Genomic DNA, 71,263 nt, shown 5'->3' on the forward strand with positions numbered 1-71,263 from the left:
AGGGGTTTCTGAAATTGGATGAAATTGAATTTCAGCAATTTCAGGCCTCCAATCGATCAGTGGATCAATTGGAGTGCCTCAATCGATCAGCCGATCGATTGAGAAGGCATTTCTCGCGAGTAGAAGCTCGCTGGATCGATCAGTGGATCGATCCAAGAAGATTGAATCGATCAGTGGATCGATTCAGCAAGGTTCAATCGATTGGAACCCAACTCCAATCGATCCAAGTTGCTGATTTTGGCTGGGAAGGCCTGATTTCAGCATCTTTGAACCTCTTTGAGTCTAGGTAACCATTCCAAACCCCTAAAATACATTTGTATACATACAAAGGGTGTTTTCATGTGAAAACAAGGATGAATTGGTTAAGGAAGGCTTCATTGAAGTTTAGGTTGAGGTTTGTTTCAAATTTTGTGTATTTGAACCTCAAAACTTCTAAATTTGGGTTTCCTAAAGGTTTAGGGATTCCAAGTCATTGTTGGTGAAATGACAGAAGTTACCACCATGTCTTTAGGGGGAGGGACTCTTTAAAGACATGAAAAATTTATTTTTCATGAACCTTGGAAGGTGGTTAACCTTCTTTAAAGAAAATGCTCATGTATGAGCTTTTGAACTTGAAATGGGGAGTGGATATCCTCATTATATCATGTGGGAACTCACGTGGTTAGAAAATGCTCAAGGTTGAGTATTTGTCTACATTGAGGGAGAAGTTAAGGATAAATGAAGGGTATGGGACCTTCATTATCGTGTTTGGTCACAACAAGTGATGTTGTGAACAACGATGAGCAACTCTTCAGGGGGAGAGTCTTCAACAAATGGAGTTGTTGAAGTGTGCCCAAAATTGGAGCATAGGTTGATGTGTGTCCAAAGATGGGTTGATGTGTTTTATTAGAAGGGGGTTGATGTGTGCCAATAGGGGGAGAATGAAAGGACGTAAGTTAGGTTTTCATTACCTAGAGGGAGGTTGCCCTCTTAGGGGAAGAATGAAAAGCTTAACTTATGTGTTCATTACCCAGTGGCATGAAGAATGAGGCTATGGGATTAGCCTAACTTACATGTGGGATTGTAAGTGGTATTATCAAACATCAAAAAGGGGGAGATTGTTGGTGCAATATTCCTCAGGTCAAGGTTGACCTGGTTAACCAAGCTGAGTCTTGGTTTGAGTTTAGATGTTTGACAATAAGATACTGATTGAAGGAGAGTCAAGTAGGTCAAGGTTGACCGGATACTTGACTGGGAAGTCCTGACTGGGATGTTAGGCAGAAGGAAATCCTGGTGAGTGAAGCCAGGTGAAAGTCCTGACTGGGATGTTAGGCAGAAGGAAATCCTGGTGAGTGAAGCCAGGTGAAAGTCCTGACTGGGATGTTAGGCAGAAGGAAATCCTGGTGAGTGAAGCCAGGTGAAAGTCCTGACTGGGATGTTAGGCAGATGGAAATCCTAGTGAGTGAAGCTAGGTGAAAATCCTAGTGAGTGAAGCTAGGTGAAAGTCCTGGTGAGTGAAGCCAGGCAAGGGAAATCCAGATGGATCAAGGAAGATCGGACATCTGGTGTTGGGAAGTCCAAGTAGGTCAAGAGAGTGACCGGATACTTGGCATGAAAGAAAAGTCCAAGTGGGTCAAAGGGATTGACCGGACACTTGTTGGGGAGTCCTGGCAGGTCAAGGGAGTGACCAGATGCTAGGCATGATGTACCAACAGGTCAAGGTTGACCGGATGTTGGTTTGGGAGGTTCGGGACTTGGTTTTGGGCAAAAAACCAAGTGCTGGATCGATCAGTGGATCGATCCAGGCTCTGGATCGATCAGTGGATCGATCCAGATCTTTCCCAGCGAACAGAGAGCCTCTGGATCGATCGGTGGATCGATCCAGAGGTCCCAATCGATCAGCCGATCGATTGGGACGCTGCTGCTTCGCGCGATAAGCGCTGGATCGATCCGTGGATCGATCCAGGAGCTTTCCCAAAGCACAGAGACGCTTTGGATCGATCCGTGGATCGATCCAAAGTCTCCCCGATCGATTGAGAACATTCGAATCGATCGGGATCCGACCGTTGGCGTCGATAAAAGCCGCAGGCGCACGATTCCTTCGGCATTACTTCTCCGATTCACTCCAGCTCTTCGCCAGCTCCTCTACAGCACTCTCCAAGCTCGTGATCGCCAGTTCTTGAAGGTTCTTGGAAGCTTTCCAAGTCAAGAGGCGGATCAAAGCCAAGAGGAAGAAGTTAGGGTTAGGGTTTTTACTGCACATCTTGTAAGCTTTTGCTTATCTTGTATTTCCCTTTCTTCTTCTTGTACTGAGAGTATTGTAGGGCTTCTCCGCCCTTGGTAGTTACCATAAAGGAGTGTTATTCATAGTGGAGGGTGTGTGCGTTGGTGTGGATCCTTGGATTAGTCACCTCTTGTGAGGTGGATACCAAGTAAACCAACTTTGTTAGCGTTTGTTTTTGTTTCTTTGTATTCCGCTGCGCATCCAAGAAGAAACAAGCAAAGAAGCACACCGAGCGAACGCGACGAGCTATTCACCCCCCCTCTAGCTAATTTTGGTCCTAACAGAGTCTACAACAGGCCTTGGGCACTCAGCTCCGTTTCAGTACAACTTTCCATCCCAGACAGATGAATAGTCGAAGCGAACCATTCAGACTCTAGAGGATTTGCTGAGGTCTTGTGTATTGGATTTTGGAGGCAGTTGGGAGGACCATTTGCCATTGGTAGAGTTCGCCTACAATAACAACTTTCATTCGGCTATCCAGATGGCACCGTTTGAAGCGTTGTATGGTAGGCCTTGTCGGACACCCACCCTCTGGGATGAGGTTAGGGAGGCTCGGCTGTTGGGACCCCATAGAGCTCAGCAGGAGGCAGAGTTGGTCCGTACTATCAGACGGAGGATGTCAGAGGCGCAGGACCGCCAGAAGAGTTATGTTGATCGGAGATGCAGACCCCTGGAGTTTTCTACAGACGACCATGTATTTCTGCGAGTTTCACCCACGAAAGGGGGTGAAGAGATTTGGCCTCAGAGATAAGTTAGCTCCGCGATACATTGGACCTTTCCAGATCTTGGAGAGGATCAGAGCAGTAGCTTACCCGTTGACACTACCATCGTCCCTGGCAGGCGTTCACGACATATTCCACGTATCTATGCTGAGGAGATACGTACCCGACCCGACACATGTGCTGACAGATATCTCAGTTCCTGTTCAGTCTGACGTCACTTATGAGGAGATTCCGGTATGGATTCTAGACCGGAAAGAGCGTCAGTTGCGAAACAAGACTGTCTAGTTGGTTAAAGTTGGATGGCAGCATCATTCGGACGAGGAGGCTACCTGGGAGTTCGAGGATACTATCCGAGCTCGATACCCCCATCTTTTCACTTGAGGTATGTGATTTAATTTACCGTTCAGCATTTATACTCTTTACCTGTTGTTAGTATTTGCTGATGGTAGATAACGAAATTTGGGGATGAAATTTTTATTAGTGGGGGAGAATGTAAAATACCGGAAAAAGTGTAGATAATAATAAGGGAATTTTTTGGAGACAGTATGGATGAGTTTACTGAGATAAATTTGGGCTCTGGAAAGGCCTGTTTATGGTACTCCATTTAAAAGAGGAAAAGTTTGGTTTTTTATTTTTTTTTCTTTCGATTTCCTTTTCCTTTTCTCCCCGCCGAACAGTGTCGCGTGCCCTAACCTCCTCTGCGTCGAAACCGCAGTCTCCTCTTCTCCTTTTCTTCCGCGATCCCCTCTCTTCTGATTCCTCTTCCCTTCCTCTCTATCCTAATCCTCTCCTCCGTGCGGCGTCGAGCCTTCATCTTCTCGACGTCGCCGGCACCTGAGCAAGAGCCGACCAACTCTCTCCCCCCTGCGCTCGCACACAGCTGATCCGTGCCCTAGCGCCGCTATTGTCGCCACAGCCGATGCGACCGAGACTCCCCTCATCCCTAGCGTCGGCCTCTCCTCCTTCTCTTTCTCGAGCCGCACTAGGTGCTGCCACGACCTGAGGCCGAACGGAGCGGCGCCGATCCACAGTCGGCGCACCTTTTGCCCTAGCACCCTCTGCCTCTCACGACAACGACGCCCTTTTGCCCTAGCACCCTATGCCTCTCACGGCGACAACGCCCTTTTTCCCTAGCACCGAGCAACCGTCGCCGCCCGAGGTCCCTTCTTCTTCCTTGTCTCCGCTGTTGAGATCAGGAACGCGCCGACGCCGACCGTCGTGCCCTAGTTTTGAGTTCACAGCCGCCGCTGCACCTCTGCATCCTCATTGTCGTCGGCCATCAGGTTCTACCGAGGCCTAGATCACCGGCGTCGATTTAGGGCTCAGAGCACAGTGGTAAGGTTGATGCCGTAATTGGTAAATTGGGTAGTTGATTGCTGAGTAGTATTGATGGGTGTTGATAAGCGAATCTTCTCTTCTTGATTTCGAGCAGTGAAGTATCCAGCAAATGTTGTGTGTTGTGGATCAACACTCAAGACTGTAATTGTGATTGTGAGGTGAAGTAGGACTTGCTGTGGGGTTGTTCTTGGCTCTGACCAGCCACTCCATTCAGTAGCTACTAATTCCAGCAGCAAGAATGACTATGGAACTAGAGGTAAGAAGTATGATATCTGATTGGTAGTGGTGTGAGTTTTATTTATAGTTGGAGGTTGTGATTTTTTGTCTACCAGTCTTTGTAGCTTGGCCAACACTGTTCACTGGCGATCCACAACACCGGTCATTTTGTTTTAGGCAGGGAACCCCTTCGACCGTGAGCCATCAGCGATCATCTTGGATTTGGGTGAGTTCTTATGAATTGGTTAAGATATGATTGAGGAGTTAGATGATCCAATTAGGGTTTATTATTGGATCTGGATTTATGTTAGCTTCTTGAGGATTTAATTTAGCAAATTTATTTATATGAAATTAGCTAAATCTGTATATCATGTATTATAGGACTTTGATTCGAGACGAGCATCTCGACGTTAGACTTGACTGGATTGGACCTGCTATTTAAGGTGGATACCTTGACTTATCTTTGATAATGTCATGTTGATATGTTTAGTAGGTTATAACCTTTAGTAATGATTATGTTCGTCTTTGCTTCGGTTGGTCACTACCCGATACCTGTTACATGCTTGTTTTGTTTACCTATTATGCACTTCATGTTAGTACATACCTGATTATACATGCTTAGAGGGGTAGTGACACAACCATGTGTTTATTATGTTCAGGATCTAGGTTTTTGATACCTTATCTGACCTATACACCTTAGATCTTCAGATTGATCCATTGATGTTAGGGTACACATTTTATATCTATGGATAGGTTCAGGATATTTCCATGATTAGTGACATACACCATCTTGAATGATTGCATGTTGTGCGATAGTCGACTCCATTATTGTTGAGCACATCGCTAGTTACATAGATCCGCACACACCACCACTCATGGGTTAGTGGCATATCAGGCAGGTGTGTGGCAGTTCTGCTGTTAGGCTCCGCTGGTCCGGTGACTCAGCGTGGTAGCCGCCAGACAGTTCTGCTCTGTTAGGCTCCGCTGGTTTAGTGTAGCAACGTGGTAGTCGGCAGACGGTTGGACTTTGTTAGGCTCCGCTGGTCCGCTCATGGGTAGTGGACGCAGCGTGGTAGCCGGCAGAGATTCCTCCTCGTCATTGTGTACCGGGAGATGAAAGCATTGTGCTCCCTCATTTATGATTTAGGGTAGGAGGATAAGTGTACTCCGACAGCTTCCCGTCAATTACTCATCATGAGCAATGACGGCAGAGTGCACGGTTGTCACAACCCTACCCACTCGGTCTCACCATCGTGTGAGAGATGGCTGACTGACGTCAGGGGTGACCATGTCATTAGCATCATATGCATTGATGCATTTACTGATTGCGTTTGCTGCATTTATATGTTTCATTTGGATGGATGCATATGTTTGACATGCATACAGGATTTATGATACTCTCGATTTGACGACCTGACTATTTTGATAGGAGACCCTGGTGAGTACAGTTCTCTTCAGCATTTTCTATTGTGCATCTTCCAGCTTTTGTCCAGGAGACTGTACTTCATAGTTATTACCATTTGTTATAGTTTACTATACATGTCAACTAGGTATTTGCTGAGTTGTTGAACTCACCCCCGTGGACACTATCTTTTTCAGGTACCAGGTTGTTTATGGAGTCGCATGGAGTATCCTGCCTGCCGGTCCCCACGTCACATCGGAAGACCTGTCTCCGCTTTTGTTTATTTCTATTTTGGTATATGAGATATGTGTATTTAGCTTTGTGCTCTGATTTTGTTTCTGGAGTGTTGTTTTGTTGTGTGGTGTAAGCCTAGTCGGCTAGCAGTCTTCGTTTTTAGTTTGTATATGTGTCCATTGTATTTCCGCTATGTTTGGTTCTGGTATAGCCAAGTGGGCTGTTAGTTTTACATATAACTGCGTGGTTGTGTTTTTATTGTATCAGCGGAGTAGGCTGCATATAAACTACGTGGTTGTGTGTATATTCCAGCCGCCTATGGCTGAGGTATATTGTGCATGTAGAAATGATTCAGCTTGTCACTCGTATAGGAGAGATGCTGCCGGAATTTCCTCTGGCAAGAACTCATCTGGGGTTTGATAATTTATCGCTCACTTGGTTACCAGGATTCATAAACTGTAGTACTTAACCTGGAGGTCTAGAGTTTGAATCTTGGGGAAGGCAAAAATCCACTGGGCAAGGGTGGGAAGACCTAGTGAGTAACGGCACGGTCGAGGGTCGTCGGTCGACGACATAAGGGGTCGTCAAATGGGCCGCCAGTTGGGCCGCCCAAGGGACCACCAAGGGGCCGCCAAATGAGCCGCCAGTTGGGCCGCCCAAGGGGTCTAGGGGTCGTGACGTTACAATAAAAAGGTGCCTTTTTATTGTAACGACCCGACCCCTCTGCCCCTTGGGCGGCCCAACTGGAGGCCCATTTGGCGGCCCCTTGGCGGTCCCTTGGGCGACCCAACTGACGACCCCTTACTTTTGCCTTCCCCAGGATTCGAACTCTAGACCTCCAGGCTAAGTACTAGAGTTTATGAATCCTGGTAGCCAAGTGAGTGTCACTGACTTGGCTACCAGGATTCATAAACTCTAGTACTTAGCCTGGAGGTCTAGAGTTCGAATCTTGGGGAAGGTAAAAATCCACTTGCCAGGGGTGGAAAGTCCTAGTGAGTAACGGTACGGCCGAGGGTCGTCGGTTGATGACATAAGAGGTCGCCAGTTGAGCCGCCCAAGGGACCGCCAAGAGGCCCCCAAATGGGCCGCCAGTTGGGCCGCCCAAGGGACCGCCAAGGGGCCGCCAAATGGGCCGTCAGTTGGGCCGCCCAAGGTGCAGAGGGGTCGGGTCGTTACAAAATTGTCTACTTTAATTGACTAAGATCACCTCTTAATCGATTAAGACTCACAAAATGATAAGAAAAATGGCTCATTCTTTACAGTTTAAGAAGATCCGAAGTCGCTTGTTTGAAGGCAATTATTCCATTGTGATCAAGTGTTCTCCATTGCTATCCAGTGCTCAAGCTTAAGCTCAAGTTCAATCTCAAGTGCTCAAGCTCTCACTAGTGCTATAATCTTAAGCCACTCAAAGAAGAAGTAGGTGTACTCAAAACTCTAATCTCTTAACTTCTTACTTGTGAGGTATTCTGTTGAGAGAGAGAGAGAGAGAGAGAGTTGTAAATCATTGTGTAAGGTTTCTCCACCTTCGGTATTGATATGAGAAGAAGTTTCATAGTGTAAAGTGTGACTGTGGTATGGAATCTTGGATTAGTCACCTCAAGGATGTAGATACCAAGTAAATATAAGGAGTTAGCATTCCTTTCAAATTTCCGCTGTACAAAATTAAGTTAATCAAGAAATCGAAGAGCTCAACCGGACCTAGCAGTTACTAGAAGATGCACTATCTAATCAGTGACAGAACTAATAGTCTGTCGCTAACATCGCGATTTAGGGCACAGGAGTGCATCTTCTCGGCCTCTCCACATGTCCAATTAGCGACGTGATATTAGTTCCGTCTCTAATTAACGACGGGAAAATATTTTTGTCTCTATTATTAAAATGCATTATCGCGATTTCAGTGACAGAATATTTTTTTCATCTCCAAAATCTCTAGTTAGAGATGGAATTAAAATGTCCGTCTCTATTTAGAGACGGATAATTTATTTCTGTCACTAACGTTTACTGATTAAATTATTTTGTTATTATAAACGGTCAAAATAGAGACGAAAATATAACTCTATCTCTAATTAGAGATGAATTATAATTTCATCGCTATATTAAAGATGGAATTATATTTCGGTTTTAAATTCCGTCACTAAATGATAATTTTTTTTAATGAACAAATGTAGGAGGATGTTGAACCATATGAGAAAGGATTGAAAACACTAATAGAACAAAAAAAAAACCTAAGTAATATTGTAATATATCTAGTATCCTATTAACTCATTTAAGTAAAATTTAAAATTATTTTCCCTCGTATTTAATGTTATTCTAGTTCATTTACTTCCTTATTTAGAATATATAATTGATGGTCTCAACCATTTTTGCATTATTTTATACCATAAAATATAATTTTATACCTCCTAATTACGGAAACACAATATTTGATTTCCATACAAGTACTGCAATTTGATTAAAAAAATAATCAACAATTATACACATCAAGTGGCATCTTTCTCATGCTCAATTTTCTGAAAATATGGCATGATTTTCATCACATTAATTTGAATACTTAAAAAGCCTCCAATTCCAATTAATATCTGACCAAAAATCTAGAAATTTCTCTGTTTTTCAGTTTCTTTCGTCTATATATTTTTGCAGCAATTTAATTACTTATTGTTAATTTTCGGTGCAATGAATAGAATAGCAGCGGCGTTGGCCGTCGGGCTCATGGTGGCGGCTTGCGTCGTGGCGGCGGAGGACTGTTCGAACGTGCTGACTGATCTGCTGGATTGCCTGTCCTACGTGAGCAACGGCAGCAAGACGAGCAGCCCCAGCGCGGGCTGCTGCATCGGGGTCGCCGACGTCGTCATCGGCTCGCCCTCCTGCATCTGCGACGCTCTGAAGCAGGCCCGCGAGCTCGGCGTCGAGCTTAACACCAGCCGCGTGCTTGCCCTCCCGGCTGCCTGCGACGTGAAGGCGCCGGAAATGCGTTGCGGCGGTGGTTCCTCTCTCCCTTGCTCTGCTCTCCTTTAATTTTTCTCTCTCTCTCGATTCAATTAATTTCTGTTTCCTTTTCGCGTTTTCAGGTGAAATTCCTCCTGCTTCTGCTCCATGTGAGTCATTTCTCATTTGTGTAATTTTTCTTCTATTTTATTTTGTTTATTATTTATTTTGGTCAATCTCCACGCACAGTGCCGACAAGAGCACCATCTCCGGCGCCACAGTCATCAGAGGCACCTTCTTTGCCACCGCCGTCGCCAATCTCCGCTCCGACTCTGACACCGACTGGCTCTCCGCCTCCGCCACCACCCCCAGCCCCGTTGACTGACGGACCATCACCGTCGCCAGCCGATGCACCGGCAAGCAACGAGCCATTGCAGTCTGATGCGCCACAGCTTGCTGCTTCCCTCCTGCCCCTGCTTTCGCTGTCACTTCTGCTCTTGATGAATTATGTATGAAGATTTGAGCTCGTTCGGTTCCTGAAATGTTTTAGATCTGATTGAAATTGTATTGCATTATTTTCCTTACCATTTAATGCAATCGAATTCAAGAAAATAATCTCGTTATTTTCAGAGTCCTCCGTTCAAATTTTTACAGAAATATGTCAACTGATGTTCCAAGTCAAAGTCAATAAATTAATTTGAGATCAAGCTATTTTAGTTGATTAATAAGTCAACTGATTAGACAAATTGATGCTATAAGTCAAATATCGGCTTGTAAATCTTATTCTAACTTGAGTTGTGGCAAAACAATTAACCTACCAAAATTCATCCATCACTTTCAGTAGGTAGTATCACTTTCAGTAGGTAGTATCACGTTAACCTACCTGCAAAACAACTGATCTCAACTATCTTGAACTATCTTCATGGAAGTCAACGGGCTCAAGGAAGCTCCATATTTCAATTTTCAACTATATACATTCTATAGCATTATGATTGAAAAGGACTCTAAAACAAGTACACAACTTGATTAGAATAATCAAACCATCAACGCAGCATTCAATTTGTGCAATATCAATAAGGTGATTTTGTGTGAAGCGAGCTTTATTTCAAATTGTTCCTTGTCACTCTCCCTAATCTTTAAGTTAAACAGTTCATAACTCAAATCCAAGCATTGATAGTAGCAAAATTTGACATGGCAAGGTGTTAGGAACTCAACTATGCACAAGAGTTTGCTTCAGTTTTCAAGGCAGTCTAAGTTGAACCCCCTCAGGTGGTGGCCTTAAGGTGCAGACCATCTCCCTTGTCTTCCCAAAATATACCTGTCCAAGGAAAAAAAAACAAAGTAGAATTTTGTAAATGGATCAAATGAAAGTTCTTGACAGGTATTCAAGGCTAAGTAAACCAGGTTGATACGAGCATGTGAAGGGGACAATTACCTGATCCAGTGAGTTTCTAAGCTTACCTTCCATCTCCTCAATCATCTTTCCCATGTTGCATAGGTGACCCTCAGCAATGGGAAGATCAAGAGTCATCTGCATTGAAATTAATGTCAGGTAACTTGACTTTGTTTGGCAATTAAAATGTTTAAAAAAAATATTTGTGCTTGAATCCAATAAATTATTTAATTATACTAATCTGGTGGTTGTTGGAAACAATTAAAACTAGGTATGCAGTGTCTTCAAAAGAAGACTTGAAGGTTGATATGCAAATTCTAAATCCTTTTTAAAATAAAATCATTTATCTTCATAATTATCTAACTCCTTGTCTCTGTATATGAATATAATGAATTTGGAGTCTCTTCCTCAGTCGAAATAGCTCTGTAACACTAAAACCTTTTGTAAATGAATCTTACATCAAGCTTTATCCAAACATCCTTTCTTTCCCAAGCCATCAAATGATGACTTCTTTACACCCATTTCAATGAGCTCTTCCCTTCTCATCTCCATCGACACTACAATTCAACCCAATCACACATGCATTAGGCAGATCACTTTAGGACGTTTATTCCTATATGGTACAATGGTTGAATCAAGAAACTAGGTTGGTTCAGAGAATTATTAGGTATTAAGTGGTTTTAGCCCCATGTTGATATTTTTGGTTTAGGTGTTTTACACCGAGTCCTATATTCAGATGTAATTATCCCTTGACAATCAACAAATCTTTTTATCCAAAATTCAACATGATATCAAAGCATTTTTTTTTCAAAAGATGTATTCCCCTTGTAGGCAAGCAGCAGCAGCCAAAGCCCTCCCACATCCAAGAGTTCTCTCTCTCTCTCTCTCTCTCATTTGTTCTGGAGAAAATCTAGTCTCAGTTTCTCCAATGCTTCATAGATCTGTCTACCGCACACAAAAAGTGGCTGGACAAAGTTTGAGACACACAACTATATAAACCATGATGCAACCGAAAACTGGAGACTTCTCTTTCACAATCTTCATCCTGGGGCAAATCCATTCTAGGCATTCTCCAGTGCTTCAAAGATTTGTCAAATGGACTCAAGAGGCAGGCATTCATGACATGAGTTGTGAAACTCCAGAACTTCTGATGTAACCCAAAGCTGAAGACCTGTGCAATCTTTAGGCAACAGTGCCTCCCCCAGCAGTAAAAACTTTTCACACTATTGCATGACCACAGGTCGATGTTGTCATCCCTCACAATTTCATGACACCAATTACAGTGTCAATCCACTTCCTCATGTGATGCAACTTCCAATGAAGCTACCGCTTGCTGACTAAGAATTTTTGGTCGTCCTACCACCTGCAACACAGGTGTACAATGCTTATGCTCCTTGTCAGCATGCACTCCAACACTATATTTATCGTTGCGAGCAGCCGCCACCCAAATCATGGGTGACTTAGGTCATCTACATTTGTCAAACTCCAAATCTGACTATCTTGTGCTGAGAATTTTTCACCTTAGCCACCATCAAATCTACTAGTCATTGCATCTTGCCTCGCCAGACAGTGCTGCCAAGAGTGCGAACTCTCTCGCCTGCAACAAAGCTTCTCTCAGCTTCTGTTGCAGGGAGCCACTAATGTTGCTATGCCTACTCAGGCATTTATTTTTATTCTCTTTCCTTCTCTATACCTCTCACTATATTGAATTTCTCATCTTGTCCAATGACTATCTTGTTTGCACATAGTCATCTTCTTTACTTTTTCTTGGCAGATTTGATGAGGTCTTAATCCAGCTTATGATGATATTGCCTTGTAATAAGGCTACCCTAACTTTTATTGGTTCTTCTTTGTGAACGAGCTTGGCTATAGCTTTTGTAGCTCTGCTACAATGATCTTCCTGAGTTTTAACCATCGCTACCTCCTTCCCTTAACTAGACTTCTAGCTGGGCTTCCCCACACAAGGGCTTCTTCTTTGTATCCCTACAGATCAACTTCTACTTGGGCATTCATCTCCTCATCCGTACCCTAGCCTCTTCACCTCTCCCAGCACTTCTATATACTATTTTTTTTCTTCTTTTTTTCTTTCTTAATTCAGAATATCTTATTTTGCAGGGTTGCATGTTGTATACGTGCTGCCTAAAAGGTAACAAATGCAAATCTTATTTTCCTGCATCCAGCAAAGGGTCAAACCACTGATTTACCTTTCCAAAAACCCTCGAGTGTTTACCTTTTCCCAAAGTCTATTATAGGCAGTTGTATGCTGATTTAAAGAGCTCCCTACTAGAGAGATTAATTCCTAATGTATTCTTCAAAATATATTATTACAAGATCCTAATTTGATTTGCATATCTTTGGTAAAAATAATAATCTTCCCCTTGATAATAAATGCAAAGTCTTCAACTGGAACATGAAAACACTGTTACGACCCTTGGCAGTCGGCTAGAGGGAGGGTGAATAGCCCCTGCACAAAAACAAAACAAACCAACCTTTCTCGAACGTATAACTTAATCAAAAATAACACTTGCATAAAATGAATAATAGATAAATTGAAAAAACAGAGGCACAGTTAGTTTACTTGATTACAACCGGGGAGGTTGTTAATCCAAGACAGATTAATGCTCACTAATATCTCCTTTAGGCGGAAAAGCCTCTTAACAACAGTGAACGCACAGAATCAAAAAGCTAAACAAATCAGAAAGCGTCTACAAGTGTTGTTGCACTATTTTTAGTTGTTCTTAGCTTCTGGAAGCAGGGCTGCTTATATAGCCCTGCTCGAGGCATCTGGAAGAGTTCCAGACATCTAGAATGCAATAGAATTCTATCCCTGACGCAACGTTCAAATGACACGTTGATTTGGATAAAAAGTGGGTTCCGGGCGCCCGGAATGGTTCCGAGCACCCTAGATTGGTTCGGGCACCCCGACCAGGTCCGGGCGCCCCGAAGGTTGAAAGTCAACATTTTGTTGACTTTCTCTCCGGGCCTCCAACTTCGGCTCTGTTCACTTCGGTCCGGGTCTTCTGCTCCGACTCCACTTGCTTGGGTGATTTCGACCATCCAGAATAGGGTTCATCCGAACCCAACTTCCGGCCTTCTCGAGCAAGCTTCCGCTCCGGCTTCTCGTCCCTCAAAACGCCGCGCGCCTCCTTCTCCCGCGTACTCTTCCGCAATAACTCGTCCCTCAGACGCATCGAGCCCATCGGCTCTCTCCCGTACCGTCCTTCTCGCTAGTTGCGTCTTTTGCTCGACGTCCTATGCTCCTAAGTTCCTGCACACTTAGACACAGGGTTAAAACACAACATGACCTAACCTAACTTGGTTAATCACATCAAAACTACCTTGGGGTACCAACAATTAGGGTCGTAAATAAGGTGAGCCGAGCTTTGGGGTGTTCAAGCTTGTTTGATAAGGTAACCAAGCCGAGCCGAGCTTAAAATGAACCAAGTTTTTGAAATGAGTGTTCAAGCTTGGCTTGGTTTATTTTTTATGAGCTTGAGTTTGTTTGAAGCTTGGCTTGAGCTTGGTTCGTTTAGATATTATCAAACTCTCAATTTAAGATTGGCTTGAGCTTGGTTCGAGCTTGGCTTGAGCTTGGTTCGAGCTTGGTGCATTTAGATGTTATCAAGCTCTCAATTCAAGCTTGTTTGATTGTTTGATTGATTATTGAGCTTGATAATTTAAATTTATTTATTTTATTTTATTATTTATTTAGTATATTGAAAAGAGTTTTATTAATGAATATGGTTTGTGAACATTGTTCATGAACGTTGTTCACGAACATTGTTCACAAACGTTAATAAGCTGAACACATATATATTCAAGCTTGTTTATTTAGCTCAACGAACCGTTCAACCTTATTTGTTTAATTAATCTTATTTATATTGAACGAACATAAACAAACTCTTATCAAACCGAACACCAAGCTTGTTCACGAACGCTTAGTTCATTTAGAGCTCTATCAACAATCTCTCCCTTTTTGATATGAGCTACCTAAGTTAAGTTAGGGTAAACCAACATAAAGCAAAAGCAATAAATTTTGCAATAAAAAAGTAAAAGAATTTAAGCTACCTCCCCCTAGACTTAATCAATAAATTTTGTAATAAAAAAGTAAAAGAATTTAAGGTACCTCCCCCTAGACTTAATCTTTCCTACTCCCCCTTTAATCACATAAAAAATGTGGTACCTCAAAAGTTTAAGTTTTTTTTTAACAAAAACTCTGAAAAAAAACTGTAAAAATAAATTTTGGTAAAGCAAAGTTTTTATATATTAAAAAACTTGTAAGACAGATAAATTTAAAAAACTTTAAGCTTTGTTAAAATTTCTAAGTTAAAAAAAAATGTTTGAGTAACTTTTTAAAGCTTTTTTTAATCACAATAAAATGTTTTATCAATTAGTCAATTAAACATTTTATTTCTTTAATTGGCTTCCAGGTGTGGCGAAGCACTAGGCCTTCTTGGTTATTGGAGCAATAATCACTTTCTAGACAAAGCCTTTTAAGGAAATCAAACATTTAATCTACTCTCTGAAAGCCCTAAGGTCAATTTAAACTTAATTTATATAGATTTTTGGAACCCAATATAGGTTCCTACTAACTGGGTTAATCAGAAATTCTTTGGAACATATTTTCAAGATAGTTTTCTGATTTAGCCCCTATGAAATCTAAAATGCCAACTTAGTCCATTATAATTTTGGGTTTTAACATTTAAGCATGCTCGTTTTGTCAAATATTCTACTTTTATTTTTAATTTATCATTTTCTACTTTTTAATTTATCAAAATCTTCTACTGAACAAGATTTTTCTAAAATCCATTTCAATTCATTGTTTTCTTTTTCCAACATGCAACAGATTTCAATAGTAATTTAATAAACTTGAATAATTTTTCGGGCGGAAGAGATCGTACCTGACTTACCTTGTCGATCCCGTTATCCGTAGCTCCCCCTGAACTGCTGTTTTCTTCCGATATAGCTCCCCCTTCATCGATGCTCTCGATGCTCATTTCGGACGAGCTTGCTTCTTGTTCATCTTCTTGATGGCTTGCCATTAACGCAAGTCCAAAGAAAGCCTCAATCTCTGATTCGGACGATGTTTCGTCCCACGTCGCCTTCAGGTTTTTGTGCTTGTTTGTTTGGACGGGCTTTTTGTTCTTGCCCTTGTCCTTGTTCTTCAATTTAGGACAGTTGTCTTTCACGTACCCTTCTTTATTGCAATGGTAGCATCTGATTTTTCTTCTCTTTCTACCCTGCAGATGATTAGATTTTCTAGATTTGAATAACTTTTTAAATTGATTTACCATCATCGTCATTTCCTCGTCGTCGAGAGAGGATTCTGAATCTAGTTCATCCATCTTCGCCTTGAGGGCAATATTATGCTTCGACTCCTTCTTCGAATCTGCACATCTCGTTTCATGGACTTTCAAAAGTTGGAAACATTTCTTCTACGGTGACAGATTCTAAATCTTTAGATATAATAGTAAGCATCTACTAATGATGCCCACTCGGTAGTTCTAGGAATGTATTAAGCGTGTACCTTAGTGAATCTCAGTTGCTTACCTTTTCTCCGAAATTCGTGAGTCCAGTGATTAGTTCCTTCATTCTCGAGTGAAGATGTGCAACGGTTTCTTCTGCTTTCAATTGTATGTTACTCAGCTAGTTCCTTAGCAGATCCCGTCTCGCGAGCTTCACTTCAGACGTCCCTTCGTGTAGCTAACTTGTCCTAAAGCTCCTTTGCTGAGTTGTAGGCGCCGATCTGGTTGACTTCTTGTGGCGGTAGGACGCTTAGCAGATGGAACTCTGCTTTGCCGTTTGCCACGAAGTCGACCTGCTCCTTCTTCGTCTACTAGTATTCTTCCTTACTTTCGGGTATTACAAAATCGAATTTCATTATTAAGAGCAATTCAAAATCGATTTTAAATAATACCTCCATTTTCTTTTTCTAGCTCGCGAATTCTCCCTCGAACTTCGGTGGGTATATGCTCGGTCCGGCCATCGTCTCATTGCTTCAGTCGGCGATTAGTCTTTCTGAGACGTCCTCGTTCTGATACCACTTGTTAGGACCCTTGGCGGCTGACTAGAGGGGGGTGAATAGCCCCTGCACAAAAACAAAACAAAACCTTTCTCGAACTTATAACTTAATCAAAAATACCACTTGCATAAAATGAGTAATAGATAAACTGAAAAACAGAGGCACAACTGGTTTACTTGGTTACAACCGGGGAGGTTGTTAATCCAAGGTAGATTAATGCTCACTAATATCTCCTTCAGGCGGAGAAGCCTCTTTACAGCAGTGAACACACAGAATCAGAAAGTTAAACAAATCAGAAAGCATCTACAAGTGTTGTTGCATAATTTCTAATTGTTTTTAGCTTTTGGGAGTAGAGCTGCTTATATAGCCCTGCTCGGGGCGCCTGGAAAGGTTCCAAGCACCTAGAATGTAATAGAATTCTATCCCTAACGCAACGTTCAAATGACACGTTGATTTGGATAAAAACTGGGTTCCGGGCGCCCGAAATGGTTCCGAGCGCCGGGAGTCCGGGTGCCTCGGATTGATCCGGGAGCCCCAACCAGGTTCGGGCGTCCCAAAGGTTGAAAGTCAACATTTTGTTGACTTTCTCTCCGAGCCTCCAGCTTCGACTCCGTTCGCTTTGGTCCGGGTCTTCCGCTTAGGCTCCGCTCGCTTCGGTGATTTCGACCATCCGGAATAGGGCTCATCCGAACCCAACTTCCAGCCTTCTCAAGCAAACTTCTGCTCCGGCTTCTCGTCACTCGGAAACGTCGTGCGGCTCCTTCTCGTCCGCCCGCGTACTCTTTCGCAGCACCTCGTCCCTCAGACGCACCGAGTCCGTCGGCTCTCTCCCATGCCGTCCTTCTCGCTAGCTGCGTCTTTTGCTCGATGTCCTATGCTCCTAAGTTCCTGCACACTTAGACACAGGGTTGAACACAACTGGACCTAACCTAACTTGGCTGATCACATCAAAACTACCTTGGGTACCAACAAACACTACTATTCATTACCAGGCAGAACAAGGGAGAAGAATCTTGAACATAGAAAAGGATCCAATTATTTTGAAAGAACAAGTAGCCATATAAAGGTGAAAAGGTTCTGTAGAGCAACAGAAAGAGTGACTTATCACCACTAAAAAAACAATCTTTGCCTTATGCAAAGTCATGAGAGAAAGATTAACCATTATTAGCATAATGAATGCTTCTTCCTGAATGCATTATTCAATTAACCATTAGTAGCATAATGAATGCTTCTGCCTGAATGCATTATTCAATCTTTGCTTTATGAATGCATAAGCAACCTGATAGATGCGTATTTGAGAAAATAATTAAAACCTTCAGATGTCTGATGCCAGATCATTATTAGCCAGTTTCTTTGACAGAAACTTTGTTTCAAGGCCAATCGGATAAGTAAATATTAGAAAAATATTCAACCATCAAAGGATAAGTGTGTAATTATTACAGGCAAGTACCTGTCTTCTGATTGATCCAGAAAGATTGAAGGTTCCAGATGACTTGTTTTCAGTTGTCAAAGACAGCATGACAGTACTGGTCAAGCAATAGTGAGCTCTTCCCTCCTCCTCTAGTCCAACCTATTAGTGCAGATAAGATTGAATAGTTATCACTAAAAGAGTCACTAGCAGAAAGTATGAAAACAATATATAACTTAAATTATCTTGAAGTCAATATAATATCGACCTCTATAACATGAATAGCATCCCAAGACCCTTCTTGCAGATATCCTCTTTTACCATCTGCTGTTCTTGACCCATCTTCACTCCAAATTAATAAATGTAATTAGAAAGTTGCTGCATTCCTTCAATAGATAATGCATTTTCCATTTAAGAAAGAAGAACTCACCTTTCTTTATCAAAAAGCAAGCCACAAATCCTTGGCTGTCATCATCCCATATATAAACTGATGAAACACCCCCCTCGTAGTACCTATCAGTAAAAAATGGAAAACAGTTGACATTATGCTCTACAAAACAAAGAAAAGTAATCAACATTCTGCAGACAATTAACGACATCAATGAAGAGCACCAATGAATTATTTTAAATGTAAAACAAACCACGACTACAACTAAAACAAAGAAAGTTAAGGACCTCACTGTTCACAATAAACAGTAAAAACTTCATTTGCTTCAATTTCCAATTTTCTCAGTTGGTTAGAGGGAAGAGTGCCATCTTCTAGGGGAGGAAAATACACATTAGACCATGGTGACCTGAGATTCGTATCAAGTAATTGGAAAGTAAGGCTTACAGGAATATAAGACAATGAAAATTAGATGCTTCCAACTAATAAACACAATAATGCAATAGCATAATCCTAAAATATATTGAGACTCGAATAGATAAAGTTTACCTGTACGAATCAGCATCTCTGTTGTATTCACACAAAATAAACTCTTTCATCAAGACATTGTCCATACACACCTAAAAAAATTACATTAGAAAGAAAAATAAGAACTTTAGAATCCTTTTGGTACAAATTAATCTAACACAGATATTCGCATGAAGCAGTCATAACATATTATCATTTAGCAAATTGAAATGGTTGGGATTTGGCAGATGGCTGCTTTCAGATTAAGTTGAAACTGTTAGAATTTGGCAATTAGGTTGTACCTGCAAGAAATCACAATTTTCTCTCAGTTACAGTACATATGGAAGAAAATTTCAACTTTGCAGACAGCGTAATAAGAGATGTCGACGACAGAATTGAAAATGCAAAAAAAAAAAAAAGGTCGAACAAGAGTTTCTTCAAAAAAAAAATCAAGAGTTAATACGAATAGGAGGCTAGATTTACCAAATCGAAGCATTATACGACATTAGACGCAGATTTATCTCAATAAGAACTGGCGAAGACAAACAAACCGAAACACAAACTGCGCAGGAAAAAAAAAGGGAGAAAGAAACAGGAGGCAGAAAGAGCTACCTCTCCCTCTTATAAAAAGGGGAATTTCCCAATATCGGCACAGATCAACGACAAGAACGACAGATCAGGTCAATCGAGGGGGGAAAAAATTAACGCCACTTCCGCGACCAAAGATGCAAACCAGAAACCACATGGAAGATAAGGAACATAAGCGAAAGGAACGACAGGCGAGGACCTGGAGAGGAAGGTCGACTTGCGAGAGAAGGTCGGCGGAATGGTGAGGGATCAGGGACATCAAGGCGGAGAGAGCAGTCTCGCTCTCCTTTGGCGAGATTCTCCGCATCAGATCCATGGCCGCCTCCATTCTCGGATGGATCTATCTCCGCCTCGTACACTCGGAAGTCAGAAAGCAGCGGACGATGAGATGTTCTTCGAGGAAGGAAGGGAGGAAAAAAAAAACAAAAGGGAGAAGATAGAGAGAAAGAGAGCTGTTTCGCGTTATCCGAGTTTCCCTCGTGAGAGCTCGACTCAAATTAAAAATATTTTCTTTGGATTTTCTTCCCTCGGTGTTTTAGAAATTAATTGTATAGTTTGTTAAGGAAAAAAATTATATCTATATTTATTGTAATCAATAAGTAAATATAATTCCTGAGATATTTTATTGTGGCTTAGAAGATAAAAATAATATTTTTTTTATAAATTTTTAATCACGTACCTAAAGTTTTTAAATATCCAAATCAAGTCACTCAACTTTTTAAATCATACCCAATTTACTCCTGTTTACTTTAGTTCTTCTTCCTACTAGTTGATAGGATAAATCTATCCATTGTGGTTCTAAATTTAAAATTTTGATTTATATTTAAAAATTATTTTTCTTAATATAGTATGTCAAATTAATATTTAATTATATGAATACATTTTAAAAAATTAGATGAATGTCATTCCGAATTCTTTAGTACATCAGCTGATTTTAGTCAAAGAATATGAATCAAATCTTATGTATTCGTATAGTTTTTTTTGATTATATTTATACTCTTAAATATCAATTTGATTAACTATATTGAGAGTAATGAATTTTTAAACATAGATTATACTGATTAATTGCCTATTACAATGCAACGATTGATTCAGAATATTATTCACCATCATAGTAATTAAGTCTGAATCGATTATTATAATGTAAGAATTAATTTATTTTATTTCAAATGATCGATTTGTGTTAAAAAAAAATTATTATTCTTAATATATTTATCAAATTTATATTTAAGAATGAATATAATTAGGAGAATTAGATAAATTTTTAAAATTTATTAATTAAATATTTTATTTAACATAATATATATTAAAAATAATAAATTTTTAAACACAAATTAATTATTTTTTTAGAAAAATAATTAATTACTATAGTATAATAATTGATTCAAAATTTTACTTTACTGATGAACACTACTAAGTCAAGTCGATGACTGTATCTCTAACAGTTGATTGAGATAAATCCGAAGTGTTCAAAATGAGTATAAGACACGTATTTAATAATTTTAAGACTAGGCACGTTATTTAGATATTTAGAAATTTTATGTACGTGATTCGGTAATTTGGTAATTTGGAGTAACTTTTTTGTCCGGACTTTTTTTTATTAGAAATGTTATTTTTCTTTGGCTAACGTAGACCTTTGGAGGGAAAAAAAAAATCAAAAGATGCTCCTTTAAAAAAATATTTTTTATCCTAAAACTCTTATTTTAATATATTTTAATAGCTATTATAATATAAAAAACTGCTATAATTTGATTAAAATGATGATACACGGGATATTAGTATATTAAAATAATATTTATTAACTTAATAAAATTAGTTAAATTTAATGAAAATCATTTCATTCATTCAAATAATTTTAAAATTATAATAATAGCCATATCATAAGAGCACATATCTGGACCACTTTTTTATGGTCTAAGGGATGTGTCACTTGTATTTACGGTCGGATCGTGACTACGATCCGCTCGTAAATTATTACAATCTTTTCCTGGATTCACCGTTCCTACCAGATTATAGTTTTTATTCGGAGCAGACGACCGGAGGCCGTCCGGAGGCCTCCGGTGGTGGATAAATGATCGGATTACTGGGCGCCGAACGAGAGAGATCCTGCCTCATATCATAACTATTAAATATTATAGTATTATGCTCGTATAGCTGCTATAATTGTAGCAATTATGGTCCTAACCAATACAAAACTTTGAAGTGATTTTAAGCAAGTTTAAATGATGTTGATCAAATTTAATTAATATTGATTAAGTTGATAAAAATTATTTTGATATAACATTATTCTATATATAATATTTTTGATGAAGTCTAGGAGATGGAAATTAATTGGTCTAGATAAAGTTCAACTAGATTAAAGAGGCATGGCGCAGGTGATAGAGTATTTTCTCAGTTTTCTAAGTATCGAGTTTTAGTTTTAACGAATTAACCTACTAATACCAAATGTAAATTAAAAAAAAAAAAGGAGATCGGATGTTAAGTAGATGAAGATCAGAAGCAAAAAGTTGCTTGACACAAGGAAGTCACTCAGATTTGAAGAGTATTGGTATCTTTTCATACTATTTATTTGAGATATAAGCTTAAAAACTCAAGAAGAACTAAAAGCTATATCATCTACCCCAATCAAGGGTAATACCTACCATAACTAAATTATAATATCTAGTATATAGGTAAAGGATTACACCTATCACAACAAAAAGGGTGCATCTAATATGACTTTATACTACCAAAACATATAATACTTTAAGAATTGAAGGAAAAAATGATAGCATTTGAGCTCACACATGAGTTATGTTCTTCTTCATTTTGACTCTAACTCAAATATTTTCTATCTTTATTTCAGAGTTGTCCACAGAAAGCATACAAAAGTACGAAGGCTTTAATTTGCAGTATCACCATCATCACAATGAAAAAGCTTGCAGAACAGAAATGGCAGCGAACCACATGCTTCTCTCATCACAAAACTGAAGTAGGGACTTTCCCAGTGGGGTACTACGGTTAAAGCTCCCGGCCGCTCCATTGTCAGCAGCAAACATTGCTACCAAAACCAATGACGGACCACTTTCCACGCACCTTGTCTCCTTCCTCCTGTACCTTCTTCATCCCTCAACTCAACTCTTTCTTACATGAAGGAAAAATCTCGACTTGGGCAACTAGAAGATGTATGAAGTGCCTTGAATTCATGACTTACAATACAGAGTTCGATTTTAGATAAGAGGTTACGTTGAATTCAAGTGCTATTATATAATTATGCAGTGTGCTTGTTTGAGACTGATCTTGTCAGTGGAAGCTCTGCTGGTCCGGGCCGTCCGGCCATGGCCAGAAGGTGGCAGCGTGGTCCTCCAGGCTGCACAGCAAGTTGCTGAAGCTTCCTTCGGCGGCGATGCAGTGCTCGATCTTGGGGCAGTGCATTTCCATCTCCGCTGGCCTGACTGAGGCAAAGAGAGCGAGGCCACGGTGAGGGTGGAAGGAGGAGCTCTCCATGGCCATTGAAGTTCTCTCGGAGCTGTTCTCACTTCGGTTACTGCACGAGGCTTCGGTTTCCTTATTGAGGTTGATCGGCTCTGATGTACTGTCTCTGCCTTTGAGAGCCAAGATCTGCACAATTTTGGCATCCACTCGAATCAATGAAGCCGTTGAGAAAGGATGAATTGAAATTAATGAAGGACCAATTAACCTCAGCTTGGAGTTTCTCGTTGTGTGCTCGGAGAGCTTCGTTCTCCGATTTGATCGCCTCGAGCTGCCTGCGGAGGGCATCGTAATCCTTCTCCAGTTGCTTGGTCTTCCACCTGGCTCGCCTGTTTTGGAACCAGATGGCCACCTGCCTCGGCTGCAGCCCGAGAACCATGGCCAGCTGCATCTTCTTCTCAGGATCCAGCTTGTTCCCCTGCTCGAAGCTCTTCTCCAGCGTCCTCACCTGCTCCTTGCTCAGTGATCTCCTCTTCGTCTCCCAGGCTGGCATGCCGTCGTCCGACAACTCGTCCATGCCGTTGTCCATCCCTGAGAAAGACATGGCTCTCTTCTTCGTCGTCACTGCACCACTCGAATCAAAGAGTTCAATTGCAGCTGGCTGGGCGGATCAAGTACAGTGAGCTCACCTCTGAGATCTTGGAGGAGTGCTCGGTGCGCTTCTTCACGTGGCTGATGCATTTGTGGCGCAGAGAAGAAGGAAGGGGATGATGAGGCCATATCGCTAGCTGCAGGACATCAATCAATTCTCAGCGGCACGGTGGGAAGGTGGTGAAAGGGAAGAAAAGGAGTGAGTGGAGGATCGATGGCGATTGAGGTTGGAGGTGGTCTCTGATTCACAGAAACTGGTGGATCAGATATGGAAATTCACGATGCCATAGTAAATCTACGTGTAAATGTAAAAGTAGGACGGTAAATTAATAGTTTAATTTAATTTAATTTAATTATTTTATTAAATAAATTTAAATGATATAATTCTTGTCCTGACTTAATTGTATTTTACAGTGCTATGTAATAAGAAAACTGTAAATCTAGTATTGGCAATGTGGTTACCAACTGCACTGTAACTGTGTTTCTCTTTCCTTCTCTAAGAAGAAATTTGCATTGTGATTCTTCGCTAGACGATGACAAAATGAGTTTTTTAAGTTGGGGAAGGTGGCCCCTTTCTTTTAAAGAAAAGGGCAGGGATGTGCCCAATGAGCTACTGGGACGGCAACCTAACCCACGTATAATTATTGTGAACCTTTGTTTATGTCTATAGTCCTTTGCATCCAACGGAACAGAGAAGTCGCTCTCTGTTATTGATATTGGTGTAATATGCCTCACACGCATGTTACTTTTCATCTTCTTAGGGTGCATGAGAATATACTGATGCATTATTTCTAGAAAATGGAATTAATTGCAAATCATCAAATAGTGGGGCATTAATTTTAATTACCATTTCTTGCAGCTGGTAGCAAACAGGGAACGGAGGTGATCATGTATATTTTTACTTGCCAAGGCATGAACAATGCCAATTCCCATCAAACATAACCCATCGACCCTAAACTAGATAAGATTAAGACCTGGCACCAAACACATTAAGTTAGAGATTACACAGCCATTACTCATGCAGTAGTTTGGTCGTCAAGTATACATACAGTCCACCGATTGGCTAACCCGTGTGAGACAGTTTATCATGGTGTTTTGGTGTCCTCTGGTCTTTTAGCATGTGATTGATCAGCATCCCCACTGACAGGCTCACTTCCTGAGTTCCTGTGGCTCTCAGCTATGGCAGGTACCATGGCGATGCCGGCTTCTAGCTTACTCCCACGTCCATCTGAGTTGGTTGGTGGGAATCCAGACAAGCTTGGAGTTGCGAGGGGATTAGCAGTGCCACCATGAGATGGTTCAGTATGCGAGCCATGTAAGCCGTTGACAGCACCTGGCCTAATGCTCATATGGCCTGGGAACACCATTCCTGGGGGTTGGGAATGTAGCTGCCCTTGCATTTGTTGAGGATTATATGGAAGAGGACCTCGAGGGAAGATGGGTGATTGTTGCATGAAAGGGCCTCCCTGTGGTATCGTACCATGTGGCATGATCTGCTAAGCAACCATAAAAGAATAAAAATATTAAGGCATTAGTTTAAGAGTAAAAATAATAAATTTGAAGATGGAACTTAACTGACCTGAGGACGAACTGCAGGTGCATTAGGTTGAGCATCAGCAATTGCAGCTAGATAAAGTAGGTTTTTCTGAAGCTGCGCTTGGTACCTGATGCATAGGTTCAACAATGATACCTATGTTTATCATCATCAATTAAAATAGAATAGATACATTTTTAGTCCATTGTAACAAATAAAAACCGAGTTGTGTATCCATCATCACCATAAAAGGTGCTCTCTGACTATTTTGGGAGGCATGAACAAGTGGCACGGGTGGTAAAATGTAACAGAGGCATCTCCCTTTGCATCAATAAACTAATACGAAAGCTATCTACTAGTTCAAACTTAATAAATCCCTAAAGGTTATGACATCAATAATATAAATTTCATCTTTCCATGAAGGTAAGCTTGGAGCAAACAAAACCTGGCAGGAATGGGAACCAATTGAAACCCAAAAAAATCCATCAGAACAGCAAAACATCATTAGGAAAAGATTCAAGCAGTTCCCATCGGCAGGAATGGGAACCAATTGAAACCCAAAAAATCCATCAGAACAGCAAAACATCATTAAGGAAAAGATTCAAGCAGTTCCCATCATTTAAAGTGTCATGTTTCCTATAAAGGGAGAAAATAGCTACAAAAAGAAAGGGTAAGGAAAAAAAAATTAGAAAAAGGTTAGTGAAATATTTTGTCCAAATTTTTTCTTTGAGGAAAGAAAGAGAGGAAAACTTAAATTTCAAAACTATATTTGTTAAAAACATGAAAAGAAACATTAATAGAAATGGATTTGAAAAGAAAAGGAAATAATTAGTATTCTCCAGTTTTTCTATCAAAGGAAATAGAGGAAAAAATACTCGGAAAATTTTTCTATCAGCTTATTTATTTTCTAGTTTCCTTCCTTTGTTAGTGCAGCAGAAGTGCAGACATGCAGTCACAGACTAATCCACACATTCTGTCACTAGTCTAGCACAAAACTTTTTCTTGCCAGGACAGGTGATGTTCTAATAATTACTAACATATATGTACCTTGAAATACAATGACTACAAAGGAGAACTCAGAATACAAATACAGTAATAAAAAAATATCAAGTAAATTAATCAACTCACTGAGCACATTCAGCCAATTTTCCGAGGTTCTGATTTTCCAATATTGCCAAAATGAGCTGCTTATTCTCATCCAAGTACTGCATTGAAAAATTAATCAATAATGAAATAGAGTAAACTACCTCGGCTTTGAGTTGATCAACAATCTGAGGTTAATATAAATTTAGAACTAAAAGATCCTAAATGATTCTAAAATAAAAATGTTGAATAACACACACACAGATATCTCCAGTCAAAGAATCATATTTCCAAGAAATCACATCTCGGAAGACACACCTTTGGTCAAAGAATCATATTTCCTAAGCATTGGCCTTACAGATAGCTTCAAGACATAAAATAAGACCAAGGCAAACCTAGTTTCTATAGAATCCATGTCCCCTGGATAAGAACATCAGCATAAGAGAATAGCTTGCTGGGTCCTCCAAGATCTAGAAATTGAACTTCAAGAAATGAATTGAATGTCTGAAAATCAAAATTCTTAGAACCCAGTGCTTTCCAGCATTTACTACGACTGCTGGGGTTATAATGAAGAGTTAAAAAAAGAATAATGAAGGATAACAACATTATTGTTCTTGCAGGATTTTACTGCATCTTTTGAGTTAAAATACGAATAATGACAATGGATTAAATGTTAAAAAGTTCTAGCAATAGAATTGAACTTTCAAAGTGAAAAACTAGTCTAACCAACAATTACACCTCATATATATCACAGCAATGTAGTATGACAAAAAGAGAAACATTTTTTTCAACCATACAATGCAAGCATAAAGAAGATTTGTATCTTTGTCAGATCAAAATGAGATTGAGTGGGCTCTTAACTATTAGTCATTGACAATATTTTACAAAATAAAAAATAGAATAATTCTGCATCAATATTAGGATTGGAAATTAGGTATATTAAAAAGTAATTTTATGGACTAAATGTGATGAATGGTCCATTTTACGTGTTGGAAATAGAAAAAAAAAAGTGCAGCAACACATACTGTAACATGTACAAAAGAAAAACATGACTAAGGGAAAAAATGGATCCATGTAATCATAAGATAGCATTATCATCTGGTTGATGTTGACATTCAAGCTCAAGATTGAAATATTTTTTCTGAGAAATTGAGACTTAATATAACCATTTAACTCTTAGTAGACCTACATCATCTACCACTAGATTAACATAGTTGATTCCTAAAACTTCAGAATGATGGGTTTTTAATATTAAAGAGAAAGCATAGCTTAGTGAAACCTGTTCTACTTCTCTGCTTTTCCTTAAATTAAAGACACAATGTCAGAGGTAAAGGACAAAGTAATCGAGATGTGAAATATGGCCTTGGATCAAATATTTCTCCCTCCTAACCTCTAACCCATACTTTTTCAATGAGCATCTTTGCTCACAGAGGGAGCAAATATGCAGAGGGATCATAGGCTAGATTATAGCAGTTGAAGTGGTAATGCTTTCCTGTTGATCAATAAGTGTAATTCTAAGGTAGAAGGTAATCACAATTAAAAATAAAATAGAAAAAAATAAATTTTCTAATCATGATGATACATTAAAGGTGCAGAGATGAGGATATTAAGATGTATGTGTGAACATATGAGGATTGACAAAATAAGAAATGAGAGCATTAAAGAGAAAGTATTGAGAGAAAACTCTGAGAGACACATTTAAAATGAATGATCAATAAATAATCGCGATGTGAAATTATGATAAACACGCACATCAAACGAAGAAGACCAAAAAAGACTTGGTTAACAATAATAAAATAAGATAAAATTTATTTAAGTATAAATGATGATATAGTAGGGAATAGAGCCCAATGGTGTAAAAGGATTCATCTAGCCGACCCCACATAGTGGGATATGGCTTGGTTGTTGTTGTTCTTGATGATACATTAGAGGTTAGAGATCAATTAATTGATTAGTCTGTTTACTGGTTTCCTTCCATATTCCAAGTACCAAATAATGGCCCTCGTTGAATAATGTTGATATTGCTTTCTGTTTCAATAACAAATTTCTCTTTTCCTAATTTGGCCCTCTACTATTTTTATTTCATAGCCGGTCCCACCTAGTGGATAAGGTTTATTTCATCTTTTAGAGCCTTGGTTCTAGGAAATTATCTTTCTCAGGTCATTTACAGGGAGACTAACAGACCCATTGATGGCTGAGACCAAATACAAGCCTAAAAGGGATGCTTTGCAATCGTTAAGGTATTTGATGGCTTGCAAATTTAAAAAGAAGGTAGTAAAATCCAATAGTTCCAGTTCCAGTGTTCATGAGAACCAATAATAATCACTGCAAAATTAATTCATCAACAAGATGACAACCACAAAGTTTCACTATCAGATGGAAACTTTGCGTCTAAACAAGAACTGTAGATAGGCATTGTGAACATAGTAATGGATAAGGAAAACTAACCTTTTGAATTTGTTCTGTTGTGATATTCGCAACAGGGGCTGCTGACATGGGGGCTAGTGAATGTGGAGATTGCTGCATGCTGCTTGCTTTGTGCTTCTTCTTGAACCAAACCTTATGCCTATATGCCACTAAAAACAAAAATAATATAGATATGTGACGAGCAAACCCAAATTTATATAAAAAAAATAGTCAAATTAGCACCATAGTGCCTCAAAAGATGTTACCATCCAAATGGATCCTCATTATATTAGCTTGGAATGTCGCTATGCCAACAACATAATTGTGTCAGCAGTGAGCAATGACATAGCAACACTAATCAATGTCCCATCCAGAACCACACAACATATAAGAGACATACACAAAGTGGAAAACATATAAAACATATTGAATATTAGAATACCTAAATTCATCATTGAAAGCAAAACTTGATGTCAAAATATAATTTTTTCACGCCTCAGTACAGATTACAGAAGTAAAGTACATAGCACATGACAGAATAAAAGACGAATCTCAAAGTGTTTATTAATACTCTTCTTGAACAAATCATGAAGTCTATGCAGTGTCCTCTCAAGAACCCGGAGGCAAGAGAGGAGAATAAACTAAGAAAAATTGAGTTGAAAGCAATAAATATGAATATCACTATGGCAGCTACAACCATCCATATAGGTATAATCTTGAAAACTATTGTATGAACTACTTGCATGTCATCAAACAATCAGTAGCACATTGCGGAGCCCTGAATTTTACACTGTGAGTAGCTAATCCAAGCCCAGATTGAGTTTACAAATTAATCAGAACTCTTTCCCTCACACTCAACACAAACCATCTCACCTTTAACTTCTGAACCCGAACTGATTACAAGGACATACATATATCCTCAACAGCAGAGACAATAAAACATATACAATTTCCACATGCCATATCCAACCAGGTGCAGCTAACCAAACCTTACATCTATCACATCTGTCACGAGACGCTAGACACTGCATCCACACACACACACAAATACTTCAAATACACAGATGCTACTAGAACACACAGGTCCGTTCAGTTTCTAACCACAATCACTCAGTCATCCAATAGATACGAACCCCACGACGATCACCTAAATTGACCACATCGCCAAACATCACAAAGCCATCAGCTGCAACATAGGGTTAGTATGACCCTTTATAGTGTATGAACAACGATCAATATCGAGCTACCCGATACATGAGAAGCATAGCTGGATAGAGTCCTACCTCGACGACTTGGGTCACAGAACCCTGCGGCGCAACAGAGTCCTCAGGCGGAGTAAGGAACAGTTAAAGCAGGAGTAACGTATGAGAGCAAGAGCAGGAACGGCAGCAAAAAGGGCGACCGGCTTTCTATGATTGAGAAGACTGCTGCAGGAGGAAAGAAAGGCACAGAAGAGTCGATCGCTTGGGAAAACGAGGGAGGAGACGGAGAGAGAATAGACGAGTAAGGAGACTGGGCGGTCGTTTTAGCTGACCGACGGCGAGGAGGGCCGTCGGTGAGGACGCAGGAAAGAGGGAGGCGGCTGACAAAGGCTTGTGCAAGGTGTTAATGCACAAAATCAAACCCTAGATCCAAAATAGTAATATCAATAAGTCAACCCGGTCTGGTCCGATTCAATTGGAAAACATTTTTGAATTCAAGTCCAACATAAATCCTAAATATCAACTAATCCCCATCCCCAATTGCACTTTTAACCAGACCCATAGAAATACTCTATTTGATTAAGGAGCATCTCTAACAGGCTAAATCTACTTGCCAAAATCTTTGATGCCTTGTTAACTTGTGGACAAGAACTTCAAGAATTGATGGGTGAGAATTCTCCTAAATCAACTCTGAAGACACCTCAATTTCTAATAAGTACTAATTGACAAATTGAGCTAAGCGAATTAACCTTCTCATGACCCATCAACCAGACACTTGCCTCAGCCATGTGATGTAGCACAGCTGAGCAAACAAGGGTACGATTCTCATAAAATAATTGTCGATTCTCACTCAGAAAAAAAGAAATTTTAAATTGTATTAACTCTAAAAACAAGGATCATGACCCTTTTTTATAGTTTGAGGACATCTTTTCTAACAATTCAAATACTAATTGGCAAATTGAGCTAAGTGAATCAGCCTTCTCAAGATCTATCAACCAGACACACTTGTCTTAGCCCTGTAATCCATGGTGCCAAAGGACTCAAACAAGCCAAGGGCTTTGATTGAGATCAAGAACAAAGTAGCAACTCGAGTAGATCCTTTTTCCCCACAAGCACATTGCTCCTCGCCCAAGAAGGCCAAATTGAAAAAAAAAACACACATTGAGATCATACTTGAGGCTTCAACTAGTCTCAAAATCTCAGAGAACTTAGACAAGCAAATTCTTTCCTCCAAGAAAAAGGATTTTTTTAGCATATTGTGGGGGTCGTTCATCACACCTCCATTGTTCGCAATCTTCAAAAATCATCTTAATTGGGTCCCTGCCCAAGTCCCACTGGAATATCAAGGACCATGAAGAACTTTGGATGAGCTCAAAATCATCTCAAGAATCTTTATCATCAAGCACTTCAGAAGCAGATAAACTGATTGCAGCTTCTTACTGGTCTTTGCTCTGCAGTCAGTTTTGTGGTTACTGTAAACTGTATTTGCTTAAAGAAGAACAAGAAAAACTATGAAATCTATTTAGATTTTGCTCCTTGCTTAATCGATGGTTTGCCTTGGCCATCAGAAAACTAGATGGTGATTTGTGCAAGGCCATTCAGAGTTGTGGGGCAGGCATACAATAATTCCCAAGCTGTGCAACAACTGACCACCACAAACTGAATCTGCCAATTTAATGCAGGGAAAGGGATTAGAAAGAATCAAGAAAAGAGCAAAAAAAAACAAAACAACTATATAGTTTAAATGGAACCAAAAATCAAATGAATATTTATAATCCATAATGTTCCCAAATTTGATAAGTAGCTGTCTAACACTCATCTGTGATCAATGCGTGCATGTGCATGAGTCAATATCTAGATGCCTATATCACTTAAGCAGCATGCATGTGCATGAGTCAGTGTCTGGTTTTGAAAAAACAGTTTCAGAGCAATTAAAATCTTCCTCCGAACTCCCCTCTTATTTTATTTTTTAAACAATTTCAAGGGTAATAAAAGGAAATTGAAGTGGGCTCAGACGTTACTAGTTCTGTCGTGATTATGTAGAAGTCTACAAGTTTATTGCATGATCAATAATTAATTAAACAGCAGCAAGAATGACAAGTTTCAGTGAGACAACCATGTATCTTTCTGCATTAACGAAATGTACCACTAGTGCCATCTATCCTAATCAATGAAATCTCCAATTTAGAAAATATAGACGTGTACACTACAGTTGTCATTATTCATTCGAACTCATTTAAATATACAGTCCAATCGCTTTTTGAACACACCCATCTCTCTTCTCTGAGCCTAGCTCTGTAATTCTTCTCTGTATGGGTGCATTTGGTCACCTCTAAGATTTCTGCAATGTCACAGAGACCACTGCGAATCAGGAGAGGAAACCACTACAGGCAGAGATGAATGCTTGAACAGTACACTTCAGTTTTCGTTGATATGCCTCCTGCTTTGCTAGCCTACGCCCGTCGACGGTAGACTGTTGATCACTTGACCTGAAGGTAAAGATAGACTGCGACGGTTGTGATAGGAGAGTAAAGCATGCTGCTAAATTAGTAAGAGGTCCCTCTTCAGTGACGATAATCCGAATGCATGCAATCTCATGTGAATGATTATATATATACATTCAGAAAACTAGATAAGTTCATTGGAAACTAAGATTAAATACAAAATATAATTACAATAAAATAAAATAACATACAGAAGTCCAAATAGAGTTTGTGCAGAGCTCATTTTCAATATCGAGAAGGGCAAACCAAGACCTGTTAGAAGATTAATTTCTCTTAGATTCGGTTGAGTCATTATAGTTGAAATGTTATAGTGCTACTAAAGATATTAAAGAAAAAGTTAATCTTATCAGTGACAATCAAAAAATTGAAGAGTCAATTTTGTTGTTACAAATCAAAGAAGATGACAAGGATGATAAAAACTTTTGGTGCTTAGATGAAGTATGGAGCTAGCATATGAGATTTGACCATTTTAACTTTGGACCATTTGATATTAGTAAATCAAAATTTATGCTCAAGGAAAGTTGTAGTCATAATCATTACACAACCAAGAAAATTTCCAGGGAGGCAAAAAGGCTTACTATTAACTGATCGAGTTGTTTTCATATGCCATTCAGCAGACAGTTCATGGATCCCCAACCTTCACCATTGGTTCATTCTGCCCTTCCATAACATGTATTTGGTAAAAGAAGTCCTACCAGATATGTTTTGAAGGAAAAGACGAGGCAGTTTTGGTACTAGCACATGGATCTCCCGCCAGTTGGGGACCTTTTTAACTCTCTGCTTCGTCACTTGTGTACCAACTTCCTGTTGCTCGATCTTGGCATTCATGTGGTTCACCAGCAACATGCCGACTCCTGATACTTCAACCAGCCACTGGCCAGGATGTTTGCAGCACTCATCACAAAGGTCTAGTTTCTACATGAGACTTCCATCAGCTTTTATAACACTCCACTGTTCTTATTATTATAGAAACATAATTTACCATTACTTGAGAAGTCTCCTCTAAAGGGATACATAGAAGAACTTGCCATTTCTTTGCATCACAGTAAATGTCAGAAGCAAAATGGCCATACTGTAATCCTCACATTAAGTACATTTCTAGAAACACAACTAATAACCAATTAGTTCCAACTTTCAGACTCATGTTACATATGTTACACAATGTTGGCTACAAACAACACAGGATGATGCCAACTTGTTAGTGTGCACGGTCTATCTGGGTCAAGAATAGAGCATCTTCAATCTCTTTGCAGCATGAACAAAGCCGATAATAACCTGCAACTCATCCAATTGCTTCATGGGTAATCAACAAGCAATTGGGTTCAGAGAGCATTGTCATACTGAATTCTCTTGCATTGAAGTCTAAGGGTATAGAAGTGAAGTGATATGCAAAAAGTTACCTGTGACATAAAATGCCTCTGGACGATATCAACTAGCTGCTCTTTAGAGGGTTTACGACATGCACCAACCTGATGCTGATACATGGACATAGATTTTTTTTTAAAAAAAGTTAGAAAATGCTAAACCATCATCTAATTGAAAAGGTACGGAGAACAATCAACTCTTCGTAGTTTTGAAACATACAAGATTAAAATGATGCCAATATCTCCATAATGCCCTTGTCTCTAGTTTGCTCAGGTCAACTGTCTGCGCCAAGCACATAAACCATCTCTTCTTAAGATGTATCAGAGAGTGTAATATAACATGCATCTTGACTGTAAGGTTCAAATAACCTTACAACCCAAAGGACAAAATTCGTAATGCACATGACAAGCACACATTTCAAGAAGTATCCGTTAGTGAGTTTTACCAGTGTACCCCTAGAAGATGAAACAGATCCCTTGTGTGAATCACAAGAATGAGATCGACTGAAAGATTTGTTAGAAGATCCCTTGTGATGTCTAGCCCTCATCTTGTGTGGCTTTGTTGTTTTCATATCACCTGATGCTGCAAAATGTTATCATAGTAAAATTATGTTCCACCAATGTAAAAAAATTGAGAACCTTTTAGATCTGATAAAATCTGCATAAGATGCTTGTGCAAAAAAATGTCCTGCCGCACAACATTTATGTTTTTTGAAAGAAAGTAGCATTGCTATTATGATGTACCAACATAAGCATCACTTTCAGAAGCTTGGATACTGCATTTTTAAGTGACCAAATAAACTACAAAAATCAACATTAGAGATGCCTATACGATAATCGCATGTCTGAGTTTCTTTTCACTATTTATGGTGCATAAATGTTCGTCCAGATTAGCTAAAGGGCATGTTAACTAATATGAGAAGCAGAATATCCCTGTTCTCCAAAATCAGTCTAGCAAATAGAGTTCAGAAAATCTTACTCCTATAACAGATAGACTACCCCATCACTTTGCAACAGAAAAGTTCTCCTGTACAAAGCATAAAGAATCAAGTAACAGGGACAAGGGAAAAGGTTAGACATACCCAACTGAAGAAAACATAAACTTGCGAAAGGCAATGAGCCTTTTTTTTGCTGTTTGCAAATGAAGTGGACTCACTTTCTTTTAAAGATAAATGGTTAAAATGGAATTTGAACTTGATTCCAAAATCGTTTTCAGTAATAACTAATCCCTTTGCAAGCAGAGTGTGAGCTAGTGCTACCAGCTCCTCGAAGAGAAATTTGAGAAAAGAACTTATTACAACGATCTGATCATATACATTTGTCGATACTGGGCAAAGAGGTTTTAAGTCAGATAATTAACTTCAGACACCCAACAAAAATCTTACCCATTTCTGATCCATTCCATTCACATTCAGTCTCATCATCTTCCTCATGTCCAGTGGGAGCCTCAACAACGCTAAGGGCATTTCTTTGCAGTTTCACTTCAATGCCATTAGTAAGGACCTGTAATTTTCAAAGTTGGAATAGAAATCATATGCTAGCATCACTGAGGCTAACCCTATGTTAGCCAAAATAATGTAAATGGAAACCTAACATGAGAACAATCATTAACAATTTACAATATATTCATGCATGAAATAAAAAAAGGAATCAGCATGGATTTAACACATAGCCTCAGTATTTCATCCAATGAAAATGAGATAAATGCATTGAATTAACAATCAGGCTTGAGAACAGTATTTTGGCCATGTTTGTAAAAAGAAGCAACAACCCAGAATAAGCTGAATATGTTATCTATCCACTACAGTAATATGAGTGTCATCCAAGCATTAAAAATTTCTCAAGTAATGACAATCGATCCTTGCACATCAACCGAACAAATCTGATAATCTTTTAGTCATGTCAGCATTTCCACATCTATGTTACACTATGCCTAAAATCACATCGTGCAAATTAAATAGGTTAGAAAGTAGAATCAGATTGTGGTATGTAGCAAAGGATTCTTTTAAGGTTGGTTCCTCTGAAAACTAAAACTTGGACAGCAATAGGAATAATATTCATATTCAACGCTAGAACGAGGCAGATGACAATGTACAAAACAAACAAATTTAAACTCCACACTGAAGAATGATAAATTTAACAAGTGACATAAAAAATAAGCAACAAAACAATAAGTTCAAATTTGACATATAGGAATTCATTCAGTTCTTAATATAAGTACAATTGCCTAGGCTTTGAAATTAAATGCCATTTGAAGAAGAGAATATGAAAGAGTTTCTGGACTCTAGATCCAGTGAAGGAAGAATCTGTAAATATTTACAACATTTTAATGGACAAGCTTACTATGCTAAAAAAAACTGAGATACAATTAACTCTGCCTCCTACTTAATCTGATTTATATAGCAAACATTATCGATCAGAAGTTCATGACATGTACAGTAGTATATTAGGAAGATCTTCGATCCAGGAAATAGATTATCTTGTGGTTGATAATTCCAGTGAAAAAAATTGTTGAAGGTAAATACCATTTTTCACTATATTAAGATAGTTCATGCACTGAATTACTTTACTTATCAGTAATATGTATCAAACATAACATAAATGCAACCACAAACGTCGGGGGAAAGAAGCAAAAAAGATCAAATGATCATGCTATATCAGCATCCATGCTATCAAACAACTTTTTTCCTGTCCATGGAAAACGACAGAAGAAACACACCCATCTGGATATTCGAACCTCCAAATTGAACCCCCATTGCGTGATTGTTTCCAAAGAAAAATGAAACACCCAATAGTACCGGACTAAACCCTAAAATTGACGTCAATGGCTACAAGAATTCATTTTCAACAGCACAAATTTTGCAACAAGAAGCATAAAGTCCAACGGTGATGGTACTCAAAGGAATGCAATTTACCAGCCAATGCCATCCGCCGAGGCCGACAGCCTTCTTCACGACGCCATGGAGGCCGACAAGCACCGACTTGGTGCGGTTGTTTCCGGTCACCACCACCTTGGTGTGCCTCGGCAGCAGCGCAAGGTCCTCTTCACTGTTCTCCCCGAAGCTCTGCTGGCATCCGCCGCTCATTCCCGGCATCCCCCCGCCCCTTCCCTCCGACCTAATTCTCCACCCAAAAGCACTCCGACAAATCGCTCGAATCAGGACGCGGCACCAAATCGGAACAGTAGATCAAGCATTGCGGCGCGACAATCAATTCATGAAGCCAAAATTTAGAGGAAAAACGAGCATGATTTGTGAGTGAGTGAGTGAGAGAGAGAGGGGGAAGCGGAGTAACGACTGCGTTTGCTTTGCTACTCCGTTGCTCGTCTTTTCTAACACAGCAATTTTGTGCGCGTCTCTTCCGGGTCGATGGATCCCGACACCCATTTGACGACCAATAAATGACACGGCGGCAGCGTGTCGTTGCTAGTGCGGGAGGGGCCCGCCACGCCTCGGATTCGAAGATAACAGTTCCTTACGGAGACCACCCGTCGTGCTATTAAATAATATTTCAAATGACCATATGGCCCTCAGTAATATTTATCATATTTTTTATTCTAAAAATACTATATAAGCAACCATTATTATAATCAATATTACTATTATTATCATTATTAAACTATTTTTTAACTTGGTTAAATTATTTTTATTTTATTAAAATCACTCTAATTTAATTTTAATTTTAATTAATTCTAGTGTTGTATATTAGGATCTAAGATATAATATATAAGTACTCACATGTGTATCTTCATTTTTATACATATTAACAGATCCTCTCATCAAGTGTATTTTAGTCAATAATTTATCTTTCATACAAACCAAGTGAAGGTAAGCTTTGACCGGTCTCTAAGTCTTCATCATTCACATATATATATATATATATATATATATATATATATATATATATATATATATATATATATATATATATATATATATATATATATATCTGACAAAGTATCAAATCCGTAAGAGGATCTAAGGTATAATATATAAGTACTCATATATGTATCTTTATTCTCATACATATTAATAGATCCTCTCATCAAGTGTACTTTAGTCAATAACTTACCTTTCATACAAACCAAGTGAGAGTAAGTTTTGACCCGTCTCTAAGTCTTCGTCGTTCATCATAGGTCGCTCATCTTTGTCATTAGCACCTAACAAGTGCACAATTATACCCTTTATCCAAAGGTGATGTCATGTAACATACCATGACTCCATGTTGTATGCCACATCATCATGCCGCATGCCACCTAACATCTACCCATGTGTGGCACGTATGCAGCATGTCATCTAGCGTCACTGTCCATCCCCCTTTAGTTGATCAGCTCATCTGATGCAAGTGTCTGTATTCGCAACTTAGTTCATCGCCACCATGACCGTCCCCCACACACTTTTATCAATTGGTCAGTTATCATCGGATTTGTAATGTCTTTATTGCAAGTCGCTTGCTGCGGACTAAATAGATTATTTTGATAGATTTATTCAACCTCAAAGTTTTTTAGCAAAGCCTAGCTATAAATAGATTTGGGATATTTTTACCACAATTTGTTTGCTCACACACACGTGCGCGCGCGAAGAAGTTATGCTATGCACGCGCCTATGCGTGATTGCAAGGTGCGTAACATTTTTTTTTTGTTTTTTTTAAAGCTTCGAGTTTAGCCATTTAGGGTTTTAGGGTTGAGATATAGTATTAAATATGAAAATTTGAAACAAAAAAATTACATTAGGTACTTATGGATGTGCAACATAGGTGTGTGTGTGTATATATATATATATATATATATATAAAGCTAAATCAATAAAGAATATATAAAAAAATCAAGAGCGAGGTAAATCGTCTTCTGATGTGATGTGGAACCGGTAGTCAGGATACTCCAAACGACTTGACATATCTATATGCTAACCTGAAACAACATAAAAAATAAGGGGTAGTGAGTTCAACAACTCAGCGGGTATCAAGAGGACATTCATAGTAAAATATAACTACCAGTAATAATCATGTAGTACAGTCTCCTGAACAATAAAAGATAATGTAAAATTGAACAACAGAAGGACTGTACTCACCAGGGCCTCCTATCCCGACATAAGGGTGTGAACCTCATCAACATATACAGGGTCATCAGATCAATATATAATGTCTCCTGTATTCATGTCAATCATATGCAACCACTAAAATGCAGCATCCAAAATGCAGCAATCATAAACAATAAATGCAATCCATGCATATGATGCAAATGACATGGTCACCCCTGACGTCAGTCAACCATCTCACACGCGATGGTGAGACTGAGTGGGTAGGGTTATGACAACTGTGCACTCTGCCATCACTACTCCTGAGTGATCGAGTGGACAGGATGCTGTCGGAGTACACCTATCCTCCTATCCCAAACAGAGTGGGGGAGCTAAAGCTCTCATCTTCCCGTGTTATAGTCAAGAGAAGGGATCCCTGCCCGCTACCACGCTGCAGTCATCGCTACCCATGAGCAAATCAGCGGAGCCTTGATAGAGCAAACTGCAACACACACCCTGCATGAAATACCACTAACCTATGAGTGATTGTGTGTGTGCATGTCATGTAACTGGTGATGTGCTCAACAACAATGAAGTCAACAATCACTCAGCATGCAATCATGCAAAATGATGCATCACACTAAAACATGTAAATCCTGAAAATACCAGCCTCCTCATAATGTGTACCAAAAAGGAAACTAAGTCCACAACAATGATCTAGGTACACATGCCAGAAAATAAACATAGGTACACATGCCAAGTAATAAACATAGGTACACCTACCAGGTAATAAAATTAGGTACACATGCCAAGTGGTAAACTAGTAGCTAGACCTATATCCGGTACTGCATTGTATGTCACTACTGTTGGTGCGGTTTGCACTAACGATTTAACCCAGGTTTTGATGAATGACAAATCAGGTTAAGTTAGTTTGTTGTTGTCTAAACACTCTGATCGAGTGTGCAGGAAAAGTCCAGATAGGTTGACGGGCTGACCGGATAGCTAGCGAGAAGTCCAAGCGGGTCGACGGGCTGACCGGACGCTTGGCGAGAAGTCCAGCTAGGTCGATGGGCCGACCGGATAACTGGCGAGAAGTCTAGACGGGTCGAAGGGCTGACCGAACGTCTGGCAAGTAAGTGAGGTAAGTCACTGGAGGGGAGTGACTGCGAGGACGCGTTCCCGGGAAGGGAAAATTAGGCGTCGATCCGACTTAGATCCATTTCGGATATCTAAGTCGAGATCGTGACTAGATTTCGGTCTCGGAAAGACGGAATCTAAGTCATACTATTTGCTACTACTTTGTTGAACTTTAATTGTGCTAACAATCTGTTTTACAGGATATATATTTGCCTCGGACTAACTCTATTTTGCAGGAGAAGGAGTTCCTAGAAATAGGAGGTCTGAGCGCCCGGAGGTAAGTTTTATCCAAACTCGTGCGTCGCCACGTGGAGCTTGCTGGTTGGACTTGCCACGTCCCACCAGGGCGCCCAGAAGGGATCCAGGGCGCCCCGAGCCTCATATAAAAGGAGGGTCAGAGGGGAGCTTCAATACAACAACGAAAAGAAAGTCTTCTGCTGCTTGCTCTGCTGCTCTGCGCTCCAGCGACGCTAACAAGAGATCCGACGATATACTCCTTTCCTGTTCTTTAATTCTTGTCGGTATTTTCTTTATTTTGCTAGTATTACTGTACCTTAAATTGTAATCATTTTCGAACTGCTAGTAATTGCCCAACGAAAGTACTCACGGAGTACGGGCCTTCGAGTATGAGTCGTCACAGGCTCCGAACGAAGTAAAATTCATTGTGTTCAATTTTCTTATTCCACTGCGTTTATACTCGTTATTTTTCGAATTGATATTCACCCCCCCTCTATCGACGTTTCACGATCCAACAAGTGGTATCAGAGCAGGTACCGCTCTGATTTGGGGCAACCACCAATCAGACAGGGGGTGAAAATATTTTTTCTTCTTTTTCTTTACGCTTAATTCTAAGTTGATATTATTATTAATTTAGAAACTTTTCTTCTCGTTGCAATTAAATCTAAATTGGTGCAACACCAATTTAGATACAGCTATTATTTTTTTCCGCACTACTAATCCAAGACCAAGTCTTGGAATATTTTTTTTCCTTGTTTACTTGTGTGCAAGATGTCTCAACTAGAAGGATTTAGCACAGTACGACCTCCCCTATTCAACAGAGATGACTTCTCGTACTGGAAGAAAAGAATGGAGGTGTACCTAAAGACAGACTACGATCAATGGTTCAGCGTTATAAAAGCGTACCGAACTCCAGTCGACAACTCCGGAAATCCACTAGACCCGGAATAGTGGACTCCGGACATGAGGAAAAAGGCATCAACAGGAAACAAGGCAATCAACACGCTACATTACGGCCTAACACGAGAAGAGATGAATCACGTCGGACCACATCAGAATGCTAAAGAATTGTGGGACAAACTGATCGAGTTGCACGAAGGAACAAGCGACGCGAAGGTAACAAAAAGAGACCTACTTTTAAATAAAATATTTAATATAAAAATACAGGAAGGGGAAACGGCAAGTCAACTGCATGCAAGAATCAAGGACGTCCTCAACGGACTCCACGCGATAGGCCACCAGATGGAAAATAGAGATTTAATAAGGTACACACTAAATGCTTTTCCTCGTAATAGCTTGTGGGCATCAATCGTAGATGCCTACAAAATTTTGAAAAATTTATCTAAGTTAAAATTAGACGAGCTTTTTTGTGAGTTAGAATTACATGAACAAACTAATGCTGGAGCCGAGAAAGGTATTGCTTTATTTGCAGGCTCATCCAAAGAAAAGAAGAACAAGCCTGAATCTGAAGAAGATTCTGATCAAGATACCGAAGACGAAGAACACCTGGTGAACCTAGTAAGAAAAATGTTCACCAGGAGAAAAAGAAGCTTCAGCAAGAAGGACCTTCAAAAGATCAGTTCTCCCTCGGAACAAAAGAACGTGACGTGCTTCGGATACAACAAAAAGGGGCACTACAAGAACGAATGCCCAAGACTGAAGTTCGACAAACCGAAGCCAACCAAAAAGAAAGCGCTCAAAGCAACGTGGGACGACTCATCGGACGAATCGGAGGCAGAAGAGGAGAAACACCAGAGCCACCTCGCGCTGATGGCCCGCGAAGCTTAAACGGAAGATGAGTCAGAAGATGAAGACGGGTCTGAACCCAAATCAAGCCACGAGTCCGTACTCGTTTCCGAAGGCCCGGATGAGGTATATTTTAATTTAAACAAAAAATTCTTTAAAATTATTTCTTGCTTAAATAGTAAGTTAATTAAAATAGAAAATGAAAACAAATTACTCCTTGAGGAAAATCAAAACCTCAAGGAACAAATAAAAATTTCAAATCCAACTCAAGATCCAATACTTGAAGAGAATTCATCATTAAAATCAGAAATTAATAACTTAAAAGAAATACTAGAAAAATTCACTACAAGATCAAAAAATCTAGACTTAATCCTGAACAATCAAAAAGCATGTTATAATAAAACCGGACTTGGATACAAGTCGAACTCAAATAAAACCTTTAAGTTATTAATAACCCAATACAAATCAACTAATCAAACTTGGGTTCCGAAAGCTTGTTTGACCACGCAAGTAGGAATTAATCAATATTACATACCTAAAGAAAAAATATATTATATAAACTCGAATAAACTAAATCAAAAACCAAAACACAAATCAAAGAAATCAAAATTTAAAAATATTAAAACTCAACAAAATATAAATTATCACCAAGTTAATTATAACTATAAAAGGAATCGACACAAACCTAAAACAAAAATTTAAATTAAACACCAATAATTCAGGGGGAGGCTCCAGAATAGCTGGCACCTCCAAAACTAACTTACCTGACAGGGTAACCTAAACAAACTAACCCGGCAGGGTAATTAGGATTAGTTAAAAAGAGACCAAGTTTAACTTGAATCATGGTACTGGTGAAGTTTTTGGATGATAGTACGTTAGGGAAGCTTGGGCATCGCATGTCTAGAAAGATATGGTTTCGATCTGGTGCATTTGGCCAAGTGGAACTGACTGAAGCTACCCTTAAATGAATCCTAACCAGTTAGACCAAGGTTTAGTACTAAGCTCCGTGGATAGGACTATTCGAAAAACCTCGAAAGGTTGGTTATTTCTAATGACGTCCATGTGACTCACCAAGCTTAGAAGTTTATCCGAAGAATGCCTGTTTGTAGAGACCAAAGCTAAACCTGAATCTAATACAAGTTAAACCAAAACTCCATAATTAAAAATCCAATCTATCTCACAAAATTATAAGATTCCCTGATTGAAAACTTAGATCGGGTGAGATGACTAAGGATCAAAATCAAATTAAATTAAATTTCGAATTAAATTAATTAATTAAATTTCAAATTAAGTTAATTAAATCAAATTTTAAATTAAATTAATCAAATTAAATTTCGAACTGAATCAGTTGAGTTAAATTTTGAACTAACCAAATTTCGAATTAAATAACTAAAATGAATTACGATTAATTTACTTTTTATTTTAAAACCAAATTAACCTTAAAAACTATTTTAAAAACTATTAAATTAACTTTAAAAATTCTTAAATTAAACTTTAAAAACTATTTTAAAAATTATTAAAAACTATTTTAAAAATTATTAAATTAAACTTTAAAAACTATTTCAAAATTATTAAAGTAACTTTAAAAACTATTTTAAAAAACTATTAAATTAACTTTAAAAATTCTTAAATTAAACTTTAAAAACTATTTTAAAAATTATTAAAAACTATTTTAAAAATTATTAAATTAAACTTTAAAAACTATTTCAAAATTATTAAATTAACTTTAAAAACTATTTTAAAAACTATTAAATTAACTTTAAAAATTATTAAATTAACTTTAAAAACTATTTTAAAAATTATTAAATTAAAAACTATTTTAAAAATTATTAAAGTAACTTTAAAAACTATTTTAAAAACTATTAAATTAACTTTAAAAATTCTTAAATTAAACTTTAAAAACTATTTTAAAAATTATTAAATTAACCTAAAAAAAACTACTTTAAAAATTATTAAATTAACTTTAAAAACTATTAAATTAACTTTAACAATTATTTTTTAATTAACTTGAATTCCTACTCATTGTAGGAAACCAAGTGGATTTTGGACAGTGGTCGCTCCAAACACATGACTGGAGATCACACCAAGTTCACTCAACTCACTTACAAAAGCTTAGGAACAGTTGCCTTTGGAAACAACGGCAAACTCAAGGTAATCGGAATAGGTAATATTGAATTAAAAATAGATTTCATAATTACAAATGTTCTACTTGTCGAGAATTTTAAATACAATCTCCTGAGTATAAGTCAATTGTGTGATACTAGGTATAAAGTTAAATTTCTATCCATAGAGTGTTTAATCAAACATCTAGATAACTCTACTATAAGTCTAAAAGGTTTTAGAAAAGACAACATCTATGCTATCAACTTAACCACCTCTTCAATTAAGTGCTATTTAACACAAAAAGAAGAAACTTGGTTATGGCATAGGAGAATGTCTCACACCAACTTTAGAAATATAAGTAAATTTAATGGACTAGTGAGAGGCTTACCGAAATTACCTAACCTAGATTCAACCATATGTAATGCTTGTCAACAAGGTAAACAAACAAAATCCACTCACAAACCAACCAATCAACCACAAACCAACTCGATATTAGAACTTCTACATTTAGACCTTTTTGACTCCCATGGAGTCAAATCCATAAATGGAAACTTATACTGTTTAGTAATAATAGATGACTATTCTAGACTTACGTGGGTTAAATTCTTGAAACATAAAGACGAAACTTTTGAAATCTTTGCAAACTTTTGCAAACAATTGAAAACGAGAAAGATATTAAAATTAAAAGAATTAGGAGTGACAACGGGGGAGAATTTAAAAATCATAATTTCAACAAGTTCTGTCTTGAGAATGGCTGCCATCACGAATTTTCGTGTCCTAAAACCCCCCAACAAAATGGAATTGTAGAAAGAAAAAATAGAACTTTATTAGAAGCCTCTAGAACTATGTTAAATGAATATAACTTACCTAAATATTTTTGGCCAGAAGCTGTTAGTACAGCCTGCTATGTGCAAAACAGAACAACATTAAACAAAAGACATAATAAAACTTTCTTTGAAATATTTTACAACAAACAACCCAACATAAAATACTTTAAAGTATTTGGATGTCCAACCTACATCTTAAATACTAGAGAACACTTAGGAAAATTTACCTCCAAAATAGAAAATGGAATTTTTGTAGGGTATTCTCTAAACAGTAGGGGTTACAGAATATATAATAAAATAACATTAAAAATTGAGGAAACCACAAACGTAAAATTTGAAGAAACCCAAGGACAAAATCAACTTCAACCTATTGAAAATAATAATCCTGAAGAAACCAATCAATCCCTAGATCATGAAGAAGATGAACACACTCAAGCAAATCAACCTCCAAGAACTATAAGAATCAACCCTAACCATCCAACTGATCAAATAATTGGTGACCCAGACCTAAGGGTTCAAACCATATCATCCTTTAGGAACCTAAGTCAAATTTCCCTGATTTCAAAAATTGAGCTCAAAACAGTAGCCGAATCCCTACTTGATCAAGATTGGATCATCGCTATGCAAGAGGAACTAGCTCAATTTGAGCGTAATGATGTTTGGGATCTAGTACCACCACCTAAAGATAAGAAAACAATAGAAACAAAATGGGTATTTAGAAACAAATTAAGTGAATCTGGGGAAATTACTAGAAATAAGGATAGGTTAGTTGCTAAGGGGTTCAGTCAAGTTGAAGGACTTGATTACGATGAAACCTATGCCCCGGTAGCCAGATTAGAATCCATTAGAATGTTACTGAGTTATGCAGCCCATAAGGGATTCAAACTATATCAAATGGATGTTAAGTCAACCTTTCTCAATGGACTGATAAAAGAAGAAGTTTATGTAGGTCAGCCTCCTGGATTTGAACATTTAGAATATCCTGATTATGTCTTTAAATTAAAGAAAGCATTATATGGACTTAAACAAGCACCCAGGGCATGGTATGAAAGGCTAATATCTTACTTAACATCCAAAGGATTCAACCAAGGTCAAATTGACCCAACCTTGTTTGTTAAATTACTAAATAATGACATTTTTATAGCACAAATATATGTAGATGACATAATATTCGGGTCAACTAACTCAGATTTTTTAAAAGAATTTATCAACCTAATGGAACAAGAATTTGAAATGAGTTTAGTAGGAAAGTTGACATATTTTTTAGGATTACAAATTAAACAAACAAATGAAGGAAATTACATTTATCAACATAAATACACTAAAGAATTACTTAAAAAATTCGGAATGGAAAATACAAAAGAAATAAAAACAACCATGGCAGTAAACACAATCTTAGACAATGACCCAAATGGTAAACCAGTGGATCTAAAGTATTATAGAAGTACAATAGGTAGTCTACTTTACTTAACTGCAAGCCGACCTGATATCTTATTTGTAGTTAGTATGTGTGCTAGATACCAAACCTGTGCTAAAGAATCCCATTTGACTCAAGTCAAAAGGATTTTTAGATATCTTAAGGGAACAACAAACGTAGGAATTTGGTATCCTAGGACAAATAACTTTGAATTAATAGGATATTCTGATTCAGATTATGCTGGATGTAAATTAGACCGCAAAAGCACAAGTGGTGGATGCCAACTACTAGGCCCCTCACTTGTCAGCTGGTTTAGCAGAAAGCAACATTGTGTTGCACTATCTACAACTGAGTCAGAATACATAGTCATAGGAGAATGTGTAGCCCAACTATTATGGATGATGCACACTTTAAAAGATTTCAACTTAAAAATCACAAATGTCAAAGTTTTAATTGACAATATTAGCTCAATAAATTTAACAAAAAATTCAGTGCATCATTCAAGAACCAAACACATTGAAATCAGGCACCACTTTATCAGGGATCATGTTACTAAGGGTGACATTGAACTCAAATACGTTGAGTCCAAGTCAAACTTAGCTGACATATTCACTAAACCACTCCCTGAAAGTGAATTTAGCAATTTGCGTAGAAAACTAGGAATGTGCTTAATAGACTAGGAGTTTCAAATTTCAAAAATATTTTCAAAAATGGTTATTATCAAATTATAGGTTAAAACATATTTCGTTTTCAAAACTTTCCTATTTTTAGATTTTTAAATGAATTTTCAGCCTTAGACTAGTTTAAAATCCTTAGAAAACATGTACCCATAGGACTAGTTTTGAGCATCTCACCAAAACCCTAGGCTTACCTTGCTTGTGTTTGGCGAACATAGAAAGGGATGAGATGCATAGGCCACTTGCCTAAGACTTAAGATGCTTATTTCAGTGCATCGACATAAGTCTGGGCGTTAAATACAAAATATATATATTAATCAAAGTTAAGGTTGACTTTAACTTGACTAACCAAGTGAAAGCTGCTATCTTTTGATAAGTCAGTCAGTAACAAACTGGTTAGACATTTGATTTAATGTCAGGTTCAGGGGGAGAAATAAAACTACTTCAGTTTTTCAAATTAAACTTTAAAATTATTCTTTTTAACTTGACTAAAAATATGCAAAGTTTTTTTTAAAAGTTTATTCTGAAAAAGAATTTTACAAAATTATTTTGAAAACTCCTTTGTCTACTTTGAATATTTTAAAACCATGTTTGCAAACTAACTGTTATACAATCAAGTTGTTTTGGGTTTCACTTTTTATTGAAAATTGATTTTGAATATTAGATTTAACTTAGTTTTGAAAATTAAAAATCTAGTTCTCAAAATTTGATTGTACTTAATTTGAAAGTTTAATTTTGCAAATATTAGTTTTAAAAAATTGCTTTGTTATTGAACATTGTGAAAATGAGATTTTTCAGAAACTTAAGTTTACAAATTAAATCTTTTACAAACTTAATGTTGAAAAATATATTTCAATCAGTTTTGAAATATAATCTTTTTCAAACTTAGTTTTGGAATTTTGATTTTGAAAACTTATATTTGAAAAGCGTTTCAAAGTTGAAAAGTGTTTTGAAAATTTAAAACTTGATCTTGAAATTTAGAACTTATCACTTATGTTTGAAAATTAGACTACTAAACTTAGCTGTTTTTCTAAAAGCTAAAAACTAATGCTTTAAACAAGTTTTCAAAAGTTTAAACTCCCCCAGATTAACTTGACATTATTTCTTACTTTGTCTGAAGTCTATGTTTATGCTTTCTTAATCCATGCTTATTTTTTTGATGAATGCCAAAGGGGGAGGGATAGGTGGTTAAGTTAGCTGAACCAAACTGAAAATACAAAAAAACCACATTAAATGCATGTTGTCATGTTGTTTTATGCATATGTTTACACTAACTTAACCAGGTTGTCATTCCATCAAAAAGGGAGAGATTGTTGGTGCGGTTTGCACTAACGATTTAACCCAGGTTTTGATGAATGACAAATCAGGTTAAGTTAGCTTGTTGTTGTCTAAACACTCTGATCGAGTGTGCAGGAAAAGTCCAGACAGGTCGACGGGCTGACCGGATAGCTGGCGAGAAGTCCAAGCGGGTCGACGGGCTGACCGGACGCTTGGCGAGAAGTCCAGCTAGGTCGACGGGCCGACCGGATAGCTGGCGAGAAGTCCAGATGGGTCGAAGGGCTGACCGGACGTCTGGCAGATAAGTGAGGTAAGTCACTGGAGGGGAGTGACTGCGAGGACGCGTTCCCGGGAAGGGAACATTAGGCGTCGATCCGGCTTAGATCCATTTCGGATATCTAAGTCGAGATCGTGACTAGATTCTGGTCTCGGAAAGATGGAATCTAAGTCATACTCTTTGCTACTACTTTGTTGAACTTTAATTGTGCTAACAATCTGTTTTACAGGATATATATTTGCCTCGTACTAACTCTATTTTGTAGGAGAAGGAGTTCCTGGAAATAGGAGGTCCGGGGGCCCGGAGGTCCAGGCGCCCGGAAGGAATCCGGGCGCCCGGAGGTAAGTTTTATCCAAACTCGCGCGTCGCCACGTGGAGCTTGCTGGTTGGACCTGCCACGTCCCACCAGGGTGCCCAGAAGGGATCCAGGGCGCCCCGAGCCTCATATAAAAGGAGGGTCAGAGGGGAGCTTCAATACAACAACGAAAATAAAGTCTTCTGCTGCTTGCTCTGCTGCTCTGCGCTCCAGCGACGCTAACAAGAGATCCGACGATATACTCCTTTCCTGTTCTTTAATTCTTGTCGGTATTTTATTTATTTTGCTAGCATTACTGTACCTTAAATTGTAATCATTTTCGAACTGCTAGTAATTGCCCAACGAAAGTACTCACGGAGTACGGGCCTTCGAGTAGGAGTCGTCACGGGCACCGAACGAAGTAAAATTCATTGTGTTCAATTTTCTTATTCCGCTGCGTTTATACTCGTTATTTTTCGAATCGATATTCACCCCCCCTCTATCGACGTTTCACGATCCAACAACTACTTCTATGAACAAAAGTATACATGGCAAGAATCAAGAAGTCATAAGCAGAAATGCACAACAGATAACGCTATAGGCATACTACGGTATCAAGTAGTGACATACCAAAGCAGATAATAACATAACCACTACTACTAGTTATAACCTACTAAGCATATCAAAATGACAATATCAAAAGAGATAAGTCAAAGGTACCCGTCCTTATCTGTCGATCGTGATAAACTAATCTCATGGCGAGACGCTCGTCTCGAATCACCGTCCTGCAAATCACATGATGTATAGTTTAGCTAATCACATAAATAACAATTAGCTAAACTCAGAACCTAATCCTACATCGATTAGGTAACCATATTTAATTTCACCTAAAGATCCAATTAGATGATAAATCCATCCTTAATCCAACTCCTTCTAAATCCAAACATAATCTACAATCCATTAGTCCATCAAATCCAACTTACTCAATTCCTATAGTCCATTATACCCTCTACTACACATCATGAATCAACCCTATATAAATGCAACCCATCATCACCAATCATTCCAAGGTTCACCCAAATTAATATATCACAACTGAATTCCATTTCTAAATAGATCCATGTAATCATCCCGGTTTACATGCTTCACCCATCATCACACGGTGTGGGTGATAACTATCATTTTATCATGATATTTTGATCCATATAGGCATACATTTTAATCTTCTCATATGTTAAAGTCATGTTTACATCATGTTTCATGAGTTAGAGCCATTTATGGACCTAATTGCAAATTATATCATATTTGTGGTATTTGATGCTAATATTTGGTTATATTCTTTGTAGGCATCAAGGGATCATGGATCCGAGGTTGACCAAACCAGATTGAACACGAATCCAAGCTTAAATGAAGAGATCAAGCTCTGGAGTAATCTGGATCGTCCATTCAAGATTAAGAGAGATCTAAGCCATCCATTGAAGATTTGGTCCATCCGAGCTAGGAGAGAGTAGATCAGGACCCTTGATGAAGATCTGAGCCTTTGGATCAGATTTAGATCAAATCTCACCGTTGGATTATACTCTGAGAAATCTCATCCGTCCATTTAGATCTCAGATCTGGTTTAAAAGGGAGAAGCTACAGAGCTTTTTCCTTCGTCAATTTTTCTACAGTAGCTTCGCGTCAAGAACAGAGGAGCGCGATCCTTCTCCGGGATTCCGATCCACTCCACCGCAGGCGAGCTGCTGAGGTCAAGGGCGTTTCCCTTCCTCCGGTGATCTTCCATCTTCGAACCGGCAATGCCATTTCAACAACCTGATCCAGATTTGACTGCATTTTCTGCCGCGATTCTGAGAGGAAGAAGAAGAACGGAGAAGTGGAACGATTTGGAGGTTTCAGCCGAATTCTCTTCCTCCTTCCAACCGGCGACCTTCTTCCTCGAAGCTCTGTTAAGTGTTTGATTCTTCCTTTTCTCTGATCTTGATCCATTTCCAGCTGAGTTACTTTGTTTGTCTTCAACGCAAAGTTCTTCATCTGATGTAGACCGAACCCAAGCTAGGGTTTCTCCAATTTGATTAGTGTTAATCCTCTAAATGATAGTTTCTTTATCTCTGTTTGAATTTTAGTTTGTTGTAGTTGATCAATGCATAGTTGATTCAAATTCTCTTGCTATTGCTTTGAAACCTTCGGTTAAGAGTAATGTTCTTGATGTCTAAACAATTTAGGTTTGCTTAATGGTTGCAATAGGCTATTCTTGGTTATTATTCCTTTCAATGCAGTAGTTTAGATTAGTAGATTCTTTTCTTGTTACTTTCCATGAATTGAATTTGCAAATGTAGCATAAATTTTGGTTCTTATTTCTTCTATTTATTCATAAGTCATTTCTTAAATCCCAATTTGTCTAGAAAACCCAAGCCAACAATAATTGATCCTAAGACTATCATCCTACTGTTTACATTCCTTGAGAGAGACGATCCGAGTCATCCTATACTACATTAGTGTAGAAAGGAGTTCGGTGAAATTATTTGATACCCAAATCACGACAAAATCGGGCTTATCAGTGGGCGCGAGTGAGAAAGGGATCGGGAGAAGCAGGGAGTCGACATTGAGTTGGAGGAGAAGGAGAAAAAAAATAGGGATCGGGAGAGGAGAAGGCGTCTGCGAGATAGGAGAAGGAAGAGATTCGGCGAAGATGAGGAATCGGGGAAAGAAAAAGGGATCGAAAATAATAACTTAGGTTTTAATAACCTAACTTAGGTTTAAATAATTAAACCTTATATTAATAATTTCAATCAACTCCTACTTAAGGGTATTCCAAACAGGCTTCTCGGAGCCTAACCGATTCATCTCCTTAAAATACGCCATATGAGTTTCGAAAAATTTTCAGAAAATTCCTAAAAATTTCTAAAAATTCTGTTAAGGTTATTCGTCCATTAAATCTTATTATTTTATTACGGTATTTTACATTCTCCCCCACTAATAAAAATTTAATCCCTAAATTTTGTTATTTACCATCAGCAAGTACTAACAGTAGATAAACAGTATAAATGCTGAACGGAACTCTAACCCACATATCTCAAGTAAAAAGATGGGGATATTGAGCTCAGATCGTATCATCAAGCTCCCAAGTAGCCTCCTCATTAGAATGATAATGCCTTCCGACTTTAACCAGTCGGATAGTCTTATTCCGCAGCTGATGTTCTTTATGGTCCAGAATCCATATCGGAACCTCCTTGTAGGTAACATCAGGCTGAATGTGAACTGTATATCTGACAGAACATGTGCTGGGTCGGGTACATATCTCCTCAGCATGGACACATGAAATACATTGTGAATGTCTGCCAGAGACGGTGGTAGCGCCAGACGGTAAGCTACCGCTCCAATCCTCTCCAAGATCTGGAAAGACCCAATGTATCGTTGAACTATTTTACCTCGAAGACCAAATCTCTTCACTCCTTTCGTGGGTGAGACTCTCAAAAATCCATGGTCACCCGTAGAGAACTCCAGGGGTCTCTGTTTTCGATCGGCCTAACTCTTCTGACAGTCCTATGCCTCGGACATCCTCCTTTGATAGTGACGACCAACTCTGCCTCATGCTGAGCTCTCTGAGGTCCTAGTAGCTGGGTCTCCCCAAGCTCCTCCCAGAGGGTGGGTGTCCGATAAGGTCTACCATACAACGCTTCAAACAATGTCATCTGGATAACCGAATGATAGCTATTATTGTAGGTGAACTCTACTAATGGCAAGTGGTCCCCCCAACTGCCTCCGAAATTCTTAATGCAAGTCCTCTAAAGTTTGGATGGTATGCTTTGATTGTCTATCAGTTTGCAGATGGAATGCTGTACTGAAACAGAGCATTCCAAGGCCTGCTATAGACTTTGTCAGAACTGGGACGTAAACCGTGGGTCTCTATCCGATATAATGCTTAAAGGAATACCATATAATCTGATGATCTCTTGACAATATAGCTCTGCCAATCGATCCAGAATCGATCTTCCAAATCGCTAAGAAGTGTATGGATTTAGTTAATCGGACAACGATTACCCAAATCGGGGCATGACCTCATCGTGTCCTAGGCAATCCCACCACAAAATCCATAGTGATGTGCTCCCATTTTCACTCCGGAATAGGAATCCTCTGAAGTAATTCCGGCAGGTCTCTGGTGCTCGGCCTTCACCTGCTGACAAAATAGACATCTAGCTAGAAACTCCGCGATGTCTTTCTTCATGTCGTTCTACCAATAGGAACGCTTCAAATCTCGATACATACGAGTTCTGCCTGGGTGGATAGTAAATCGGGAGCGATGAGCCTCCTGAAGTAACTCCTCTATAACTGAGTGAGATTGAGGTATACATAATCTACCTTGGAAATAAATAATGCTCTTGTCATCTTAAGTGAACTCGGTCTGCTGCTTGGAAGCTATTTGACTACCAATGGACTGTAAGCGCTGATCACTGGCCTGGGCCTCTCAGATCCTCGTCCTGATCGACGACTGAGCAACTATGGTAACTAGAATACCCTGCTCTGTCTGTCCCTGCTCCTCAAGGTCCAACTCGGAGAAACCCTTAATCAAGTCCATGACCAAAACTTAGTGGTGTGCTAAAGTCCCTCTGGACTTCCGGCTAAGTGAATTGGCAACCACATTAGCTTTCCCTGGATGGTAGCTAATTGTACAGTGATAATCCTTCAGGAACTCCATCAATCTCCTCTGTCGGAGATTGAGTTCCTTCTGGGTGAAAAGATATTTGAGATTCTTATGATCAGTGAGAATCTCAAATATAATACCATAAAGATGATGCTGTCAAATCTTCAAAGAAAAAAAAAATGGCGGCCAGCTCTAGATCATGTACTATGTAGTTCTTCTGATGCTCCTTCAACTGACGAGAAGCATATGAGACTACCTTATCGTGCGGTATCAAAACAACGCCCAAACCTTGTAGAGAAGTGTCAGTGTAGAGCACGAATCCGTCCTCTCCATAAGGCAAAACCAGAACTGGTGCCGACACTAATCTCCGCTTCAGCTCCTGGAAGCTGGTCTCGCAGGCTTCTGTCCATGTGAACTTCACACCTTTCCTAGTCAGGCATGTCAGTGGCATGGCAGTGTAAGAGAAACCCTCAACGAACTGTCTGTAATATCTGGTCAATCCCAGGAAACTGCGGATCTCCTGAACTGATTTCGACTGCTCCTAGTTGGTGACAACCTCGATCTTCTGAGGGTCTATGGAAATACCTCGGCTAGAAACCACGCGTCTTAGAAAATCGACTGAGGATAGCCAAAAAGCACACTTGTTGAACTTCGCATATAGTCGATGTCGTAGAAGGGTCTCCAAGACTATGCGAAGATGTTGCGCATGTTCCTCCTAGAAACATGAGTAGATCAAATTGTCGTCAATGAAGATGATAACAAACCGGTCTAGTTACTCCAGGAAGACGCAGTTCATCAAATCCATAAATATCACTGGAGCATTGGTAAGCCCAAGCGACATTACTAAAAACTCATAATGTCCGTATATAAGGCATACTCAACCATAAGATTACTAGCAACGAATTTGTAATCCAATCACCAACTACATATCACCAAATCCATAAATATCACACATTACACTCACTATGTCACCATCAAAGACAAATCCAAATAATAGATCATCAAAACAAATATCCACTAATATATCATCAAAACAACTATCAACAAATAGATAATCAGAAAACCACATAACTCAACATTTAATCCAATAAATCATTAGAAATCGACATATCACAATATCTGATCTCACAATATCCTCAATCTCAAACCATCCTCAACAATAATCAACCATGATAACTCCTCAGTGACCAATTTTCATTATATTGGATACCCTAATATCCAAAAGATATGAGTATACAAACTCTACTAATCCTATCTGAACAATGTCTAAGGAGTATGTTAAATCTCATCCTTTAGATACTCAAATATCCACAATTAAAGAATCACAATCCAAATTTCAAAGGGTCACTCAACCTTCTAATTAAGAGTCTACCCATCAAAGAACATCACCACAAATCTCATAATCATACTCGTAAAATGTCCTCCAACAACTGTCATCAAAATGTTGAACCCTCAACAAATATCGATAAAAGATCGAATACTCTAATCTGAATTATAAACTTCAAGACTTAGTAAAATAATTATGTGGTCAAGGTCTCGAGCTACTCGATGGAGACAAGGCTAGTAACGATTGTCTTGTAACACATCATACTATGATTGCTCCACCTGAGGTTCAGTAATCTCTAGTGACGAGTAATGCCCACAAGGGTAGAGAAGTACTATCAACAAATAGCTAACTGACATAACTGTCGATCGACACTTTGCTCCTCGTAAATCATCATAAAATATTTCCACTCGGTGACGGTGGAACTTTCTAGGTGTTAACCAACTAACACTACCTTTGTATCACTGCGAGTCATAAATCCCTAGATACCATCAAGGATATCCATGATTGGTCCATGAGTTAGGATCCCTCATGGATTAGCATTAGGCGAATCGACTGATCATCACCTTATAATCCATCATGCTACCGGAAGAGGTAGTAAAGTATTCACTCTCAAAACACCTCAACGTAATTCCAAAATGATGCCTTGATCTAAAAAAAAAATCATCATCTGCTTCTTCCTTTACGTGATGCCTTGTCACGTAAAGATAAGCAGCTAACTTCAACTTTTCTTACGCCAGTACAAATTATATATCCGGATGTACTCACCAATTCATACGCCCATGAAATGGTTGCATCTCCTAAGTGTTAAGCAAGTAGCTTTACACCTTTCCACATCAGTGGGGGCATCTTATTCGAATGTACCTTCTAAGTCATCCTACCAGGTACAAACGGTCCAGGGTTAAAGTCCACATGGAATACGATACGTCAATCCTCTACAGACTGACCAAGCCGATAATGATATACAACTAATTAAGTCTCCTCTACATTGGTACAAGTCATGTACCCAAATATACCTCAAAATATCTAACCAAGCACGAGCAACCCAAAAATCAAAATATCTATAAAAATAGAGTAAGTCGGTCCCCTACTGATCGAACCAACAAAAATAGATCGATCATCAACTAACTAATCCAATAAGAGTACCTCAATCATCAACAAAAGTAACTAAGGTAAATCAATCCACAACTACCCAAGTCAATAAGGGTGAATCAGTCCTCTATAGACAGAACCAAAGAGAATATAAATTAATCCTCTACAGACTAAGTCAACATGATTATTACTGGTAGTATGATATGACGAATCCTCCAGTAGGGTCGACCGTGATCAGTGGTTGACCCATCACATGCAATATATTCTACAACCAACTAGACAAGCACTAAAAGAGTACTAACACATGTCATAACTAACTATCATAGATAACTATATATGCACTAAAAGAAGTATATGATAACAGTAAACTTGTTAGAGTGTATACTAAAAGCCTAGCTTTTTATATAAATATTTATTTAGAAATAAGAATCACATTGGTCAAATGTCTACATTTATATGCTAAGTGTAGTTATTCAATTAATTTATATTGTAGATAACATGGTGTGTGGTGTCACACGCAGAAGATCATGTTATCAATTCCTTATAAATTATAAACAGTAGCTCACGACTAAAATGGAACGGAACAAATCATTAGAATAGTTGTAGTATAATTTGGTATTAGTTTATCTTAACTATAAAATTACACTAGTACACTCTTAGTGTATTGAGCAGGGTCATTTAAGGTAAGTTCTTTTTATGCTGACTTAATAAAAGAACAAGACCTTAGTTATTATGGAAGTGTGTGCTCTTAATCCTAATATAATAACAAGCACATATATTTAGTATTTATTTCTTTGACTTATCAGAGGGTGAGATTTAACTCGATAAATCAATAGGCCCATTAAGTTGGGAAATCATATTACTTATAGTGTGTGTTGTTGATTATAGAAGAAAACTGTGTCCTAGTAATCTAGGTTGATAATACCCCCAAGAGGAGCTCATAAGGATTGTCATGTTAAACCCTGTAGGTGGACTTAGTCCGACACGACAATAAGGTTGAGTGGTACTACTCTTGGACTAAGATATTAATTAAAGAGAGTTGTCAGTAACTCATTTAATTAGTGGACATTCGACATCTTAAACACAGGGAGACTAACACACTCATAATAAGAAGGAGCCCAAAATGTAATTTGGGATTGGTGCGGTAGTTCAATAATAATTTTTTAGTGGTATGAATTATTATTGATGAAATTAAGTTGAGTGTTCGGGGTGAACACGGGAAGCTTAATTTCATCGGGAGACCAAAACCAATTCCTCCTCTCGGTCCCTAACGTAGCCTCTTGTATATAGGGAATTATACCCACCGCATACCCACTTCCTACCCACCCTTAGGTGGCTGGCCAAGCAAGATTGGAGTCCAAGCTTAGGCGGGCCAAGTCAAGGGTTGAGCCAAGTGAAGGGGGTCGGCCATAGCTTGGAGCCCAAGCTTGTTGTGGCCGGCCCTAATAAAATTAAAAGGATTTTATTTTAAAATCTTTTCTTATGTGGATATCATGGTTTTAAAAGAAAGAGTTTAAAATTTAAATTTTTTCCTTTTATAGCTTTCTACAAAAGATTAAGTGAAAGATTTGATATCTTTCCTTATTTGTAGTTAAAAGGAATATTTTATTTTTGATAAAACTTTTCTTTTTTTGTAACCATGTTCATGATTTAAAAAGAGAGTTTTAAAATTAAATATTTCCTTTTATAAGTTTCTACAAAAGATTAAGAAAAGATTTGATATCTTTCCTTATTTGTAGATTGAAAGGATGATTTTAATTTTAAAGAAAACTTTCCTTTTTGGAAATCATCCACATGTTTTAATAGAAAGATTTTAATTTACATCCTTTTATAACCAACCATGAAGGGAAAAATTATTAGAGAAATTTTTATTAAAAATTTCGGAAACAAATTAGGAAGTTTAATTCTTGTGTTATTAAAACTTTCCTTCCTTGGAGCTATGAGGTGGCTGGCCATGATGATTTAAGAAAAGGAAATTATTTTTAATCAATTAAAATTTTCTTTTCATGGCAAAGAAAATAAGGAAGTTTTTATTTAAAATTTTTTTATTTGCCAAGACCAAGGATTATAAAAGAGAGGGAGAGGGTGCCTTCATGAGAGAGAACTCTATTCTATTTTCCTCTTCTCTCTTCCTTGGTGATGGCCGGCCCTTGCTCCTTTGCTTCTCCTCTTCTCTTCTTTTTTGGTGGTCGGTGGCATCATCCCTTGTAGCTTAGTGGTGGTGGTAGGATCTTGCTTGGAGAAGAAGGAGAGAAAGGAGGCTTTGTTTCTAGCATCCCTTGGAGCTTGGTGGTGGTGGCCGAAACTCTTCATCTCAAGGAGAGGTGCTTGGCTGAAACTTGTAAGAAAGGAAGAAGAAGGCTTTGGGTGGTTCTCATCTTAGTAGATCGTTGCCCACATAACGTCCGAGATAAGAAGAGGAATACGGTAGAAGATCAAGAGGTTATTGCTTACAAAGAAAGGTATAATTAGTAATTATTTTTCGCATCATACTAGCTTTCTTTGTATGAATTCCAAACACAAGAGGCTAGTGATTCTAGATTTTCGGATTAGATATTCGAAGTTGTGTTTCTTTTGTTTTGTTTTTTTGAATTTGTGATTCGATTATTTCTTTTGGTTAAACCTAGAGTTATATAAGGAAATTAAATATTAGATTTCTTTAAAAGGCTTTGTCTAGGTGGTGGTGGATGATCCCATACCCAAGAAGGTCTAGTACCTCGCCATGCAATCCTGGAAGCCAATTTTAGAAATTAATATTTAATTGAATTTATAATATAGGTGGATTTGGATCAATAATGTTAAGCATCATTTGCGATCCAAGTCTAAACCATTAAGAACAGATAAGTTAAATTTGGAATCAATAATGTTAAATTCCGTTTTCGATTCCGAATTTAATTTCTAAAGAACACAATAGGTTGTTAGGAAAGCTTCATAACTTGTACAAAATTTTTGTACAGTGGAACCAGTACGATCTTCCTAGGACTAACTAACAATTGGTATCAGAGCTAGGGTTTGCCTCTGTGTGTTTGGTTTTTAGTTTAATTATGCACATGTCATACATAATTTAGGTAGGATAATAGTAGGATATGCTAACTCTGTGGTTGCAGGCTCCAACTATTATGGCTTATGGTTATTGTGTGTGATTGGACCCTTGGAATTGTCAAGGGCATTTTATTGTGTGTGCATGATTGTATTTAACTATTACAGCAGGAGTTGTATTAGCCCTAGGATTTTACATTTATGTTCGATCTAGACTTGATTTACATTCCCTTGTGGAATATAAGATCAATGTATGTAAAATTTTATTTTTTGTCGCGGATCGTATCCTTGTGAGGCGTGGTGCTATTGAAGGACCAGCAAATACCTATGTGGAATAAGCTCCGAAAATTCTTTCAGCAAATACCTTCTTTCCTTAAATCGCAAGCAAAGAACATACAAATAATCCAAACACAAAATGTCAGTCTTGTTCGGTACCATTTATTTCCAGTAGCACATGAATTTCTAAGTCATCATCATCAACAGATACAATTCAGCAATATCCCGAGATAAAGAACATTAACGTGTCTTAATCAACCCAATGGACGGGCATTTCCCTTGAGAGGAACCAAGGATACGACACCATGAAACCCTTGGTCATTTCAGTGGTGAAACCGTCATCGAACAAAAAAAACTTCAATTTTTTTATGCCCTAGCACAGAATTAATAATCAAGACCTTGAAGAACTTCCCGGCGGAATGGCGACGATGGAAGCTAATTTTAAGCTTTTCAACATCATAACCAAGTAATAATTTAATAAACACCAAGACGAAATAAGTAGTAAACCTTAAATGGAAAAAGCAAGTTCTTCCTTCCGCATGTGAAAACAATAGGTCACAACCTGCAAAGCTAATACAAGATGGATCCGAGGAGAAATTAAACTAAATGTAGCAGAGAAATCGTACAGATCTGGAAGTAGAAAAGAGAAATTACCAGACGGAGCAAAAAGATCGGAAAGGCAGCTTGATCTGAGGCACCGTTGGACCAACAAGATAATGAAAAAAAAACTCAAACATAGTAACTTTAAGCAAGAATCTGAAGATAAAAAATAGCAGATCCAGAATCATAGGTCCTTGGATCTCGACGGAAAACGCAAGAGAGGTACATTGCGACGAAGAAATTGCCTAGATCCCGGGTCGAAGAAGGAAGTTTAGCTCATCGACAGGGAGATCCGACAGCGACTGGATCTCGGGAACTCTCAGATCTGTCTCCGCAGAGAGCTTGGAGAGGAGAAGAGGGAGGTGAGGCTGAGTGAAGAGTGAAGTGTTGAAGGGAAGAGTGAAGTGTATACGGTGGACGGCGCTCTAGGTTTAGGTTTGGAGGGAAGAGTGAAGTGTTGTAAATTTTGGCTAAGTACTGGTGAAAAAATTAAATTATTTTATTTTGGTTCATTAACACCGGGTTTTAAAAACTGCTGTTAAAATCAGTGTCTATTAATGAAAAAAAGGCGCTCATAGACATCGCCTAAAAAACCAATGTCTATGAGCGAAAATCTGCGCTCATAGACATCGGTTTTTGGAAAAACCGGTGTAAAATACTTAAAGACATCGATTTTTGCTTAAAACTGTTGTTGTTCCACTGATGTCTATGAGGGTTTTTCTTGTAGTGTAAAGATGAAGGACCCCCTGGCACAGACCTGGGTCAACAGCGTGACACAAGCGGTCGAATAGACTCCTAAAGAGCTAGCTGACAGCTTCTTCCAAAATGTAACCGGGGTACAATTTTTAAATTATTTGTTCCTTTTCTCTTTTTCACTATCCCTAATCTTTCCTTTTCTTTAGTTCTAGGTGTAAGGGCTAACCTTATTCAAAAAAATGGTGAAGATCAATCATGCCTACCGCACCCTGAAAGACTCTATTGCGGAAGTGGGGCCCTCCCAGTCTCCTTTCGAGCGGCTCCACGAAGAGTTGGCTTATCTGAAGGAGCTAGAAGATTGAGACAATTTGCTACAACGGGCTGAACGAGTCCTCCTTGAGGAGAAGAAAGGGGACTTACCCAAGCGGCCTCTATGGGAAAACATCAAAAGAAGCTTCAAACTATTGAGACCCACCTAAAATCTAAGAATGCTTGCAAAGTAAGGACTATAGAGGACCTAGATCGGAAGAATATTGAGGCCAGAGCCCTTTCTTTGCAACTAAAAGAGGCAAAGAACAACCATTCCTCCAAGCTAGTAACCAAAACAACTGAGCTAACCATGAGAGATCTGCAACTCGAGGAGAAATAGAAGGCTCTGGATGATAAAGATGTGTAGCTGACCACTAAGGACGCACAACTTGGGGAGAAGCAGTAGACCCTAGGTAATAAGGATGCCGAGATGGAAGCATTAAAAGCTGAACTGACTAACTACATGGCGGGAGAAGCTGAGCGGCTTGAGGCCTATAGAGTGGCCTATCTGCAGTCTATGGAGTTCAACACTCTTCTCAGCTGGTGAACTTCAAAAATATTTGGCTACAGGGCGGAAGGTGACATAAAACAGCTTCAGGCAGCCGACCATCTGACCATGGACCTCCCCAAGAGCTTCATTAGCTGGCAAAAGATTCTAGAAGATATTTCAGATGATGTCTTCCCAGATTTTGCTTAGATTTTATTTAGTGCTCTTAGAAAAACCTTTGTTCTCAGGCATACAACCACCAAGCATTGTAAAAACTTTAAGTTATCTTGATGTAAATATTTCTTACTACTGTTAGAACCTTGTATGCATTGTGTTTAGTTTCGTGTACGAGTTTGTGCTAGCGGGGCTTAAGTAGATGCTAAATGCTTAAGCGTACCTTGTTGATAACCCAAAGTTGGGAGTTGACTTAACCAACCAGACGACCTATGCCTCAAAATACATATGCGACCATCTGTTCGATGTCTCTCGGCTGACTTCATCTTTGTTGCCTTATCAGTGGCTCCTCGATGCTATGCTGACCAAGTGGACAATAAATAGATATCGTGAGCATCTCATCCCTGATTGGCTTATCTCGCCAAACAACTGAGTATTTCTAAGCGGGCGACTATATGTTGCTGGTCCATTTTGGCTAGCTAAAAGGGGGGTGGGTGAATAGCCTGAAATCCAAAAACAAACACCTTTCTCGAAACTTACAGCTCTATTAACATAAACACTTGTATAAAAGGAATTAGGAAACTAATTAAAAAGAGAAAATGAGGCATAGAGATTTTACTTAGTTTGAAATAAGGGGATTGCTAATCGAAGACATTGAAAGTTCACTAATATCTTCTTAAGGCGGAGAAGATGCTTACAACAATCAAAGCTCACAATTACAAAGTTAAACTCAATTAGGATTGTTTACAAGTGTTATGTTTAACTTCTGGGATCAGGGCTATATTTATAGCTCTGATCAGGGCACTTAGAAGGGTTCCAGGCATCTGAGGATGGATAAAATTTTATCCATGGTGCAATGGATCATGACAGCGTGCGTTTCAATAATTTTTTTGGTCACCAAAGTCATACCTGTTGACTTTTCGGTTGAGGTTCTCGCTCCAGCTCTGCTTGCTTGGGGTGATTTCGGTCGTCTGAAATAGGGCTCACCTGAACTCATTTCCCAGCCTTCTCGAGCAACCTTCTACTTCGGCTTCTCGTCCCTCGAAACCGTCGCAATCTTTCTTCTCATCCACCAACGTACTCTACTCGCTGGGTAATTTTGGCCTTCCGGAATAGGGCTCATCCGAATCCATTTTCTGGCCTTCTCGAGCAACCTTCCACTCTGGCTTCTTGTCCCTCAGAAATGTTGTACGCCTCCTTTTCGTCTGCTAGTATACTCTTCTGCAGTAGCTTGTCCTTCGGACACACAGAGCCCGTCGACTCTCTCTCATGTCATCCTTCTCACTAGCTGCGTCTTTCGCTTGACCTTTTGTGCTCCTATGTTCTTGTACATTCAGACACAGGATATCAAAACACAACATGACCTAACTCTAATTCTGTTGACCACATCAAAACTAACTCAGGGTACTAACAATCTTCCCCTTTTTGATGTGCATCAACTCGAGTTAGAGTTAGGATAAAAAAAAACATAGAGGTAAAACTAGAATTTTTTAATTTTCAAATTAACCTTCCCTAGACTTAAGTTCTCAACCTTTAAGTCTCCCCCTTTGATCACATTAAAAATAGGGGTAAGCGTAAAATGACTTGGAAATAAATTGAAACCAAATCTAAGGGATAAAAATAGTTACTAACATCCAATAAAAATCATCAAGTTTAGATTTTGAGAACCTAGGTATGTTTGTAATTTATAAACTATTTTTGGAAAAAATAATATTAAAATTATGTTAATTTTTAAAAAAAATTAAAAAAGTTTTTACTACAGTGAAGCAGAAATATTCAAGGTTGTAAAGAATTTTCACAAAGTTATAAATTTCATATAAGCAAAAAAAAAACATTTTTTCTAAAATAGTTAAATTTTTGAAAAAAATTGTTAAAAATACTTTCCATGTCCAAACAATTGTGATATTTTTTTTGAAAATATAATAGAGAAAATAAATTTTCAAGAATTGAAGTTTTGAAAAAATTGTAATATTAAAAATTTATATTTAGATAAATAATTCATAGAAAATTTATTGGCAATCAATAAATTTCAGAAAAATTTTCTTAGATAAAGAAAATGATATAGTTTCATGAAAAAAATAAAGTTAGGAAAGATAACCCTGCAAAATTAATTTTAAATTGAAATTTTTGAATTTTAAAAAAATTCATAGAAAAATAATATAGTGGTGAAAACATTTGAAAATTTTCTATAGATGAGTATTGAATTCCTCTTTCTAGGAAAAATTAGGATCAAATTTATTTCAAAGAAAATTATAAGAAAAAATTATTTAGCCAATTCTAAGCAAAAAAAAAATAATATCAAGCAGAAAAAATATATCAATTCAAATGTAAGACATGCATAAAAATTTAATCTAAGCATGATTTTGAAACCCAAAATAGGTTATTTCCTACTGGATTAATTAAAAATTTTCCAGGATATATTTTGGTGATAAGTTTTTAACTTAGCCATGATGATATCGTAAGTATCAGTTTAGTCCTTTATAGTTCCTAAAATTTGAAGTAGAAAAATTTGAACATGCAGAAGTTATCAACTTTTGTATTTGTTCTTTTAAATTTTTATTTTCTATTTTTAGTTTGTTGAAATCCTCTAATCGACAAGATTTAACTAAGGTTCCTTTTAATTCATTATTTTCTTTTAATAATTTTTTATTATCTATTTCTAGTTTACAAGAATTTTTTGATAACATTTTTATAAATTTAAACAATTTAGCAGGAGGTAGAGATCGTACCTGACTTACATTGTTAATCTCAGAATATGATGCTCTTCCTATAGAGATATTTTCTTCTAATGTTCCTCCCCCTTCAATGTTACTTTCTTTCGAAGACTCTCTCCCTTCATCGATGCACATCTAGGATGAGTTTTCTGTGTCTTCAGGTAGGTATTCGGTTATAAGAGCTATCCCAGCAATTTCCTCAGTCTCGAATTCTTCTGATGACGACTCAGTGTCCATCGAAGAGTTGGATTCTACTTCTTTTGGTTCTTCATAAAGCTTCAAGAACTTTTCCTAATGTTCTTTTGCACTCTTGTATTTGTCAATTCTGTCAAGATCCTGAGCAGGCAAAATGCTCAGAAAGTGAAACTCTGCCTTACCATTCACCATAAAATTGTTGCATTGCTTCTCAATCCATCGATGTTCCTCAAGTTCTTTTCCTGCTTCGCTTTTGAGCATATCAAAACCATACTTAATTGTTAGTAAAATATTGAAATCATTTTTAAAATATATCTCCATTCGACATCTCCAAAACGTAAACTCCCCCTCGAATACTGGTAGGTAGATGCCAGCTCTAACCATTTCTTGTGCTTCGATTAGCGGTTAGTCCTTCTGAAGCGGCCTTGCTCTGATACCAATTTTTGGCTCCTTACAACCGACTAGAGGGGGTGAATATCCTAAAATCCAAAAGCAAACATCTTTCTCGAAACTTACAACTCTATTAACATAAACACTTGCATAAAAGGAATTAGGAAGCTAATTAAAAAGAGAAAATGAGGCATAGAGATTTTACTTGGTTTGCAATCAGGGGATTGCTAATCCAAGACGTTGAAAGTTCACTAATATCTCCTTCAGGTGGAGAAGCCTCTTACAACCATCAAAGCTTACAATTACAAAGCTAAACTCAATTAGGATTGTTTACAAGTATTTTGTTTAGCTTCTAGGATCAGGGCTGTATTTATAGCCCTGATCAGGGTTCCTGGAAGGGTTTGAGGCATCTGGAGATGGATAAAATTTTATCCATGGTGCAATGGATTGCGATAGTGTGTGTTTCGATAATTTTTCTGGTCCGAGCGTCTGGAAGGGTTCCGGGAGCCCAAACGGTGAGGCGCCCAAGTGATCCAGGCACCTGGACCAAAGTCAACCTACTTGTTGACTTTTTAATTCAGGTTCTCGCTTCGACTCTGCTTGCTTGGGTGATTCTGGTCATTGAGAATAGGACTCACCCGAGCTCATTTCCCAGCCTTCTCGAGCAACCTTCTACTCTGGCTTTTCATCCCTCGGAACCGCCAAGTGCTTTCTTCTCATCCTCTAGCGTACTCCAATTGCTTGGGTGATTTCGGGCATCTGAAATAGGTTTACTCGAACCCATTTTCTGGCCTTCTCGAGCAACCTTCTGCTCTGGCTTCTCGTCTGTCAGAAATGTTGCACACCTCCTTCTTGTCCACTAGCGTACTCTTCCGCAGTACCTCGTCCCTCGGATGAATCGAGCCCATCGACCCTATCCCGTGCCATCCTTCTCGTTAGCTTCTTCTTCCGCTCGACCTCATGTGCTCCTAAGTTCTTGCACACTTAGACACAGGGTATCAAAACACAACAGGACCTAACTCTAATTTGGTTGACCGCATCAAAACTAACTTGAGGTACTAACACATGGTGCCAAGTGAGCGACTAAATGTTACAAGGGTAATCCCCATCTATGACTTGGTGCTAAGGAACAAGAGTCTAGGATATAGGTGTGTGAGCATGTATGCTTATAACTCAGTCGAACAGACCGAGAGTCTGGAATATAGACGCGTAAGCAAGCATACTTATAACTCGGCCAAACAGTTTGAGAGTCTAGAATTTAGGCGTGTGAGCAAGCACACTTATAATTCGACCGAATGATCTGAGGTATGGAACTTAGGCGCATGAGCAAAAATGCTTATAACTTGATCTAACAGCACGAGAGTCTAGAATTTAGGCATGTGAGAAAGCATACTTATTGTAGGTGCAGCGGAGGCCGACAAGAGGGGAGTGAATTGCCTGAAAAATAAAAACTATACCCTCCTCGGAATTTTCAACTCAAAAATAAAATAGCAATAATAAAATCACAGAAATAAAGAAACAGAAATGAAACCGAGACTCAATAGTTAACCTGGTTACAACCAAGAGAGTTGCTAATCCAGGGCGATGAAAAGCGCACTAGAAAAAATCTCCTTTATTGAAGGCGGAGAAGCCTTTTACACTCTAACAGTGCAGAACTATTTCTAGGAATGAATACAGAGTTGATTGAACAATTGATGAATAATTCCTAGGTCCAGGGGTCCTTTTATAACCCTTGGAAATTCTATCTCGGATGTTCAAAGCGCCTCCAAAAGAGGTCCAAGGCGCCTCCATCGAGTAGGCGGGTAAAACTTTATCGGAAACGCAAACGATCACATTTGACCTGTTGAAGGCGCCTTCATCAAGTCATGAAGGCGCCTTCATGTTGAGGGAACCTTCATGCTTCATGAAGCGCCTTCAAGCTAATTTTCCAGCTTTTGCTTCTTTTCCAGTTCCTTTGCTTTGGCTTCCGATGCTCCGATAGTTTGGGTGATTCGGCCAACCGAAATAGGGCTCACCCGAACCCAATTTTCGGCCTTCTCCTCGAGCAGCCTTCCTCCCCGGCTTAACGTCCCTCGAACACCGTGCATGTTCTTCTAGCCCACCGGTATACTCTTCCACAGCTCTCTCGTCCTTCGGACGCACCGAGCCCGTCGGTTCCCTTCCCGTGCCGTCCTTCTCGCTAGCTGTATCTTCCGCTCGACTTCCTGCGCTCCCAAGCTCCTGCACACTCAGACACAGGGATCAAACACAAAGAAGGACCTAACCAACTTGGTTGATCACATCAAAATAACCACGGGGTCTAACAATCTCCCCCTTTTTGATGTGCATCAACCCAAGTTCAAGTTAGGATAAAAATAGACAAACAGTAATTTTAAAGAAAATTACTAAACTAACATGTTAAGCATAAATTTGTAATAAATAAAATTACAACTATTTAATCAAGAGTTAAACAGAATTTTTCAAAAATATTTGTTAAAAAAAAACTCTCTCCCCCTATACTTGTACCTATCTCTCTCCCTTTGATCACAGCAAAAATAGGGTAATAATAAGATAATGTGAATTTTTAAAAAAAAATCCTAAGTAAAATGAGTTTTTAGAATTTTCCAGAAAAATATTTCTAAGTCAACTAAATTTTTAGAATTTAAAAAAATCTAAGTAAAATGAATTTTTAGAATTTTTCAGAAAAGAAATTTCTAAGTAAACTGAATTTTTAGAATTTTCAAGAAAATATTTGAAAAAATTTCAAAGCATTATTTAATTCTAGTTTTAATGCTTTTTTAGAAAGTTAATTAAACATTTTATTTCAATATTTTAGCTTTCAGGTCGTGGTGAGGCACTAGGCCTTCTTGGTTATTGGAGCAACAACCACTTCCTTAGACAAAGCCTCATAAAGAAATTTTAACGTTTAATTTTCTTGCTGAAAGCTTTAATAATAAAAGAAATTTAGTCTAATAAAGCTTTTGGAACTCAATAGAGGTTCCCTCCTACTGGATTAATCAGAAACTTAGGGGGTATATAATTCTTGGGAATTTTCCTAAGTTGACCTTGATGATGTTTAACATACTAGTTTAATTTTCCATAAATCCTAAGTTTTGGCTTTTGAAAAACATTTGTTTTAAAACATGCATCAGTTTTCAAATTTTTTATTTCTAATTTTAAATTATCATTTTCTGATTTTAATTTATCTAAAATTCTATTTAAGTCAGCATTCTCTTTTTCTAATTTGAATAAATCTTTAGAAAGAGACTTAATAAATTGAAAGGACTGAGTTGAGGTTAGATTACATACCTTACTTACCTGACTTGGTGATGCTCCCCCTTCACTGCAGCTTTCTTCCTCTGATGTTCCTCCCCCTTCATCTATGCTCATTTCTGAGCTTAACTCTTCTTCCAGCTGATGGTTAGCTATTAGCGCTAACCCCGAGAATTCTTCGATGTCTGACTCGGAGGATGAGTCTGAGAACGTGGCCTTCAGGGTCTTGTATCTGGAGGATTCTGGCTTCTTGTACTTTACTTTTTTCCTTCTCTTTCTGCTTGCTCTTCAATTTCGGGCAGTCATCCTTGATGTGCCCTTCTTCGTTGCAATTGTAGCAACGAACTGTTCTTCTCTTTTGATGATGTTTACTCGACTGCGATCTAAATTTGTTAGATTTAAAAAACTTATTAAATCGTCTTACCATTAATGCAGCTTTGGATTCCTCGATCGAGGCTTCGGAGTTAGAACCATTTATTCTTGCCTTTAAGGCAATGTTCTGACTAGTCTTCTCTACTCCATTGGGCTCTGCAACTCGAGATTCGTGAAGTTCAAAAGTAGAAAACAAATTTTCTAAAGTACTTACCTCGAAGTCCTTAGAGATGTGGTATGCACCTACTTGTTAGGACCTTCGGATGCGGCTAGAGAGGGGGGTGTGAATAGCCGACCCCAATTTCGCGTTTCTTTCTACAAATCAAGTTAGCGCAGCGGAAATAAAAATAATAGAAACGAAAGCGGAGAAATCAAACCTCAACACGCGTCGATGTAACGAGGTTCGGAGATATACTTCTACTCCTCGGCGTGTCCGTAAGGTGGACGAAGCCTATCAATCCGTCGGTGGATGAGTCCCCGGAGAACCGGCTAATATATATACTCCTTCTGGGTGGAGAAACCTCGCCACAATCTTTCTTGCACCAGCAAGAATAGGAGTACCAGAATACACAAGAAGAAGCAACAATATGAATGTATAAACAAACAATCTTGCCTTCTCGTCGGCTGTTGATGAAGCAGCAACTTCACGGGCCAAATACAGCAGCAACTGTTGGAGACCCCAGCCGAGGAAGCTCACGCGAAGCTTCAGCTAAGAAGAGCTCAGCAAAGCTCAGCAACAGCAAGCTCTTACAGAAGCAAGAGGTAGCAGCTGAGGAGAGGAAGAAGAAGAAGTATTGCTGTAGAAGCCCTTGATCTCCTTTTATAACCTGCACTGCAAAGAAGACAGCGAAGAAGACGGAGATAGCTGTTGTCACTCATAACGGCTATACCTGGACCGATCAGACTCCACCCTGATCGGTCCGAGGCCTCCCTGATCGGTCTTGGGGACCGATCAGGACCTATGCTGATCGGTCCCCAGACCGATCAACACTCTTCTCCCAACTCTCTGATCGTCTCCTGATCGTGGACCATCCTGTGCATAAGGTCTGGACCGATCAGGCATCCTCCTTTTCGCTCCAGCTTCATCCTGATCGGTCCATGGACCGATCAGTAACTTCACAGAATGCCACTGAACGCTTTCTGATCGGTCTTCAGACCGATCAGGAAACCACAGTATCACTGGATCGATCCACTGATCGATCCAGCTCTTGGTTTTTGCCCAAACCAAGTCCCATGCCTTCCAAACCAATATCCGGTCAACCTTGACCTATTGGTATCTCATGCTTAGCATCTGGTCACTCCCTTGACCTGCTAAGACTCCCTACCAAGTGTCCGGTCAATCCCTTTGACCCACTTAGACTTTTCTCTTTGTGCCAAGTATCCGGTCACTCCCTTGACCTACTTGACCTTCACAACACCAGATGTCCGATCAGCCTTGATCCATCTGGATTTTTCCTTGCCCGGCTTCACTCACCAGGACTTTCACCTAGCTTCACTCACTAGGACTTTTACCTGGCTTCACTCACCAGGGTTTTCCATCTGCCTGGCTTCACTCACCAGGACTTCCAAACTGCCTAGCTTCACTCACTAGGACTTTTACCTGGCTTCACTCACCAGGGTTTCCCATTTGCCTGGCTTCACTCACCAGGACTTCCAAACTGCCTAGCTTCACTCACTAGGACTTTTCCCCTGCTAAGTCTCCATACTTGGACTTTTCACCAGATGTCTGGTCAACCTTGACCCATCTGAATTTCCCTTGCCTGGTTTCACTCACCAGGACTTTCCAACTGCCTGGCTTCACTCACCAGGATTTTCACCTGGCTTCACTCACTAGGATTTTCACCTGGCTTCACTCACCAGGATTTTCCATCTGCCTTCCTAATCTAGAGAACGAGCTACCGAGCCCTCTCTGACCTAGTCCGAAGAACGAGCTACCGAGCCCTCTCCGTCTTTCACTTCCGGTCCAGAGAACGAGCTACCGAGCCCTCTCCGACTTCCACTTGCCAAGTTCCCATACTTGGACTTCTCCGTGCCAAGTCTCCATACTTGGACTTTCTCCCTTGCCAAGCTCCCTGCTTGGACTTTTCCCGTGCCAAGCTCCCTGCTTGGACTTTTCCGTGCCAAGTCAACTCACCTCGGGTCAACCAGGTCAACCTTGACCAAGGGTTGCACCCACAACCTCCCAAGTTTCTGTTCTTGTCAAACATCAAGATACAACTTGAGTCAGGTCAACTCGAGTCAGGTCAACCTTGACCTAAGGTTGCACCAACAATCTCCCATCAAAATACAACTCTTCTGTTCTCGTCAAACATCAAAATATAACTCGAGTCAGGTCAACTCGAGTCGGGTCAACCAGATCAACCTTGACCTAAGGTTACACCAACAATCTCCCCCTTTTTGATGTTTGACAAAACCATAACCTAACTTAGGTTTTCTAATGTTCTTCCTTGAACATTCTCCCCAAACCTACACTCTCCCCCTTTTTGACACACATCAAAAAGAGTGAATCAAGGTCAAGAGTTTCTTTCTAATGAAGGTCCCATACCTTTCATTGAAACCCTTAATTTCCCCCTTGATACTAAGGTCAACAATTAACTTAGTGATAATCCCATATTACTCAAGTCTTTAGGAGTAAAAACTCCCCCTAAAAGTCAACTCCCCCTTGACTAATAGGTAAAACTCCCCCTAAAGGTCAACTCCCCCTTGACCATTGCACCAACAATGTCTTGGAGAGTTTCAAACCTTTAGAACTCTAAGACACCAATTCCCGAGCTGAAATTTCAGACAACCAGTCGAATTTCAGCAACTTGGCACGCCCTGATCAGTCACCAGACCGATCAGATGTCTCCTGGATCGGTCACCAGACCGATCCAGCCTTCCCTAGATCGGTCCAGTGACCGATCCAGAGTGCCCTGGACCGATCAGAATCCCCTCTGATCGGTCCCCAACTCTGATATCAGAAGTTTCTGATTTTTCTACTTCCGAAATTCAAAAACCTCTCAAAAATCACATAAAATTTCAAAAATTGTAAAATTTTGAGGATACATTCCTCATAACATATATTATCACGGAAAAATAATTTTTGATGAAAATAACTTCCATTTTTAAAACTTGATACAAAGTTCGAAAAACTT

General features: G+C 38.7%; 5 protein-coding genes across 10 annotated transcripts; 1 reads left to right on the forward strand and 4 right to left on the reverse strand.

The window, feature by feature from the left end:
- Window positions 1–8,848: 8,848 nt before the first annotated feature.
- Window positions 8,849–9,190, forward strand: LOC122013898 (non-specific lipid transfer protein GPI-anchored 11-like). The gene has a single exon (XM_042570111.1). It carries the CDS (start codon window positions 8,849–8,851, stop codon window positions 9,188–9,190), a length of 342 nt encoding a protein of 113 aa, XP_042426045.1.
- A 936-nt stretch (window positions 9,191–10,126) lies between these two features.
- On the reverse strand, window positions 10,127–19,897 carry LOC122015277 (probable F-actin-capping protein subunit beta). 3 transcript variants are annotated; one of them, XM_042572076.1, is made up of 8 exons: window positions 19,603–19,896; window positions 18,858–18,928; window positions 18,604–18,717; window positions 18,354–18,436; window positions 18,192–18,265; window positions 17,966–18,085; window positions 10,562–10,631; window positions 10,127–10,418 (listed from the first exon to the last, which is right to left on the reverse strand). In XM_042572076.1, exons 1-8 carry the CDS (start codon window positions 19,729–19,731, stop codon window positions 10,366–10,368), a joined length of 714 nt encoding a protein of 237 aa, XP_042428010.1. In that variant the 5' UTR covers window positions 19,732–19,896; the 3' UTR covers window positions 10,127–10,365. The 3 variants fall into 3 exon arrangements, with proteins under 3 accessions (XP_042428010.1, XP_042428009.1, XP_042428011.1); XM_042572075.1 differs by having other exon boundaries at window positions 10,536–10,631; window positions 19,603–19,895; XM_042572077.1 differs by lacking the exon at window positions 18,604–18,717 and having other exon boundaries at window positions 10,536–10,631; window positions 19,603–19,897.
- A 2,321-nt stretch (window positions 19,898–22,218) lies between these two features.
- Window positions 22,219–23,726, reverse strand: LOC122014581 (homeobox-leucine zipper protein HOX21-like). Of its 2 annotated transcripts, none has more exons than XM_042570861.1 (3): window positions 23,504–23,726; window positions 23,083–23,405; window positions 22,219–23,003 (listed from the first exon to the last, which is right to left on the reverse strand). In XM_042570861.1, exons 1-3 carry the CDS (start codon window positions 23,592–23,594, stop codon window positions 22,686–22,688), a joined length of 732 nt encoding a protein of 243 aa, XP_042426795.1. In that variant the 5' UTR covers window positions 23,595–23,726; the 3' UTR covers window positions 22,219–22,685. The 2 variants fall into 2 exon arrangements, with proteins under 2 accessions (XP_042426795.1, XP_042426794.1); XM_042570860.1 differs by having other exon boundaries at window positions 23,083–23,438; window positions 23,504–23,724.
- A 562-nt stretch (window positions 23,727–24,288) lies between these two features.
- Window positions 24,289–30,117, reverse strand: LOC122014582 (GRF1-interacting factor 2-like). 3 transcript variants are annotated; one of them, XM_042570863.1, is made up of 5 exons: window positions 29,772–30,117; window positions 28,531–28,648; window positions 26,128–26,204; window positions 25,045–25,129; window positions 24,289–24,961 (listed from the first exon to the last, which is right to left on the reverse strand). In XM_042570863.1, exons 2-5 carry the CDS (start codon window positions 28,606–28,608, stop codon window positions 24,551–24,553), a joined length of 651 nt encoding a protein of 216 aa, XP_042426797.1. In that variant the 5' UTR covers window positions 28,609–28,648; window positions 29,772–30,117; the 3' UTR covers window positions 24,289–24,550. The 3 variants fall into 3 exon arrangements, with proteins under 3 accessions (XP_042426797.1, XP_042426798.1, XP_042426796.1); XM_042570864.1 differs by having other exon boundaries at window positions 24,289–24,958; window positions 28,531–28,658; window positions 29,772–30,116; XM_042570862.1 differs by having other exon boundaries at window positions 28,531–28,658; window positions 29,772–30,116.
- Window positions 30,118–33,130: 3,013 nt separating this feature from the next.
- LOC122016920 lies at window positions 33,131–36,939 on the reverse strand. The gene is made up of 6 exons (XM_042574356.1): window positions 36,474–36,939; window positions 34,944–35,061; window positions 34,005–34,141; window positions 33,779–33,841; window positions 33,595–33,669; window positions 33,131–33,487 (listed from the first exon to the last, which is right to left on the reverse strand). Exons 1-6 carry the CDS (start codon window positions 36,651–36,653, stop codon window positions 33,416–33,418), a joined length of 645 nt encoding a protein of 214 aa, XP_042430290.1. The 5' UTR covers window positions 36,654–36,939; the 3' UTR covers window positions 33,131–33,415.
- Between the last annotated feature and the right edge of the window lie 34,324 nt (window positions 36,940–71,263).

The sequence above is a fragment of the Zingiber officinale genome, chromosome 8B, assembly GCF_018446385.1.
Source record: "Zingiber officinale cultivar Zhangliang chromosome 8B, Zo_v1.1, whole genome shotgun sequence".
Lineage (NCBI taxonomy): Eukaryota > Viridiplantae > Streptophyta > Magnoliopsida > Zingiberales > Zingiberaceae > Zingiber > Zingiber officinale.

Bases quoted from the DNA above. Each gene is read 5' to 3' on its own strand.
- LOC122013898 (XM_042570111.1), top strand. From the start codon at position 8,849: ATGAATAGAATAGCAGCGGCGTTGGCCGTCGGGCTCATGGTGGCGGCT.
- LOC122014582 (XM_042570863.1), bottom strand. From the start codon at position 28,608: ATGCAGCAATCTCCACATTCACTAGCCCCCATGTCAGCAGCCCCTGTT. The intron at 26,205-28,530 runs GTTAGTTTTCCT...TTTTCAATGCAG, and splicing joins CAACAGAACAAATTCAAAAG to TACTTGGATGAGAATAAGCA. The intron at 24,962-25,044 runs GTCAGTTAAGTT...ATGGTTGCTTAG, and splicing joins CACCTGCAGTTCGTCCTCAG to CAGATCATGCCACATGGTAC.
- LOC122014581 (XM_042570860.1), bottom strand. From the start codon at position 23,594: ATGGCCTCATCATCCCCTTCCTTCTTCTCTGCGCCACAAATGCATCAG. The intron at 23,439-23,503 runs GTGAGCTCACTG...CGAGTGGTGCAG, and splicing joins ACTCCTCCAAGATCTCAGAG to TGACGACGAAGAAGAGAGCC. The intron at 23,004-23,082 runs GTTAATTGGTCC...AAAATTGTGCAG, and splicing joins ACGAGAAACTCCAAGCTGAG to ATCTTGGCTCTCAAAGGCAG.
- LOC122016920 (XM_042574356.1), bottom strand. From the start codon at position 36,653: ATGCCGGGAATGAGCGGCGGATGCCAGCAGAGCTTCGGGGAGAACAGT. The intron at 33,842-34,004 runs GTAAAACTCACT...TGCTTGGCGCAG, and splicing joins CATCTTCTAGGGGTACACTG to ACAGTTGACCTGAGCAAACT. The intron at 33,670-33,778 runs GTATGTTTCAAA...TCCATGTATCAG, and splicing joins ATTGGCATCATTTTAATCTT to CATCAGGTTGGTGCATGTCG.
- LOC122015277 (XM_042572075.1), bottom strand. From the start codon at position 19,731: ATGGAGGCGGCCATGGATCTGATGCGGAGAATCTCGCCAAAGGAGAGC. The intron at 18,718-18,857 runs GTAAACTTTATC...TACGAATCTCAG, and splicing joins AGAGATGCTGATTCGTACAG to GTCACCATGGTCTAATGTGT. The intron at 18,266-18,353 runs GTGAGTTCTTCT...TTTGGAGTGAAG, and splicing joins TTGCTTTTTGATAAAGAAAG to ATGGGTCAAGAACAGCAGAT.